Source organism: Aedes albopictus, chromosome 3 (assembly GCF_035046485.1).
Source record: "Aedes albopictus strain Foshan chromosome 3, AalbF5, whole genome shotgun sequence".
NCBI classification, from domain to species: Eukaryota; Metazoa; Arthropoda; class Insecta; order Diptera; family Culicidae; genus Aedes; species Aedes albopictus.
Genome location: NC_085138.1, coordinates 71,666,419 through 71,738,507, shown reverse-complemented (window position 1 = coordinate 71,738,507; position 72,089 = coordinate 71,666,419). Strand labels below are relative to the sequence as shown.

Here is a 72,089-nt window from a genome sequence, read left to right as displayed (position 1 = left end):
TCGGAAATTAACTATAAACGTTCACAATTGCCTGAAAAATAATCTGTTCGAAATAAACATAACTTTATTTTTGGAGATACTATATAAATCTCCTAAATAAAGAATGGCAGTTCTGATTTTCAAAAATAATCATTTAATTTGGACTTTTATCTCAAAGATTGCACACATGTTTTTAAAATTTTGGACACCTCCAAAAAATTTAAAATTGCGAAAACTGTGGGAAAATATTTAATTTTATCACTTATTTTTGCGCAAATATATTCTTTTCCACAATGCTCATGATATAGGAAAATTATTTTTATCAAGAAAAATTTCCTCCGCAGTTTAGGGCAATTCTTAAAAATGAAAAAAAGGCCATTTTTCGAAGAACTCTTTTTTTATGCGTCTTCAAAGAACGATTACGCAAATAAAAAATACATAAAGTTGAAAAATTTGCATTTTTTTCGATTGGGTATGTATTGAAATCTATTGAAGAGGTAGTTTTCCCATAGAACGGAATTTTATAACCTCTAAAGATATTTAAAACAGAGCGTCAAAGTTCGACCAAAAAGTAGGTGTTTATTTGGGATAGACCATATTCTTAATGTTGAAGGTTTTTCTATCCAAGATAAAAATTTTAAAAGTCGGTTTTGAGTGATATGTTATGTGTACATAACTGCTAGTAATAACCATTATTTTCCAGATTTTTTTCCGTACAAATTTTTTTCGCTAGAGATGTTTGAAACGTTAAAAAAATTAAAATTAAAATGCTGTGTGTACAGATTGTTATTTTGTGTGGTATACTCATAGAGCCATATTTTCAATAATACTAAACATTTTCCAAATTTCTTCAAGCTGTTCTAAACTTAACTATATTGTGAAGATTTCATAGAAGAACCGGAATGAAAAGATCAACCGTGCGTCGAGATACAGTATTTTGAATGTTTATAGTTAATTTCCGATACAGTCCTTAAATACGGTAGACATAACGAACGTTAGAAATAAGTATGATAGGCTTAATGAACGACTGGCATAATGGACGATAAGTATTATTTATTTGGCTTTCTTTTTGCCCATCATTTTTAACGTTTGCTATGTCCTCTGTATCCATGCCTAACGTACGTATGCTTAATGGAATATACTCGGTCATGATATAAAACGTTTTATATGTGAAATGTTTTTCAACAGTTTTCAGTAAATAAACATGAGCAAAAGTTTTCATCGATAAGATGGAGATCGTTTTTTTTTTAATTTATTATATAGGATGACGATGGATATTATCGGCAGGTTTGCTCTTCGTCATAGGGGTTTTTTAGCGGGCAAATTTCCTGAAACTTGTTTGTATAATTCAGCATGGTTGGGAAGGATTTTAGGCCAACTCTTGGTTCAAAAGCTTTCAAAAACCCCACCATGACGAAGAGAACAAAACTGCCGAAAATACACAATTTCCCCTATTTCGCGAAATTGTTGTCTTGATTTCTCGAAATAAATTTTTATCATTACGTTAAGCACAAAATGTTAACTTTTCTTGCATATATTGAAGCCCGGAAGAGTGACGTGAACCCGAGCAGAAGGGCATACCTTACTAATACCGAAGAGCAACATGTGATCTAATACCTAAAATTGTTATTGCTGCGTTATTCTAAGAAATTTTATGAGAACATCACAATAATTGTTGGAGGTATTTGAGGAGAGTTTGGTATTGAAGTGGTATGTGTTGGTTTAGCATAAAAAATAACCGAAGAACAAGATTTGCTATTACATCATGAAGTCATCGAACGAATGAAACATTTAATAACAAGAAATGTTATTAGTTTGTTATTCAATAACTTTAAGATAACAAACACAGCACTTAAAATTTTAGGTATGTATTCATTATTGAAATAATAAGACTTGTTATTTTCTAGGTGTTATTTACACTAAACTTTGGTATTCGTTTTTGTTATTTAGCTTCTTATTACCACCTAATAGAACCCGAGCAGGAATGAATAACTGCCACATAACTAAAACATAACAAAGTCAGGTATCATACCATGACAAGGTATTGGTTGGTTATCAAGGTATTGAAAATAACTTATTTTGGTATTTTGCAGGTATTGATGAAATACCTCAACGAGTTATTGGTTTGGTGTTGATGACTGCTTGAGGTATTATTCAATTATGGAAAAATCGCTATTTGTGTGGAAAAATATCCGATGATTATCTAGGTATTGCCATATTGCACAGAATACAAACCAGTTATTATTTTAGGTATTTTACCTCTTATGCAGGGCTACTTAATACCTCATTCAGGTTGTACTTTCTCCTGCTCGGGAGGGCATATCAAAGTATGGTAGTATTTAAGATAAATACCTTGATATGTTATTCACTTGTTATTTTCTTCTGCTCGGGTAGTGTCGGTCCGTCAGTTAGTCCGTAAACATTTTTTTTATCTGTATTAACGAGATTTTTAGCCCTAGGCTAATCTCGAGACCCACGCTTTACTTCCCTTCCGAAGGAAGAACTCACATTTTGTGAGTTTGTCGGGAGTGGGATCCGATCCCAGCTCCTCTGCGTGATTTTCTGCGTTCTAACCATCACACCATGTCCACTCCACAATCCGTAAACATTTACTGACTGCGATAGTTCCTCATATTTGCGCTACAGTATGTAGAAAACGTACAAATTCTCCAAGTGTGCTTTGCTCGTGACCAGTTTCCAACTGTCATGGTTTAGCTCTTGGTTTAGCTCATGATTTTCAGTTCCACTGTATTGGCTGATTTTTGGCGTGGGATTTTAAACTGTTGATACTTTAAAAAGCTGTTGACCGTTATCAGTCCAACATATTTTTTTCTTTTTTCTACATGGTGTTTTTTTTAATAGGAGCTGGGTACCCGGGTCCCCTGTTGGCTAATGACCTGCCAAATCTTCAAGGGACTATTAGAATGCACCTAGCTGAATTCTGGGTGCATTCCTTTCTCTGATATCCGTCTGGAGTGCGTGAAATGGTAAAAATGCATTCGATTTCAGCGGAAGACAATAAAACAAAAACAGCTGGGTTTACGCCGGACGTCATTGCAGAAAATCAGCCGAACATCCCCAATCTACCCCATTTGAGCTGAGCCAAGTACCGAGAGATTTGTCGAGGATGTTTCTTTTTTATCCTCCTTCCTTCCATTTGTTTCTTTGGATGTTATCGTTTATCTTGTTGGCATAAAAATGGGAATAGGGCTTTGGAGCCTGGACATTAGCTGGAAATCTAGGTGGAAATTCCTAGTGTCAAAAATTTTCATGGCTAGCTTTGTTGGTGTAAAGAAGAATTACAAGAATGATGAAACAACCTACTTTTTCAACAAAACAATTACTGAAAGGTAACACTTTTCTACTTCTTTGCCAACATTGGTTTTTTACGATACTGCTCTTTCTTCCGTAAAATCAGCGGTAAGTTACAAAATCTACTTTTGATCGCACGCCCTTCATCCTCGTTGCAAAACTCGTGTTTTAGTATTGTGCGTTGCATGAAATTCACAATTATGGCGACTACTTTTCAAGGCCTTATGTGATGGTCGAAATTCAATCGCAGTGCAAATAACACGTGCAGTCGCAGCAGTCATCACATCACCCGGCCATGTGGTGACCCTTTTTCAAGAATTATCAAAGAGCCCTGTGATGGAAAATTTAAAAATACCGTGCTCGCGTGTATCTTTGATTGCGGGTAAAAGTAGTCGCCAAAGTAGATTTTATTTTGATTCTTATAATACTTTTTGGATTTATCTAATTTGTTAAGCGTCATTGGATAAGTTTACAATTCGTGTTGAAAAAAAACATCATTTTTCAATTTGCAGCATAATTAATTATTTTGAAGTTAAGTTTTTTACAATTTGACGATACAGGTCGGACTCGATTATCCGGAGTCGGGTTCTGAAGCTTCCCATAGATATATCTGACAAACGCAATGCTGTAAAAATCTCAAATTTGGACTAATTACTAATCAAAGTTGGTTTGAGAAAATGTCAAAATTTCAGCTTCATAGAACATTCCGGTCCCCAGATACCCGTTTAGGAAGGTCCAGAACTCGACTCCGGATAATCGAGTCCGACCTGTACAAAATAAAATCCAAAATCATGTATTCCGCTTGATTGAACCCCATGAAATTATGAGGAATTATGGTTCGAGGCATATCTCTACTGCAGAAACAGAAAATAATTCAATATGAACGTTCAATATTCAATTCAATCAAACACAAAATGTCTTTGATAGTACCCATGTCCTCCATGATATGGAAAATGTCCTGAAACCTAAAAACCTAGCCGCAAGTAAACAATCATAATTTGCCCCAGAAATGCTACTAGCTTACTAGCTATGCCTGACCCAGGTAACACGAAGTCATATATGTTATTGAATAGAATGCTAAAGTAGAGGCCATATGCGTACATGTTCCATGTACCCAAGCAACACACATGTTATATTAGAGTTACGACAGTGCAAGTTTTGGTTGTATAGAAGTTAATTTTACGTTATTCTAACAATGTGTTGAAATAACGTCAAATAAACTTCTATACAACCAAAACCTGCACTGTCGTAACTAATATATAACATGTGTGTTGCTTGGGTAACTGCGTGAAATACATAACGCATATTGAATCCACTTTAGCATCATAGCAACATCATAAGGGCTGTGCGTTCTCCAATTCCGGAAAGCGAATCAATACTCGATGAAATCTTATACTTATGCGAGTTGATGAAAATTTCAGTATTATACAGATAATGTTTTAATTCGCAACTCGACTGTTTCAGATTTCACTTCACATCCACGAATGGAGTTATGAAAGCTTTTCCCTCTTAGATAATTCTTCGGAATTCATTGTGATATAAATTTACCGGATCGTAAAAAGTTTTAATCTGCTCGTATTTCAGTCTAACCACCTTGAGCTGCCAGCAACAAGTGACAGAATGGAAACGATTACACCTCTAGCATCACTCATAAAAACCATCAGAAAAGGAAAGGATAAGCGGAATCCCACCTAACCCCGCTCGCAAACCGCGCTCCCATAATTCGCTTCAAAGTTAACGATGTGGAAAAATAAACACCATCACTCACCGAATCATTTCAGTAAACACTCCACAACGACCGCGACACGCCAGCAACTTTTCGCCTCCAGGATTCCGTTGAAATATTCGGTATGTCAGCGAACTCTGCTGTTTGATTTATGGTCACAATTTTTATCTGTCGAACTCACTACTGCTGCTGGACCCTCACTTCACTGTTGTGGCGGCATGTGTCGATCGGAATCGGGCAAGGCGTTGATTGTCGTTTCTGCTTCACTGATTGGTTCCCATTAAACCCACGGCAAACACGTCAACTACACATCAACCAGAGTGGCTTCGACATCGACACACCGACGAATCTCACTAAACGGAAATGGATTATGGCTTTTGTAATTTCCTGGATTTCACTTCATTCCGGCAACCAACGGCGGCAGCAGCAGCAGAAGCAGCGGATCGTATTTCAGCGTTGCCACTCGCGATACGCATCACTTGGAATTGGCCGGGAAATTCGTCGAGGCACGGGGATCTCGTGTTCGACGGAGTCGCGCGTAAAACAACACACTTTTATCCAATTATCACCGTTGAGCAGGTTTATTCGACTCGGTTCACTCGATGTGGATTATGTAAGTCGTTGTAATCCTAACGCTCATTCCATCAGAAAACACACATTCGCACTTGGGGAAGCACGCCCCTCACTCCATACCGGCGTAGACCGGCTACCGTTGACCGATGTTGTCGTGTTTATTTTAATCTGGGCTTATGATTAATGACACCTTTTCCCGTTCGGAAAACCGTGGAACTTGTAATTTTTCCACTTAAGTTACCCCCAATCACATGACGCACTTTTTTCCCATAGGATGAGAACGCTATTGCGAAGGTAATCTCCCGTTCACAGAATCACAGAGATCATCCGAGGTGCATTCAAACACCTGCACGATTACCGCACTTCATGCCATCAGGCAACGGAACGCAGCACAATCTTCTCGGTCCTGGACGAGCATTCCTTTCCGGAGCCCCAAAAAAATGCAACCTCAGGCAAATTCCGACGTGACAAATCCACCCGTGTGCTCTGAATTTAGTGCACCACCCATAGGAGGAAGCGGATGCAGCAGCGTGAATCGTCACCGAGAATTCCTCTGTCCTAGTTGGAATCTCTCCGGATTTTTTTTCTGTTCCACTGCACAGTAAACCCCCGTTCCGACCCGCGTCACGCAATTCCCCAGACGTCTCCACCCAACCACACGCCCGTTGCACCCGTTATCCTTCCGGCAGGATACACCGCAGAACCCCGCCGCACCGCACCGATTTAACAACGCACAGGTAGAGAAAAGCACAGGCTGCTGCAGCAATCCCTATTGAAGGGGGGAGGTCATCAGCACACAAAAAAATCACTCGCGCGCTCGAACGTCGACTACACGGTCCCGGTTACATTGTGTTTCCTCGGAGGAATACAAAACACTACTGACATCTGGCCATCGGTTTACACTGCGCCACGGAACACGAACCACCCCGTATCGGCCGATCGGGATCCTTACGAAGGCGAACCGGTTCCGAGAGTTTTTCCGCCGAGCCGTTCGAACCGGTTCGCTCATCGGGGGAGGGAGGCTCGGCTTCTCTCCGGCTCTCGCTTTCGACGCGTGGAAAATTCAACACCTGATGAGGCGCGCCCATGCTCTCCTTCTCTCACGGGGGGAGAAGTTAGCCCATCTCACTTCCACCCCGGGCGGGAAAATCTCACTCGGCTTTTCAGCACCGCGGTGGGTGGACTTGTTTTGATTGCACGATGGGTGGTTTCCCACCAGGAAGGAAGCATAAAGGGTGCCGATGATGATGACTGTTTTGGTATGTTGTGAATCGAAATGAGAAGTGATTGCCGATGGTGTGTGAAAATTCCTATGTTGGTGGGAAGTTTCTTTTTTAATTGTTTCACTTACCTAGCAGCAGTATAAAAATAGTAACGTTTACATATTTGTGGGTTTGTATATACAATAAAACCGTTTTGTGCATGTTGTTCAGCTACTTGAAACCAATATTGTGCATAAGAATGTTTAATAATAACGGGAACTATTGCAACGGCGGCCAGGGCATTTTTATAGGGGAGGGCAAACGTAAGTTACAAGAGCGTTTTGGGGAGTCCCAAAGGGTTTCAGTGAGGTACCAGGAGTCTCAGAGGGGGGATATCTTTCGGGGGCCGGAGGGGGTTTTCGGAAGCAGAGTGTTCCAAAGGATTTTCAACGGGTTTTGTAGGCGTTACAATTACGTTTTCGGGGGTTCCGGAGCTTATCGTGTGCGTTACATGGGATCCAAGTGCGTCTCTGAGCATTTTAGGCTGGTTTCAAAGGCGTCGAGGAGGCATTTTTGTGGGTTTCGGAGAAACTCAGGTGCGTTACATAGGGTACAGGGGGGGGGTGGTTAAGGGGGATCTTGGTGGAATTTCAGGAAGTTTCTTTGTACTTTCAGTGGGATTCAGGACGTTACGGGGGAGTCTTTGGGGCTTTCGAAGCCTCTCACGTGCTTTACATGGGGTCCCAGGGAGTTTTAAGGGGGTTTTGGAAGTATTTCAAGAAGTTTCAGAGCATTTCCGGTGGGATTCAGAGGCATTACGGATGAGTTTCCGGGGGTTTCAGACAACCTGAAACTCTTTTAAATGACTCTGAAATTATTCTGAAATACCTTAAAACGCCCCTTAAACCCATTGCAACGCCCTTTAAAGACTCCTGAGATCGCTTGAATTGCCTTTAAAGCCCCTTGAAACGTCCCTTAAACCCCCTCAATAGTTTTGGAATGCCCCTGAATTTCCGTAATCCCACTAAAACGCCTAAAGCGCTTGACAGAACACCCTTAATAGGCTCCTCAAATCCCCCGAAACTACCCCTTAAAAGGCCCCTGAAGCCCCTTGGAACCCTCTTTTTGGGCTCTCTGAGAACTTTCTGGAACTCCTCTTAGCCCTACCTCTGGAGCGAAAAGCAATGACACTTCATTTTTGTATGTCTATTAACACTCTTACTGCCACACTATAACTCACTTACACCATTTGTTATGCCTCAAAACAGTGGAAACGGAAATTTTCCATTTTTTTAATGACTCTGTCATATTTATTAAGTTTGCGGAAATTTATTTATTTTTTTTTCTCAAAAACTTTGAACAAGTACTTTAAAACGCAGTTTTTTTTGGAGCTACTCCAAATCTAAAATGATTTTCAAACATATTTTGATGTTGAGTTGCCCGTAATGAAGAAGCCAATAAATTCCATGGAAAAATCTACATATATACATTTATTTGCTCAACATCATTAAGCGTGTACTTTGTTTTTGAGGCATTCACCACCAGTCCGACCTTTGCTGCTTCGCGTTTCAGGCGGGTGTACTGCTCTGTCACCGTTCCAAATGTTCTGGCAATAATGTAGGCATGAGAGTCCATCACCTTGTCGCAGTCCCCGGCGAGATTCGAATGAACTGGATAGTTCACCCGAAACCCTTACGCAATTTTGCACACCGTCCATCGTTGCTTTAATCAGTCTAGTCAGCTTCCCAGGGAAGCCGTTTTCGTCCATGATTCTCCATAGCTCTGTGCGGTCGATACTGTCGTATGCCGCTTTGAAGTCGATGAACAGGTGATGCGTTGGGACCTGGTATTCACGGCATTTCTGGAGGATTTGCCGTACGGTAAAGATCTGGTCCGTTGTCGACCGGCCGTCGATGAAGCCGGCTTGATAACTTCCCACGAACGATGGAAATATCTGGAGATGGTTAATCTTAGAAGTATAAAATTTTAACAAAATTACGTATAATACAGAAAATTTGTTTGTTTGATTTGAGCTTCATATTCATTGCGACAACCTCTGTGTATTGCTTAAAACCATCACGTGTGCATTAGAATAATACTTCTTCTTGGCGTAACTACCTCACTGGGACAAAGCCTGTTACCCGTGTACATGAGAATTTTTCCAGAACAATCATGAGTATGAATACTAAAAAAACTTCTCTTTGGAAATTCCCAAGGTAACGCCTTTGGCAATTTCAGTGGCAATGACTTTATTTGAGAATTACTCTGGCTTTTTTAAATCCCCATCGATAGATTTTTTCGGAAGAGTCTTTAGACGCTTCACTCCTTCAGGATTAACCTTTTGTTAAACAATTTTGACATCAAACCCCTCGAAAATTGTTACAAGATATGTTTGCCAATCATACTGTGAATTTCTCAAGAATTTTTCTAATGGCTTCAGTAATTGTTTTGGTACTTTCTTTCCAACAGATTTGGTTATTTTAATTTCTGAAATTTAAAAAAAAAATTAAGGATTTTTTTGGCATTTCATTTGGCACTCGGGACGTGCATAGTAATTTTTCGGACATAATTCTCGGGCAAATCCTTTGAAAACTTTTATTTCAATGGCTTTCCATCAATTATTTCATTGAGGAATTTTTAGGAAATCCTTTTAAAAATTCCTAGCAGTAGAAATTTGGCAGAATTCTTTCGTAAATTCATGATGTAATTTAGAAGAATTCTCCAGATAATATCTTCGTCCAGGCCCGTGCACAGAAGTGGCGCCAAGGGAGGGGTTTTTCCCAATTTCGGCAAAAGGCGGAGGGGCGCCTAGTGTATGAAGCGTCGTTAATGGGAGGGGTTTAACCCCCAAAACCCTCCCCTTGTGCACGGGCATGTCTTCGTCAATTATTCAGTAATGCCTTTGAAAATTTATGTGGCAGTATCATTAAGAATGTCTTTTGCAATTTATTTCGAACGTTCTAAGAAACATTGTTTAAAAATTTGTTTGAGAGTTTCTCAAGCAAATATCTTCAAGAATTTTTTGGATATTTAAAAAATAATCTTTTTTCCTTTGGAAATAGCTCCAGTTATTCCCTTAATACGTCCTTCAGTAGTTTGTTTGGGAATTTCTCTAGTATTGCCTATGAAAAACTGTTCTGAAATAAAACTCCTTCAGTTATTATTTAGAGAAATCTTCCTGAAATTCATTTTTTTGCGAATTCCTTAGGCATTCCTTAGGAAATTCATAAGACTATTTAGATTTCTTCGACAATTCCTATGGAAACTCTTTTGTGAATTGCAAGAGAAATATCATAAGGAATTCTCAAAGAATATTTCTGAAGAATTTCAGAAGAATTCTTTACATAATCGGCATTTACCTGCTTCAAATAAATTAATAAATAAAGAAATAAATAATATAGTCATGCACATTTCCATTCATTTTCATTTCATTTATTTAGTTAACATCAAATTCATGATAATACTGAATCAACAATTTGCCGCCATAATACTCGATTTGCAGCTGCAGCTCTCCAACGTCGGCCACGCCCAACACTCGCCAGATCACGCTCCACCTGGTCCGCCCATCGTGCTCTCTGCGCTCCACGCCTTCTTGTACCAACCGGATGGTTAGCAAACACCAACTTTGCAGGGTTGTTGTCCGGCATTCTTGCAACATGCCCTGCCCACCGTATCCTTCCGGCTTTGGCTACCTTCTGGATGCTGGGTTCGCCATAAAGTGCAGCGAGCTCGTGGTTCATCCTTCTCCGCCACACACCGTTCTCCTGCACGCCGCCGAAGATCGTCCTTAGCACCCGTCGCTCGAAAACTCCGAATGCTTGCATGTCCTCCTCGAGCATCGTTCACGTCTCGTGCCCGTAGAGAACCACCGGTCTTATTAACGTCTTGTACATGGTACATTTGGTGCGGGGGTGAATCTTTTTTGACCGCAGTTTCTTCTGGAGCCCATAATAGGCACGACTTCCACTGATGATGCGCCTTCGTATTTCACGGCTCACGTTATTGTCAGCCGTTAGCAAGGAACCGAGGTAGACGAATTCCTCCACCACCTCGAAAGTATCCCCGTCTATCGTAACATTACTGCCAAGGCTTGTCCTGTCTCGCTCAGTCCCACCTACCAGCATGTACTTTGTCTTAGCCGCATTCACCACCAGTCCGACCTTTGCTGCTTCACGTTTCAGGCGGGTGTACTGTTCTGCCACCGTTCCAAATGTCCTAGCAATAATATCCATGTCATCCGCAAAACATACAAATTGGCTGGATTTCGTGAAGATCGTACCCCGGCTGTTGAGCCCGGCTCGTCGCATAACACCTTCCAGGGCGATGTTGAATAGTAGGCAGGAAAGTCCATCACCTTGTCGTAGTCCCCGTCGAGATTCAAATGAACTGGATAGTTCACCCGAAATCCTTACGCTGTTCTGCACACCGTCCATCGTTGCTCTTATCAGTCTAGTCAGCTTCCCGGGAAAGCTGTTCTCATGCACATTTCCATATACATGACGAATAGAATTATTGATGGACCAAAAAGAAACAAAATCGGTAGGAATTGATAAATTGTTGAAGGAATTTTCTAAATTCTAAGAATTCGAAGTAATATCCAAACATCTTTCAAAGTTAATTACCAAAGTGACTCCAAAAGGAATTGCCGAAACGATTTTTGGAGAAATAAGTTTTAATATAATAAGAATAAACAAGAAACACATAAAGAAATCGAATTGAAATTGTCAAAGGTGTTGCAAATGAAATTTCAAATATAATTTTCTCGTGAATGTTCAATAAAAATATAGATTTTAGATTTTTTTTTTAGTTCTGAATTTTATTTTTTTGGCTAATTTTTCAAACAAAAATTTCTAGAGGAAAAAAATCCAATGAAAACGCTGAACTAATTTAAATTAAACTACTTAAGAAATTCACATTTCATTACCAAGTAAGTTTTCAATGAAATCACAGAAGGAATTAGCAATTAAATTCCCACAAGAAAAAAGACAATGCAATTCTGGAAAAAAAAATCTGAAAAATATACAAATATTCTGAATATATTTTTGAAAAATTCCCAAAGAAATTCACGAACAAATTTAAAATGGACAACTAGAGCAATTTACAAAGGAATTGCCTAATAAATTCTTGAAACAAAAAATGCATTATCAATATCATTACCCAAATTTTCATTCATACATAAATTGCCAAAAAGTAAAGATTTAGTTGTTCTACTTCCCACAGTTATACTGGAAAATTCCGCTATGTACGTTAACCCGGCTTTAGGACAGAAGGTCGAAGGACAAATGGTCGAAGGACAAAAGGTCGAAGGACAAAAGGTCGAATGGACAAAAGGTCGAATGGACAAAAGGTCGAAGGGACAAAAGGTCGAAGGGACAAAAGGTCGAATGGACAAAAGGTCGAATGGAACAAAAGGTCGAATGGGACAAAAGGTCGAATGGGACAAAAGGTCGAATGGGACAAAAGGTCGAATGGACAAAAGGTCGAATGAACAAAAACATTACTAGACCAAATTACCAGCTGGTGTGTCACTTATAAGAATAAATAGTTCATGTTGTTGCTCATTGAGAGAAACATTATGGTGCTGTTATAGTAATCATATGTATTTCGGCCACTGACATTTCTATAGGAAATTTTTCCTTCTTTTGTTTATAGGCTATTCTTTCAAGTTGTGTTGATGTAGTATTTAATGGCAATTTAGTTTGATGTTTTGTTCAGTAATTTTTCCTTCTTAAATTTATATGCTGTTCTTTTAAGTTTTGTTACTGAATTAATTATCGACTATTTAGGTACTTATAATTCAATCAGAAATTTTGCCTTCTTAAATTCAATAGCTGTTCTTCCTATCTTTACTGCAGAAACAATTACTAGTTGTGATTTCGACGTTACGGAGGCGTTACATGCCGTTTTCTGGGGTTTTGGATGGTCTAAAGGTGCGTTACATGGGGGTTTTAGGGGGATTTTGGAAGCATTCCGAAGAGCTTCAGAGCATTTTCGGTGGATTTCACAAACGGTACGGAGGCGTTATATGGCGTTTTTGGGGGTTTTGGAGGGTCTGAGGTGCGTTACATGGGGTTTCCGGGGGTTTCAGGGGGATTTTGGAGGCATTTCAAAGAGCTTCAGAGCATTTTCGGCGGATTTCACAAACGTCACGGAGGCGTTACATGCCGTTTTCTGGGGTTTCGGAGGGTCTGAGGTGCATTACATTGGGTTTCTGAGGGTTTTATGGGGATTTTGGAGGCATTCCAAAGAGCTTCAAAGCATTTTTTGGCGGATTTCACAAACGTTACAGAGGCGTTACATAGCGTTTTCATGGGTTTCGGAGGGTCTGAGGTGCGTTACATGGGGTTTCTGGGGGTTTTAGGGGGATTTTGGAGGCATTCCAAAGAGCTTCAGAGCATTTTTCGGCGGATTACACAAACGTTACGGAGGCGTTACATGCCGTTTTCTGGGGTTTTGGAGGGTCTGAGGTGCGTTACATGGGGTTTCTGGGGGTTTTAGGGGGATTTTGGAGGCATTCCAAAGAGCTTCAGAGCATTTTTCGGCGGTTTTAACAAACTTTACAGAGGCGTATATGGCGTTTTTGGGGATTTCGGGAGTTCTGAGATGCGTTACATGGGGTTTCCGGGGGTTTTAGGGGGATTTTGGAGGCATTCCAAAGAGCTTGAGAGCATTTTCGGCGGATTTCAGAAACATTACGAAGGCGTTACATAGCGGAGGCGTTATATGGCGTTTTTGGGGGCTTCGAAGGGTCTGAGGTGCGTTACATGGGGTTTCCGGCTGTATTAGGGGGTTTTTGGAGGTATTCCAAAAGGCTTCAGAGCATTTTCGAAGGATTTTAGAAACGTTACGGAGGCGTTACATGGCGTTTTCGGGGGTTTTGGAGGATCTTAGGTGCGTTACATGGGGTTTCAGGGGGTTTAAGGTAGATTTCGGAGGCATTCCAAGAAGCTTCAGAGCATTTTCAGCGGATTCGATTTCAAAGTCGTTACAGAGGCATTTTGAGGATGGCGGAAACCCTCCCCGAAACCCCAAGCGCAATATTTATTTACAAAATGGCCTAGGATATCGGGTTTCAACATAAACTTATTTAGCCAGGTTCGAAAATATCCGTATGGCATGAGACTTTTTGATTTGTTAGACGTGGGTCGTAACTATTCAGTTGGGAGCCACTGACTTTTGTGCCCTTGCTCCATTGGTGGCTATGACCCTCGGAACGCACAATCCGAAAATTTTTGTCTCCGCTTCTTCACACTTCTGGTTCCTAAGTTATACGCATGTCTCGTTTGCAGTTTTCGGAACCACTGGGATTTCATTAGTTCACTTAATTTGCCAATCCTCTACATTTTTTTGCTGTGATTAAAAAGAATGTCACAGTCACCCATGAATATTTCATCTGCTCATACGTGAATGTTTTTTTTGCATGATAGTCAAGATCATGCACCGACGATTATCATGCAAACTACAGTTTTTGACAGTACATTTTGGATCACTGCTCCCAACGTAAATTATTTCGTTTTGTTTGCTCATATAGTACCCAGAGATTTGTTCTTCTCTAATTAATAGATTGTTTAACTTTATTAAATCGCTGTAATGATTGGAATTTCAAATGACAATATTTCAATATATTATTCATCCTTCTTCTACCCATAGGCTATTCTTTCAAGGAGTACTATTATCCACATTTAACTTTCATGAATAACATTACTTTATATCCTTCTATTGGCTTCTACTTTCTATCATTCTAGGCATCTATTTCGGATTGCAATGCGGTAGTTAATAGCTGCATATAAGCTAATTGTCGTTTTTCTGACAAATACTGACCACTTTATCATGTCTTCCAAATTATCTACTGTCAATTATACCTTTTGTTCTATTCGACCTTTTGTCCATTCGACCTTTTGTCCATTCGACCTTTTGTCCATTCGACCTTCTGTCCCATTCGACCTTTTGTCCATTCGACCTTTTGTCCTTCGACCTTTTGTCCATTCGACCTTTTGTCCATTCGACCTTTTGTCCATTCGACCTTTTGTCCATTCGACCTTTTGTCCATTCGACCTTTTGTCCATTCGACCTTTTGTCCTTCGACCTTTTGTCCTTCGACCTTATGTCTTTCGACCTTTTGTCATAGATTCATCTCCAGATATTTCAATGCAATATTTTTGTAATACTTGGAAGAAACTATGAAAGAGTTCTTGGTGTGATCTTTGAAGTAAAGTAATCTAAAGGAATCACAGGGGTAAATTGTTATAGAAATTCCCGTAGGAATCTCTGGTAGAATATCTGGAGCAATTCTTGCAGAAATCCTTGGAGGAATTCCGAGAAGATTCCCTAAAGGGTTTACTTACTTACTCGCCGTGTACTGTATTGGATTTTGGATGCGGTTTACTTTTGGCCAGTTTGGCCTCACCGGATACACTCGCGCAACCGTTTCTTTTAAAAATACGTTCACGAATTTCTTCGGCAATTCTTTCGGATAATTCTCCTTGAATTTTGGTATGAGACTTCTCTAAGTTTTTTTTCTTAATAATTATTTATAAATCTTTGTAGGAATTCCAACAAGAGTATGAATTCCATCAAAATCTTATTCGGGAATTTCTTCAGAAATATACATCACCAAAGATTCTTTCAGTAGTTAAAGAATTTCTTCATGAATATCAGCAAGATCCACGATTTATTTCCTCAGATTTTTTTTTTTATTTTCGGATTCAAATTCCTACGAAAATTTCGTCGGTGGTCACCGAAGAAATGTCTAGAAGTTTTCTTTTTAAAATTTCTCTCGTGTTTCTTACAGAAATATCTCCTAGTATTTCTTTAGAGATTCCTCCAGGAATTCTTTCGGATGTTTCTTTATAGATTTTTACAGAAGTATTCTATGAAATTACATAAAAAATATTTAAGTAATTCTAATGGGTAAGCTGAAGAAATTTCTTAAGACATGTTCGAAAATTTCCTCAAGAGATTCCTAGAACAAAATTCATTGAAGGAATTTCAGAAATAATCCTTGGAAGAGTTCTTGGAGGAATCCCTGGGAAATCCCTGGTGATACTCATCTTGATTGATTCGGAGGAATTTCTTGAAGAATTTTATGAGAAACTTTTGGATACAGTTAAGAAAAATATCCTGGAGAAGATTATGGAAATTCTTGGAAGTGGTTTTTAAAGAACATCCTCAACAGTAACAGTGGTAGCAGCGAAGGAGCACCCAGGAACAGGATTAACATAATGGATGACAGTCAAGCAGTGGAACCACCAACACTGGATGAGGTTAAAAAGGCCCTTAAGGAGCTGAAAAACAGCAAGGCTGCTGGGAAGGACGAGATCCCGGTCGAACTTCTTAAGCACGGAAGCGAGCAGCTACATCAATCAATCCATCAGATTATTATAAAGATTTGGGAGGATGAAGAATTGCCCACCAGTTGGTTGGATGGCCTCATATGCCCAATCTACTAGAAAGGGCACAGACTGGAGTGTGCCAATTACAGAGGGATTACCCTTTTAAATTCGGCGTATAAGATACTGTCGCGTGTCCTGTTCAACAGACTGCGACCTCTTGAGGAGTCCTTCGTCGGCGAATATCAGGCTGGTTTTCGTGAGGGCCGATCAACGACGGATCAAATGTTTACCCTGCGGATGATCCTAGATCAATTTCGGGAATATAACTTGCAGACTCACCATCTGTTCATTGATTTTAAAGCAGCGTACGATTCAGTGAAAAGAAATGAGCTTTGGCAGATAATGTCAGAACATGGTTTTCCGGCGAAACTAATAAGGCTGATGCAACGCTGGATGGATCAAAATCAAGTATTCGGATCGCGGGCGAAGTGTCTACGTCGTTTGTGACCTTGGATGGATTGAAGCAGGGGGATGCTCTTTCAAATTTATTGTTCAACATTGCACTCGAAGGAGCGATTAGGAGGTCAGGCGTGCAGAGGAATGGCTCTATCATCACACGGTCGCACATGCTCCTCGGTTTTGCGGACGATATTGATCTCATCGGCATCGATCGTAGGGCAGTGGAGGAAGCTTATGCTCCTCTGAAGAGAGAGACAGCGAGGATAGGCTTGACGATTAACTCTACCAAGACTAAGTACATGATAGCGGGTAGAGACAGAAGCAGGCCTAGTGGTGTTAGTGCTGAGGTAGTGATTGATGGGGAAGTGTTTGAAGTTGTTGAAGAATTTGTTTATCTTGGAACACTTGTGACATGTAACAATGACGTTTCCCGTGAAGTGAAAAGGCGTATTGCAGCTGCGAATAGGGCCTTTTACGGATTGCGTAGCCAGCTCAGGTCCCGTAACTTGCAAACGCAAACAAAATTCGCTCTGTATAAGACGCTGATTCTTCCGGTTGCCCTCTACAGTCACGAAGCGTGGACGTTAAAGGAGGTAGACCGAAAAGCTTTTGGAGTTTTTGAGCGAAAAGTGCTGCGGACAATTTTCGTTGGGAAACAAGAAAATGGAGTGTGGCGCAGACGCATGAATCACGAGTTGTACCAAGTGTACGAAGATGCGAATATTGTGAAACGTATAAAATACGGCAGACTTCAGTGGGCTGGACACGTTGTGCGAATGTCGGAAGAAAGAATAGCGAAAACAATATTCAGCAGAGAACCCGGTAGGAACTCGCTGGCTGCACGCGGTTGAAGAAGACCTACGATCCCTACACGTTCGGGGAAACTTGAGGAACATCGCCCAAGATCGACGAAGATGGTGCTCTACTATACGCTCGGCATTGGAGTAAAGTTACTTTGTAGGTATCAACAAATATCTGAATCAAATGTCAAAAAAGTTTCTGAAGGAAGTTTCTGAAACAAATCTTTGGGAATCCGTGCAAGAATTGCAGGCAAAGGTACTGGAGGAATTCTTTAATGAATTATTTAATAAATTTACCTATTAGTGGATAAAAATCCCTGATGAAATTTCCCTAGAGAAATTTTCAGAGAAATTTGATTCAAATGGAAGAGTTCTTAAAGGAATCACAAAAGAAAATTTCTTTGAAATGCCTGAAAAACTGGAGCACGCTGTATAGTAATTCCAAGAAGAATTTCTTGGAATATCTTCAAATAGCAAATTTTGCTATATTACAAAAATAAAAGAAAATAAATTATTGCATATCATCAACATAACACGATACACAGAGCTTTACAAATGCACAATTAAGAGACATCACAAATTGACGCAACCCGACACATAACAGAAATATGCCCTGTTATCCAGATGGATAACATCTTCCGATCGCAGGATGACAAGGTTTCATGTATTGATTTGGGTGCATCAGTCATCCCGGAATTGTGTTTTAGTTGGCAGTATGCCTTTTAGTTCGCAGTAGTTGTTACTGTGTTCATAGCTTCGTCTAGGAAAACTAATCCTAATCGGGCATCCCGTTTCGGGGTTTGATACTTGAGATCAACAACTTGAAGTCCGTGGCAGGGAATGGTTTACATCTCCAGTACTTGACCGCTGCCAGAAATTACCTGAAAGTTGGCAATCAAAGTAGGATTGCATCTCATGGGCCTCTTTTTTCCAGAACCCCATAAATGTGCATTAAAATTATGGGAATATGCACACGGTAAAATAAAACATACATCACAAAGAACGCACAAATAATAAACTTTTAACACATTAAACAATTATTCTGTCTTACAATTGTAACAAATATTTATACCCGTAACAGCTATTGGTCAGACGTCCTAGGAACATTTTTATTGCTATTATTTTCAGTACTTTTAGCTCTTATATCAATCAAACCAATAGCACGTTTTGATCGTCAACTAACATGCGAAATGCCATTCAAAGCACAAACTCCAGGATCACTGAAGGACGTAGAACAAACATGAAACCTCGTCATCCTGTGTCCGAAGATGTTATCCATCTGGATAACAGTGCACATTTACGTTAGTGTTGTCCTGTGTCAATTTATGATGTCTGTTGATTAAAAAGCATTTGTAAGATTCTATGTATGTGTCGTGATATGTTAATCCTTTGTAATAATTAATTTCTTATATTTTTGTAACATGGTAACTTTCAAATGGAGGATAACGTGCCGACCTTCTGATACCTGAACATGGTAACTCACTTTGATTCCACTCGAGCAAAAAACTTCAATCTGGAGCATTTCGCGGTCTAGACGCAAGATAGCTTCTCCTTCTTATCTTTCCTCCTTGTTAATTTTCTTCGTTCCTTCATACCCATATTCATTTTAATTTTCACACGCGCTTCGTTTTTCTTTGCCCTTGACGTTTCACACTAGAGGCTTCCGCTGATGTTGTTGCCCAACGCAGTGTTTCGCGAAACATGTGCATCAGGTGATGGAAGCGTAAACTGGATGATGGGTTTTCATTTAAATGGTTCCACGTCTGTTTGTCTGTGAATAGTAGACGCAAATATGTCAGCTTTGAACAAGAATACCGCTTGCCAATTTCCATATATGACGATCATGTTAAAGACGGCTTCTTCAAATTCCAAAAAGAAATGTCTAGGGAATATCTAAATAAGTTGCCTAAGTTATTCATGATTTTCTAGGGGAACATCTTGACAATTTAAAGATAAAAACTACCAGAGAAAATCAAGAAGAATTATCGAAGAATTTTCCAAAGTTAGTCTTAGAGGAGTTCCTTATGAAATCGCCAGAACAGCCTGAAAAGATATTCTGTAGATGTTTAATAAAAAAAATCCCGATAAATTCCTACAAGAATTGCTGAAAGAATTTCTAAAAAGAGAAATTACCAAATGAATTTCTTGAGAAATTGTAGGAAGATCTCAGACAAAGTAGAAAAACGTTCCTGAATAAAATCCTATGAATAGTTCCGTATAAATTATTTTGAGAATTTCCGCGTGACTTCTTAATGGAATTGAGGAAATCATGAACACATTTTCCAGTAAACTTCCCGGTCCGTTGTTATAAATAGCCTATTAGGATCATTATAACCCAAACAAGCAAGCTGAACGATCATTTTGCCAGCTTGACGGGCATCAGTCAATGTCCAAGGGGATTGAAGCAACTTTTTGAGATATCTTAAGTATTTGTATCAATTCAGTATCAAATTAAAATAATTTTAAATATAATCTTTTCAACAAACGATTTCAAAACACTACATTTTCTTCACTCAGTTTTCTTAACCTTCCGCCGCCCGTACGCCTTGGTGTAGAAATCCCAAAACAGCACCATCATGAACACGTTCTGGATCAGCGGCAACCACAGCCAGAACTTCGGAATGCCACAGTCTAGCCCCAGGACGATCGGCGTCGCAAAGTGCAGCACCAGATAGGCAAACTGAATCATTTGCATCAGGGTGATGTACTTCTTCCAGTTGGCATTCTTGGTCAGTTCCGGCCGAGACACCGTCAGGAAGAAGTAGAAGTACATCACCGCGTGGACCAGCGTATTGCACAGACCCAGCATCGAGAAGTGTCCTCCCGGGAAGAATCGATTGTAGACGAACGCTCCGAGCATTATGCCGGAATGGTGGTATACGTGCAGAAACGTGACGTGACTTTGCTTTTTGCGCAGCACAAAGAAGGCCTACAAAGAGGGAGGGTCAATGGTCAATTGCGAGGAAAGTGTGAGTTGTGTTTGCATATTCAATTAGCTTACCGTGTCTAATAGATCCGTCACTTTCAGCAAGTAGTACAGGTACACCAGTCGAAGCTCTCGTAGCGCTATTGGATTGTTTGAGTAGTCCACCGGTTGGCATGTGAACGAAATATTATTACTGTATAAAATTCTAATTCCCTGAAATTGACGATCGTTTGTTTTTATTTCATTAACAAATATATTTTAAACTGCTTCGATACCTCAATGAAAAGATAAATGTTTGCCAGCACCTGCAGAATGTTGTAGACTTGCATCAGCAATTTCAAATCGTACGGTTTTCGGTTGGCCATAAATTTGGGCCCCAAATTCAGTACAAAATACAAATAGCCACCAATGATTGCAACTGGAAGCCATGGGGGATTCATTAGAAAGTGGTCAGCATGGCGAGGATCTGGAAAGAGAAAAAAAGAAAACGTAATAAACACTGATAAACTATCAAATTTTCTGTCAGGAGTTGAGATATTGTACCAGGAAATACTGGCATGGTAATCTATGAACTCAAAAGAATGTAAACAACCAAGAATGTACCGATATATTATGTGAAGATGCTCCTTAGATACATCATCTTCTTCTTCTTTATGACTCAACGTTCGCTTAGGAACTTGGTCTGCCTCTCTTTAACTTAGTGTTATTAAAATACTTCTACATTTATTCATTGAAAGTCTTTCTTTGCCTGCCATTGCATGAATTTGTACATTGTGTGGCAACTACAATGATACACTATGCCCGGGTAGTCGTGAAAATTTTCTCGACCGGAATCGGAATCGAACGCGCCGTCTCTGGATTGGCGATCCATAGCCTTAACCACAGGCTAACTGGTAACCCTTAGATTTATCAGTTATGATCTATAGAAAAATAAAAGTTATGAACAGCTTAAATTGCACTTTGTGAATTGGTGGAGTATCCCAGTCCTAATTCATTTGGATCTGAGTGCATCCTGAAACACGGAAAAGCAACCGTAGACATTTGTAGGAAGTCTAAGCTCCCAAATTCCTCCGAAGTTTCATTTCCCGGCGCCTCTTTTACAAATTTCTGCAGAAAATCCTTTAGTAATTCTTGCAAAAGTTTCAAATTTCAGCAATTTCATCTAAAATCACTTCAGAGGTTCGTTCTGCAATTCTTCCATGGATTTTTTTTCATATTTTTTTTCGGATATCCTTCAAGATTCTTCATATATTCTTTTGAGAATTCCACTGTGCATTCCTTCGAAAAGTTTTCCAATGATTCTTCTGAAAATTCTTCATGTAATTCTTACGGAAATTCCTTCGCAAAATATTCAGGAAATTATTTCGAGAATCTAAATATATATAGAATAGTATGGAAATAAGTGTTGATGGATTCCCTCGAGGAATACATGAAAAAGGAGGTATTCCTGGAACAAACCCAAAAAGTGTACCTGAAAATATTCTTGGATTTATTCGTGAAGTTACAGCATTTGTTTTTCCGTGAATAATTCAATTGTAGTTTGAAAATATCCAGTGAACGTCAAGTTCAAATCATTTCTTATACTTCACATTGAATTTGAATTCCCTTAAGTTCAATTTTCTAAGGGAAAATAGAGAGTTTGTATCGGAAGCCTGGAACCCAAATGATGAACGCTTCCTTAAGCTTTCACAACCTAATGTTGACTGATTCTCGCTTATTGATGAACGGTTCACTCTGGTAGTCGATATTTTTAATTACATTTACAAATTTGTCATATTTCCATATCCAAGTTTCATAGGAGTTTCGAAAGGAATGTGGAGAGGTTTCCGGAGGTTCTTCGGAGCTGCTGAAGGAATATTTCAGAGAGGTTTCAAGAGCGTATCACGATGCAATCGCCTTCATCGCGTTGGAAAATCTCAGAGAAGCCTCTGAAACGTTCCTGAAGCCACCTAAAACTCCTTGAATTACTTCCAGGGCGCCTCTGAAATTCCCTGGAACCCCATGGGTGTTCCCATGAAGCCCATTGAGACTACCTGGAACTCCCCTTGAAAGCTCCTGGAACTCCTCAGAACGCATCTGAAATTCCTTGAAGCCACATGAAGCGCCCCTGAAACTCTCTGAGATACCTTAAACCACACGTCCTTGGGACCCCCTGAAACCTTTCCCCCTGAAGCTCCTAAAGCTCCCGAAAACATTTCTGGAACGGATATGAAAACCCATTGAAAACCTTTGGAATGCTCCAAAACTCCCTGAAACTCTCTGAGATACCTGTAGGAATAATAGTTTATAGTCACAACTAAATAGAAGTAATTTTAGTGTGTCATATTGTCTTCAGTGCAAATAAATGAAATTTAGTACTACGGTGTAATGCAAATAGCAAATATTGATCGATAATTTGTTTCAGTGCATGCGAGTGTATTTTAGCACTAAATTTATTTAGTACTTTCTTCGAAGCGGGTCAGGGTCTCCAAAAATGAGCACGACGAATTGCTACAGGATGTTGGTATTCAGTTTCGAGATTGATGTTGGAGGAAACGGATCGCTCCATATAGAGTCGTCGCGAAGTGCTGTAAAAAGTAGTGCGAAGAACCGGAGTGTAATCGGAATTCAGTGATATAATCCGAACCGGTCGAGGTTTTGACCGACTTGTAGTGCGAAACACCGGTGTGCAATCCGAAATTCCAGGGCGGTAATCGTCCGAAAGTGTGTGTATCTGCATTGTTTCACAGTGTGAAGTTCCGCTGCCTGGATCGTGGCAGAATGGCGGATTCCGACAATACCTTAAACCACACGTCCTTGGGACCCCCTGAAACCTTTCCTCCTGAAGCTCCTATAGCTCCCGAAAACATTTCTGGAACGGATATGAAAACCCATTGAAAACCTTCGGAATGCTCCAAAACTCCCTGAAACTCTCTGAAACATCACTGGTAGGTCTTCGAATCCCCATGAACGCCCATGACACCCCCAAAGTCTCACTGGAATACCCTTGGGATTGAACAGCCCATGAAACCTCCTGAAATCTTCTGGATCACCCGTCTATCACCCCTGAAATCCCTTGGAACCCCATACAAAACCGCTGCAATGCTCCTGTTGCCCTTTGAAAGCCCTGAAATCCCTTTCGAAACCCAGGTGGGCTCCTGAAACTCCATGGAATACCCAGAAATACCTTTACAATGTCATGAAACCCTACGGAACATCCATGCATCTAGTAAATTTTTAAATCTGATTGTTATTTTTTGAAATCTTGAAAGAGGAAAACTCCCTTTGAGTTGTTTTCTTACGAAACCTTTTTCAAAGATGCACACAACTTTTTACCCTTTCATAAAAAAATCATAATCACAACTTAAAACTGAAGGCCCACAGTTGAAAGCTGTTGTAAAGCTGTTAACCAGGCTATTTTCCAAATGAAGACAATTTTTTAATATTAAAACGCCGTCATGGATTTTTCACAGGAGGATTTGCACAGCGCTTATTCATGCCGTCAGTTCAAAATTCATAAGACTGTGTAAAAAAGTCTTACTTGGTATTTCTTAACGAGTTATGCAAAAATAATACGACAACTAAAGTCTCTTTTTAAAATATTTTTACAAAAATATTATTTTTTCATAAAACTTAGAGTCAAAATAAAAGTCAATTTAAAGTTAGTATGGGAGCGATTTGTTGAAGCGCACTTCGTCAGATTTTGTACTGGGCGGAGCAGTTAAGCAGTTGCTTAGCTGTCAAAAAATGATATAAAAATATACCTTCGAAATCTATTTTAATTATGGAATGAAGTTCTAAAATCTGGAAAGAGCCACAGTGACCGAGAATGCAGACTTTATTCTAAGTGTTCTCTCGAATAAAATTTATAATTAATGTATTTTTTTTAATTATAAAAACCTCATTTTAGGTGTTTTTTTTTTAATTCCTAAAGAAATTTACTAGCCAATTCTAAGCCAACCCTTGTTCGGATTTTTGGTAAAACTTTTAGTTAAGTTCGAAACGAAACACTTGAAAAGCTTTCTGAGATATGTATTCAGTAATTAATTTTTGAATAACAAAATAACTTTCAATTAAACCTTGTGGATAAGTTTCGATAAATTTCCGTAAAAAAGGTTTGTTTGTTTGTTTATTTTCGACACTTGACACCAGGGTGCATTCGTGTCGGACGTAAAAAAGGGAAAATAAAACAAATCAAACCCAAAATTGGTGTGAAATCTTCAACATTTATGGTGAGTTACCGAGGCGAGCGACACATCTAAATTTTGATTCTCCTAGTCTGAAAATTTCATAAAAAGCGCAACTATCGTCAAACATCTTTTAAGTAATAAAAATTACTGTGTTTTCTCATAAAATGTTCTTAATTTAAAGTCTACCTGCGGGGAATTTGCTTATTTTTTTATACATGGATTATTACATGCAAAACTTTTATAATTTTCCAAGAATTTCATTATTATCGAGAGGAATATCACAATATATTTGTATGGATTCTACTTGGATAAATGCTAGAGATTGCTGTGATGTGTAAAAAGGAGTGATAAGAGGGAAGTTTGGAGTGTGTATTGATAAGTAAGATAGTGAATAGTGAAGAGTGAGAAGTGAGAAGTGTGAAGCAGTGAGAAATGAGTAGTAATCGGGGAAAAGTGAGGTAGTTGACAGTGTATAGTGAGGAGTAAGAAGTGAGCAGTGAGGAACAAACAGTAAACAGTGTTAAGCACTTGGATACGACAGGGATGGTTTTGTTTCGGAGAACACTGGAACCTCTTTTCATGCACAAGGCTGAGAAAATAGAAGAAAAAGGAATAAAAGAGGGAAATTTGTGGATAAATTAAATTGGGGCTTTAATGGGGGAATCTAGTTCGTGAAAACAGGTCTTCTTCCTGGGCATTTGAGGTGGGGCTAAGGGGGTTTCCAGAAAGTTCCCAGAGAGCGTTAAAAAGAGAATCCAAGGGGCTTCAGGGGCGTTTCAGTGGGTAGTTTTCCAGGATTTGAGGTGGTTTTTAAGGCATTTCATAATCATTTAAGAGAGTTTCAGGGGGTTTCAGCATTTCAAGGGCATTCCAGAGGATTCAGGGGCGTTTTAAAGCAATTCAGGAGCGTTTCAAGGGGTTTTCAGGTGCGTGTCAAGGGGTTTCTGGAGCAAATTGAAGACGTTCAAATGGGGTTCAGAGGCATTTCAAATTCATGATGATGATTTTAAGGGATTACGGAGGTTTCAGGGGCCTTTCCAGGCTTTCCAGGCCAGGGTCATATCAGGGGATATCAATAACACCTCTCAATCAAAGGGCATATCAGGGGCGTTTCAAAATATTTTTTAAGGTGCCTCTGAAAAACCTCTGAATCTTTCTGAAATGCCTCCAAAATCCCCCTGACCCAAAATCCCTCAGACGCCATGTATCGCACCTAAGAATCTCCCAACACCCCGAAAACGCCTCCGTAACGCCTTTGAATCCCGCCAAAAATGCTCTGAAATTTCCTGATTTGCTTTGTAGTCATATTTTAAGGGAATCAAAGAAGACGGTTCATGTTTTTCTCGATGTTTTAATCCAAGTGGACCTTTTCCAATGGCTCAATCAGTTAAGCAAAGCCGTTTAGATTTTAAAACCTTCACCGATAAACCCTTAATATTGGTTCCATGCCAACCGGAAGATCGGGAAAATAAATAAACAAGCGATTTTGAATTCCCATAAAGACTGCACAACCAACACTCCGAAGCTTATTGTGAGTAAATTGAGTGAGAATTAAAAGCAAAGGGAGAAAAGTGATGTTAATGAGTCAGTGATTAATGAGAAGAAAAGAGTGACAAGCGTTGAGTCAGAAGTGAGAAGTAAGTGCATCTAAAATGAGTATGAAGCGGTGCAGGGATAAAGTGAGCATAGAGGCGCTTAGGAATGATCAGTGAAGAAAGAGATAAGAAAAGAGTAAGAATTGAGTAGTATGGAGGAGGGAGTGAGGAGTTTGGAAAGAGTAATGAACAGTGTACAGTAGAAGTCAGCAGTAAGAACTAAGCAGAGAAGAGTGAGTAATGAGAAGTGAGCAGTGAAGTTTAAAAAGCCAGATACGAAAATAGAGATGTAAGGAGTGAAAAGTGAGGAATGAGGAGTGAGAGAGAAGTAGACAATTAAAAATGAGCATTGAAAAGTGCAAAGTGAAAAGTGTTAAATGTCAATCAGTTGGAAGTGGAGAGTGAACCGGGAGTAACGAAGAATCAGAGTTGAAAAGTAAGCAGTGAGGAATAACTGATAAATAATATCAAATAAGAACAAAACGTGTGAAGTAGAGCGGAGTGAGTTGAGCAAAGTGAGAAGTGAGAAGTGAACAGGGAGCAGCAAAGAATCAAAATTTAAATGTAAATAGTGAGGAATGATGAACAAAAATGAAGAAAAAGAAGGGTAAGGAAGTGTGCGGTGAGCAGTGAAAAGTTAGGAGGAAGTAGTTATAAGTCTATTGAGGAGTGGCCAATGGAGAGAGAGGAACGAGAGCAGTGAGAAGTGACTAGTGAAGTAGGAGTAGTGAGAAGTGACAAGCGAGGAATGAGCAGTGAGGAGTAGGGAATAATAAGTGAGGAATAAGAAGTGAGGAGTAAGAAACGAGTGCCGTAAAACGGGGTACATATCATTGATCAGCGGGGTAACATTGATCGGCTTGGTCGACCTCATTAATGGTTAGAACACTAGATTATCACGCGGAGGACCTCCAAGATAACATAAGGATGCACGCTGTACATCGTATAAAGTACTATTTCAAATCACTATCGCATATACAGGGGATGGCCAAAATGTTTGGGATATGCAACTTTTTTTTCTCTCACAAAAAAGTTCAACATGCTGTAACTTTTCATAGAGTGCATTAAATATTCTCAAATTTTGACTGTTTGTCAACCTATTATTTGTGCATCAGTAGTACAAATTTGGGCTCGATTGGTAAATCTTTCGCAAAGTTATAACCGTAAACTCTATTTTTTAGACTGCTAATTTTTGAGCTGTCATATCTCGGAGACCAGTGAACCGAATTGAATGAATTTTCGAACTTTTATCCACAATATATCAATGCTTGAAAATCATTTAAAACATGGGTACTTTTTAAACGTTGAAAAAAGTTATGGAGGATTGACACTTTTTGGATCTTTTTCTAAAAAATGCATTTTTTTACATCAATGTCATAAAATTTTAAAATTTTATTTTTGATATCCAAAGATTTTCTACTTTTGTTCATAAGATATCTATAAAAAAATATACAGGGTGTTAGGTTCCTGAGTGCAAACTTTTTAAAGGGTGATAGAGGACCATAAATGGTGAAAAAAATTGTTCTACGCATATGGTCAAATCTCAACCGTTACGTAGTTATTGAACTTCCCATGTTTTCGACTCTCATTGCTCTAACTGGCTATAACTTCAAAATGGTCAAACTTATCGCATTTTTTTTACCCTTATCCGAAAGATTATTGAATTTTCTATCAAATGGCATCTTTGAATTGATTGGTTTAGTTAAATAACTAAGTTTTCTAGAGCAAAATTACTCAAAATAGTGTGTTTCAATTTGATTTTGTCAATTATCTTCGAAACATGCGTAATAAATTAAAATTCTTTATTTGGCAAAGTTGTGGCCCCTGTTCCACTCTACAATTCGTTTTTTGACACCAAACTTCTAGCTCTTATCGTTTTCTTGCAATTTCGATTTAAATGTGCGGCACAGTGCGCAAAAAAGTGTTTACCTTGACAGTTGCAAATTTATGACCTGAAATGAGATGTTTAAATCGAAATTGCAAGAAAACGATAAGAGATTGACGTTTGATGGCAAAGAACGAATTGTAGAGTGGAACATGGGCCACAACTCTGCCAAAGAAAGAATTTTAATTTATTACGCATGTTTCAAAGTTAAATGACAAAAACAAATTAAAACACACTATTTTGAGCAATTTTGCTCTAGAAAACTTAGTTATTTAACTAAACCAATCGATTCAAAGATGCCATTTGATAGAAAATTCAATAATCTTTCGAATAAGGGTCAAAAAATTGCGATAAGTTTGACCATTTTCAAGTTATAGCCAGTTAAGGCTATGAGAGTCGAAAACATGGGAAGTTCAATAACTACGTAACGGTTGAGATTTGACCATTTGCGTAGAACAATTTTTTTCACCATTTACGGTTCTCTATCACTCTTTAAAAAGTTTGCACTCATGAACCTAACACCCTGTATAAGAGCCTATTTGGATTAAAGGAAGAACACATTTAGTATTTTTTGTGCAGTATAGTAAATTTGACTCATTTTCCTCTAAATGGGTGAAAATGTCAAACCATCATAGCTTTTTTCAACGTTTAAAAAGTATCTATATTCTGATGTATTTTGAAGCACTATTATATTGTAGATTATCGCTCAAAATTTCATTCAATTCGGTTCACTGGTCTCCGAGATATGACAGCACAAAAATTGATAGTCTAAAACATAGTGTTTTACCAGATCGCGAAAGATTAACCAATCGAGCTCAAATTTGTACCACTGATGCACATATAATAGGTTAATAAACAGTCAAAATTTGAGAATATTCAATGCACTCTATGAAAAGTTACACCATGTTGAACTTTTTTGTGACAGAAAAAAAGTTGCCCATCCCAAACATTTTGGCCACCCCCTGTATGTACTGCTAAGAGACAATTTCATCGCATATGCTGTTATTTCTTGAGCTTATTGCGATGTATCTGGTAAAATCAAATCAGAGTACACATAAACAATTATAATGTGAAACCACATCGTAGTAGACGATATTCAGATGTTGTATTGCGACGAACTTTGCTCATTCGCAAAATCGTTTCGGCGAACTCGCAAAGTGTCAATTGAATTCGCATAATTCCGTACTGCGATGGTTCTACGACTTCGCTTGGTACTTTTCTAATTATGTCAGTTTAACTCGCATTGGTGTACAAACGAAATCACATAAAAGTGAAAATAAAATATGCATACAAACTTGCATAAACTAGAATCGTTAACATTGGCTAATTGCGATGTGATACGTGATAACAATCAAAGAGGTGCTGTTGGAGTGCCAACAAGTTGTGAGTAGTCATCCTGCCAAACACGTGCAGCGCAAGGAAACCAAGTGCATTCAAACAAACACTGAGATGAGTTGAAGTATCATGTCAATCAATCAGTGTGTTTCATAAGTAGTGTTTGGTGTTAAGTGTGAAATGTGGCTCGATAATCCAAAGGTTCTTAACCCTCGAGCGATCGCGCTGTTGTATTTTGTACAACACGTTGAAAAAATCTCGCTTTTTGTACTCAGCAGTAGCGTGGTGCTGACTCAGGTAGTCAACCGCGCGAGTTACGGAAGGTTAAGTCGGTACTGAGGTGACGAGAATTGTTTTTTTTATTATTATTATTAAGTCGCATAAGATGCTATATTACGTCGCAATAGTGCACACTGTGCATCGCATAAAATATCGCATCAAGTCATATGGCACGTATAGCGCCTACACTTTTGTACGCATTAGGCACTTTTACTGCATCTAATGCGATGTAAGTTTACCGCATAAAAACACGTATAACGTGAACATAAACATCATTACACGTGCAAATTGGTTTTCTGGGCTGTGATCGAATCACACTCCAAATAAACTCGCTGAATGTGAGTTTTTCCTTCGAAAGGGAAGTAAAGCATGGGTGCCGAGATGAACTAGCCTAGAACTACCCTATCCTAGAAACTCGTTAATACAGATAAAAGAAGTAGCTTCACTCAGAGGATCAGAACTTGTTTAAAAAATATATAACATAACGTTTACTTTAACGAGAGAGTTGATCAAGAAAGGTCGAAAATTTTGATGTTTCCCATGATTTTGGTAGTAGAAAGTGAGCAGTGAAAAGTTTGAAGCAAGGAATGACAAGCAAAGAGTGAGAAGAGTGATGTAAGGAGTGGACATTGAAGAGTGAGAAGTGAACTATAATAATTTAACTGAGAAAAGTGAAGCGTGAAAAGTGCGATGAAGTAAAAAGTGAGAACTGAGGAGTGAAGATTGCACAATGAAGAGTGAGAGATGAGGAGTGGATGAGAAATAGCAATATTGAATATACAGATAAGCCAAGAGTGTTGAGTGCGTATCGTTGAAGATTGAGGAGTGAGAAGTAAACAGTGAAGGGTCGGAAGTGTGTAGTAAGCAGTGAGAAATGAGAAACAAAAAAACTAAGTGAGAGAAGAGGTAAGAGTCATACGGGAGAAGTGAAAGGAAGAGCAGCAAATCGAGCTCTAGTTGGAACGTAGATTCATAAATAAGAAGAAGAATTCATCAATTTTGTTCCTGGTATATAAATATCTTGCGCTTTGTAACATAACGGCTTCAACTTATATAAGAGAAATCGATCATTGTCTTTTCTTCGATTTTCTCTTTAGTTTATAACATGGAAAGTAAATCATTTTCGGTTGTTTTTGTTTTTGTTTATAGGTACTAGCAAGGATGGGAACACTCACTTGCAAAGAGTTACACTCACTTGCAGTTTTCTCAGCTCAGAAGCAAGCAATCAAGAAACAATGTATGGACGACTTTTGCCTTTTGGTTTTGTCTAAAACTTTGCCGAATAGAGTAGGGGTCGCACACGCACACCGAAGTCGTGGGGGAGTTGCAAAGGCAACTCTTCACCAGGTGAATGTAAATTACACTCACCTCGTGGAGAGTCGTTTTCACAGTTCTGTCATGACTTTGGTATTCGTGTGCGACCCCTACTCTATTCGGCAAAGTTTTAGAAAAAACCACAAGGCAAAAGTCGTCCATACATCGTTTCTTGATTGCTCGCTTCTGAGCTGAGAAAACTGCAAGTGAGTGTAACTCTTTGCAAGTGAGTGTTCCCATCCCTGGGTACTAGTTCTAAACGCCTTTCAGGCATCGAGAGATCATCCGAACACTGATCGTATTTCTTTGAATAAGGACTGTTCAATTTATAAAACGGACAACTTTACAAGGCTATAAAAAGAAGACGCGTAGCTCAAATTTAACCACCCTTGCTGCGTTGTCCAGTACATCATCTTTCATTATAGTAATGATTTTTGAATCGAATAAAAATAGTTTTATTCCACAGAAAAACGGCCAGATGCTAAATTAGGTGAATTTTACGATTGCTGAAAATTTAAAATATATATAAAATTACTGTTTACATATGGTATATCGTTTTTAATATCAGAAAAGTATGTGCCATGCTGCAGCAGCATGAGTAATAAACATTCTGGCGAAGTTTAAGCTCGATTGGAAAATTAGTTGTTGAAATATTAAAGTCTCAAGTGAGATTCGATTTTTTGACTAAAATTCAATTGTAAAGCAAAAAGAGCATGAAAATATTGAATAAACTATTTTTGTATGCATCTAGTCGTAAGTAGGAATAATGTGGTTTCAAATGCAGAAAACTGCTTCTCAATAGCATTGCTGGTTTGGTTACTGTGAGCCATTACAGGCACAGTAATCAAAACAGTTTCGTTCTTTGAAGGTTCTTCCAAATAACGATGCAACCTAATGCAAATTTTACATAACAATGATGTAGAAAATAAAAAAAAATACATCCAATTGTTATTAAATAAGGTGTACAATAACAGAGGACCAACTTTGTTGAAAATAAATAATAACAAGATTCGCTAGAGTCGAAAATCTGCATCAATGGTGTAAAAAGTATGCATTTTTTTACTATGACCATCTTTATGAATTAAATTTTTGATGAACAATGCAATCAATGTATTTTTTTCTTCTGCATCATTCAGAAAGCAATGTTCTTCTACTCTAGATATATTTTTAGCCGAATCCGTTGTGCTATTGCGTCACAGGACTTAAATAAATATTTTTTGATAATTTCTATGAAAACCAGGCAATTCACTATATCAAGCTGGAGGCTGCTTGGCGCATTATTACTAACCAACTATTGAGATTTATTATTAGTAGAATAGTATAAGATTCCAATATAATTAAAACTTCATGAAAATATGCATGTTTAGTATATGGAAAGTTATGTCGAATTTTGAGAAATGGGTTTTTATTGATGTTTTACAAAAACCGCTTCAGTCACACAATAAAGAACATTTTGCTTTATGTTATATTTTTCCTACATTTGAGAATAGCTATAGAAAGTCATGTAAAAAACTGAAAATGATTTTATTAAAAAATAAAAAAGATATCGCACAAGCAAGTTGTCCGTTTTATAAATTGAACAGTCCTTAATACGAAGAGAAAATTGATGAAGACCATTGTAGATGGACCCATATGCCACGAAAAATGGATTATGGTAGTATTGGATTTCACGGAAATGCTCTCCAGAAATCCTTACAAGACTTATATTTTTTTATTTCTGTGTAAATAAAAAAAATATAAAAATTCTTTTGATCAATTGTTTTAAATTTTTATTTGAATCACTTTATCACCACAAAACTCAAGCTATGTGATAAAAACCCAAATTAATCCACCTAGTAGTGATAGTGCCTTTCTCGTCGAACATGTTCTTACAATCTTTCCGACAACGCAAGTCAAAGTGTTTCTGAATCCGAATATGTTTATAGAAAAGCAAGCATTTTATCAAAGACATCTTTGAATTGACTTAAAACTTATTGATTGTACATAGTCCGACGTTATGTTCAACGTATAAAGCAGAACTGAAAAATATCAGACTTCTCAGTTGACTGCTTGAGCACCTTCACTAACACTGGAGGCTGATCAATATCAAGACGATACTAACAAGCCAAGCTATAACTTTTTACACAATCACAGATCACAAATTTTTTTCTGAACATTTGGGCTATATCTTATTGACCGTTGAAAACAAGAGCGATAGGTAGTGAGTAAGCTCCAAACGCTGGTTGAACAACCCTACCGGTAGTCTGTAATGTGGTGTGAGCCTATTTTCTAGTTAACCGTTCCTCGGGTTATTCAAAAAGCCGTGATGTAATATGTTGCATGGTACATTTGGTTACTTTCGATGCGTTACCGGAACAGGTTCCGGAGCACACCGGGTCCCCCAAATATAGTCTGAGACTATTTAATTGCTAACGTTCATTAGGTTACCCAAAAAACACGATTTGATTTATCTCATGCATGGGTTGGTATAGATCACTTTAACATTTGACAACTTCCAGTGGGACACCCAGAACTGGTTTCGAGACACTACCGGTTGTCTAAAATATGGTCTGAGGCTATGTTCTTACGAATCGATCATCGTGTATTCAAAGAAAGCTGCTATTTGATGTACTGTCAAACACTTATTTGTGCCTTTCGCCAGTTCCGGCGAGACACTCGAAAGTGGTTCCGGTACACTACCGGTAGTCTTAAAGTGGCCTGAGACTTTTCTTGCTGACCGTTCTGTGCGTCATCGAAAAAGCCAATATTTAATGCGCGGTGTGCATGCGTTTGGTTCCGTTCTACATTTGACCACTTCCGGCGGAGCACCTGGAACCGGTTTCGGCACAGTATTGGTTTTCCAAAGTGTGGTCTATGATTGTTTCTCTTGTTAACCGTTCATCAGGTTACCAAAACAGCTATTTATGGGGTTGGTTCTCCTTTACATTTGATCACTTCCGATGGGGCACCCTTAAACGGTGAGGAATACTACCGGTTGTTCCAAATATGGCCGGAAACTTTTTTTTGCCAATCAAGATACCTAAAAATCCGCGATTTGATTTGTCGCATGGATTTGGTTCACTTTTTTGTTTGGCCATTTCCGGCGGGACACCCGGAAGCGGTTCCGGATCACTACCGGTTCAGATACATATGGTCTGAGAATATTTTCCTGCTGACTGTTCATCAGGATATCAAAAAAACCACTATTTGATATGTCGCATGTATGGGTTTGGTTAACTTTTAAACTTGGCCACCTCTAGCGGGTCATCTGGAACCGGTTCCGGAACACTACTGGTTCCGATATATTCTGAGAATGCTTTCCTGCATACTGTTCATCAGGTTATCGAAAAAGCCGCGGTTTGATATGTCGCATGCATGGTTTTAGTTCAATTTCATATTTGGCCACTTCCGGCGGGACACCCGGAACTGGTTCCGGAACACAACCGGTTAAAATATGGTCTGAGAATATTTTCCTGCTTACCTTTTATCAGGATGTCAAAAAAGCCACTATTTGATATGTCGCATGCATGGGTTCCCAAGCAACCAAAAGTTCGGATAAAATGGCATGATTGGGCTTAATCAGCTTTTCGAAGGAAGATGAAAAGCATTCTATTCAGCTCACTTTTTAAGTAATTAACCGAACTTGAGTTCACAAAAAGTACACTTGTGTCGCTGAAAGGAACGCTATTCAGCTTAAAAATAAGCTTCGTAAAAATGAAAAAAAATGCGTTTAGTCCTCAAAAGTAATTTATTATTAAGCAACATTAGTTCATGTGGAATCCAAATTGACTAATACCTTGAAATAATGTTTGATGTTTTTTACTAACTGAGATTTGAACTCGGGTTCTCCTCGTTGAAAGCCGGTGCCTTACCACTACTCCATGTATGTGTTGTTAGGCACTGTGGGATTTTACTCAATGTGCTGATATCATATAGTAGAGCTCAATCAGGTTCGCGTGTGAACTTTCCCTGAACTTGGAATACTTTTTGAAGTCGAAAGTTCGAAAGAAGTTCACGTGGAACTTCTTGTGAACTTACGCAGTTTGACATTTTCAATTTGTTGTGGTTCGCAGTGCAAAGCAATAAATTAGGGCCAGTGTATCGACTTTAAGAAAAGATTATAAGTTTTCAGCTTGGTTTCCAGTGACTACGATTGCGTCGATTACCGGCACGCTGCAGCGACAAGTGAAACGGGTGTGAAAACATCCAGCAAAGCTGATAAATTTTTGTGCGCAGCCGAAAACCCCCGGTGGAATCCTGGGGGGAACAGTTGTCCGCTGCGTGGGCAGCCTTTGAGCCACACAATACGGATCTTTTGCGTTGATTACAAGTAAGTACGTTGAAATATTATAATGGAACAAAGTGTACTTGTGAAATTAACACAAGCTGTGGCTGCTGGGCTCGATTTCCGAGTGATTTAATTGAATGACAACTTCTCCCCGGCCCCGCTGTCGCCGAAGTTCAAGTGAAGTTCACTTTTGGTACGGTTAATATTTATCCGAACTTTGAGTAGTAAGTTCAAAACAAGTACGAAACAAGTTCGAAACGGAACTTTTCAAGTTGTTGGAATATATCCAACTGAACTTTATTTGAGTTTTAAAGGCACGCAAAAGTTCAACATGAGTTCGGTTAATATTTGATTGAACTCTGTTTTAAAGTTCAACATAAGTTCTTTTTGAACCTTTTTGCCTTTCTCGTACACCAAGGTGTACCGAAAGGCTATATGTTCACTCCAAAAACGAAAATTTTATAGAGCCCTCGGAGGGGTCAAGTCTTATATACCAATCGACTCAGCTCGACGAGTTGAGATGATGTCTGTGTGTGTGTATGTGTGTGTGTGTGTATGTATGTGTGTGCGTATGTGCGTGTGTGTGTGTGTGTGTGTACAAAAAGGTCACCTCATTTTTAGATAGTAAATATCAACCGATTTCAACGACCGATGGTTCATTCGACGCGGCATATAGTCCCATTGTTTCCTATTGAAAATGGTTCAGATCGGTCAAGCCGTTCCGGAGTTATGGCCATTTAGGTGTTCCGGATCGGTACCCCAGGAAGGGGCCAGATATAAAAACGCTACAAACCCATGCATGCGACACATCAAACCACGGCATTTTGAATAACTTGATGAAAGGTAAGCAGGAAAATAGTCTCAGTCCATATCTGAACCGGTAGTGTTCCGGAACCGGTTCCGGGTGTTCCGCCGGAAGTGGCCAAATATGAAAGTGATTTAAACCTATGCATGCGACACATCAAACAGTTGCTTTTTCGATGACCTGATGAACAGTAGGCAGGAAAACATTGTCAGACCATATCTGAACCGGTAGTGTTCCGGAACCGGTTCCTGGTGTTCCGCCGGAAGTGGTCAAATATGAAAGTGATTTAAACCTATGCATGCGACACATCAAACAGTTGCTTTTTCGATGACCTGATGAACAGTAGGCAGGAAAACATTGTCAGACCATATCTGAACCGGTAGTGTTCCGGAACCGGTTCCTGGTGTTCCGCCGGAAGTGGTCAAATATGAAAGTGATTTAAACCTATGCATGCGACACATCAAACAGTTGCTTTTTCGATGACCTGATGAACAGCAGGCAGGAAAACATTGTCAGATCATATCTGAACCGGTAGTGTTCCGGAACCGGTTCCTGGTGTTAAATATGAAAAATGAACCAAACCCATGCATGCGACACATCAAACAGCGGCTTTTTCGATAACCTGATGAACAGTAGGCAGGAAAACATTCTCAGACCATATTTGAACCGGTAGTGTTACAGAATCCGTTCCAGATGTCCTGCAGGAAGTAGCCGAGTATAAAAGTTAAACAAACCCTCACATGCGACGCATCAAATTGCGGCTCTTTAGGCAACCTCATAAACCTTCAGCAAGAAAATAGTTTCAGACCATATTTGGATCAACCGATAGTGTTCCGGAAACAGTTCCAGGTGTCCCGCCAGATGTGGTCAAATGTGGAAGAGAACCAAACTCATGCCTGCGGCACATTAAACAGCGGATATTTAAATTATTTGATGAACGGTTAGCAAGAAAATAAGCTCCGACCACAACTAAGATCTCTTTAAAGACTACCGATAGTGTTCCGGATCCGATCTAGAGTGTCCCGCCAGAAGTGGCCAAATGCCAAAAGGCACCAAACACATGCATGTGACACATCAGATAGTGGCTTTTCAGATAACTTGATGAACGGTTAGCAAGAAAATAGGCTCAGACCACATTAGACAATATCGGTAGTGTTCCAGAACCGTTTCAGTTGTTACGCCAGAAATGGTCAAATGCACAAATGAACCAAACCCATCCATTAGACGAATAAATTCATGGCTTTATAGGAAGCCTGATGAACAGTTAGCAAGAAACTATTTTTAAACCATATAAGGGATAATCGGTATTGTCCCGGAATCGGTTCCGGGTGTCCCGCTGGAAGTGGTTAAATGAAAAAGTGATCCTAACCCATGCATGCTATACAACAAATCGTGACTTTTTAGATAACCCGATAAACGGTTAACAAGAAAATTGGCTCAGACCGCATTCAAAACTACCGGTAGTGTTCAGGATTGGGCTTCTCGGGTATCCTACCGAATGTGGCCAAATACAAAAGTTAACCAAACCCATGCATGCGACACATCAAACCGCGGTTTTTTTAAATAAGGGAACGTCCATAAATTATGTCACACAAATTTTGACAATTTTCAACCCCCCTTCCTCCTATGTCACACTTTTTGTATGAGGCTTCTAAAATTTTAGTATGGGTCGTCACACTTTGCCGAACAACCCCCCCCCCCTCAAAGCGTAACGTAATTTATGGACGTTCCCTAACCTTAGAAGAAAATACCGATAGTGATGCAGAACCAGCATTGGGTGTTTCACAGGAACTTGGTGGTGAACAAAGTCAATGCAAGCGATAAATATGTGTAGATAAGAGTACATCATCTTGACTAAACTAAGACCACATATATACAGACGTCTCACTCTACTCACTAACCATCGTGCTTGTTTCAACGGTTGAATCAAATATAAATAAATCAAACCTAACTTTACCAAACACCTTATGTAACATAGAGTAATGAGGAGCAAAAGTTCGCACCTAACAGTCTTTATCAAATAACTATTAAACAAAAAGAAAATAATATCGTTGTTTCTCGTTAAACGAATCCCTGTCATGTTACCTTCGAAACGTAGAACCAGATTTTTTCACGTTCCTTTGGTAGTTCTAGTAATAAAAATTTTAATTCAAGTACTCAAATGCGAACTTTTGCCCCATAGTTTGAAGTTCATTTATTTCATGTAAATTCATGTTCACCATTTCACTCCATGCACGAAATGTGTTTCTTTCAATTTATGACATTACATGCCAATTCTAACACGGCCTGGTACTCTGCTTTAGTATACAGTGTATTTTATGAACACTTCCAAAACTTATAACAAAGAGCGTTACTGAAGTTGTCAAAATACATTGTGAAGTAATTACAGTTGTAAGTGTTACACAAACTACTTGAAAAAAAAAATACAAATATGCTGCAAAACTTTTGAACGGGACTGTAATTTTAATCTAACCTCCGTCAGTATGGTGATGCATTATAAGTTTGAATTAACAAACTTAGCTATGAAAGACCCCCAAAAAAGTACAACATAATATTCCCAAAAACTTTCAAAGGTTGACATGAATATGGCGATTTCATTTTTAAAAGGCGAACACACTGATTGCCTTATAGAGCGATTCCAAGCAACAGCATCAAAATTAAGGAAAATTTTTAATTCATGATTTTCTATTGAACTGAAACTTTGCACAGTTTTTCAGTTCCATCTAAATCGCCATTTTTCGATATCAAATTTTTATTTAGAGCCACGACTAACTTTTCAAAAGGGTGTATGTGAAAATGGTTCAAAAACATTCAAAAATATGCACAGCAAAAACGGATTGTTCGATTGTTATGAATTTTTCAGCAAAGTTAGATAGCTAAATGGTGATTTCTAAGAAAATATACACTGTGAAAAAAAATCTATTTTATCATTGAAAAACATCATTTTTGTCACAAAAACTCAAATATCTCAAAACCCTATCTTTTTACCAACTTGAATTTTTTAGGGAAAACGGTCCATTGTATTAGCAATCTACCATAAAAATCTGGTGATGGTAAACTAATAAACAAAAAAGTTATAACATTTCAAAAATTTCACAATTTTTACATTTAGTAAAAAAAAATTTTCTGTGTAAATTATTTCGGCCGGGAATCGCGATTTGATGCTGATTTTATTGTTTAGCAAAGTTAGATAACTAAATGGCGATTCCTAAGAAAATATACACTGTGAAAAAAATCTTTTTTAACATTAAAAAATATCATTTTTGTCACGAAAACTCAAATATCTCAAAACCCTATCTTTTTACCAACGTAATTTTTTAGAGAAAACGGTCCATTGTATTAGCAATCTACCATGAAAATAAACAAAAAAGTTATGACAATTCAAACATTTCACAATTTTCACATTTAGTAATAATTTTTTTTAGTGTAAATTATTTCGGCCGGAAATTGAAGTTTGATGCTGATTTTATTGTTAATGGCCTTGCGTGAGTAAAACAAGTTGTTTTTATTATATATTATATATACATATAATATACTATGTACAGTAATGTTCCGATTTTATCACGCCCTCCGCGCATTAGTCGTTTATTCATTAATTTGCTGTTACATTTGAGGACAAGTGTTTTCCCTCTTCTCAAGATGAATGTTGAAAGCGTGTTTTGCAACGTTAAAAATATTGAAATGGGTATAGATGTTGAAGAATATTACAGGGCATTTTTGAAAAGGGGCGTAATTAAATTGTTTAAACAGATGTCGCTGATGGCAATTTCTCAGTTGTTGTCGTTTTCGAACTTCCTGCGCCCTGCTTTACCGATGATATACAGATGGCTCGTTTGTCAAATTCTAGACGGCAGGACGTGCAAATGCGTAATTTTGTACACAATGTGGACATTTGGGCATAACCAGTCTCTTTCAGTTTATCTATGGTGCTTTCGGTGAGATTTCGTAACTCTTTTGAACATTTTTTTTCATCAAACGGTCTACAAGAGAGCGTTGAGTTGAATACCTTTGAGAAAGCGACTGTTCATCTTGTTCGTTAGATTATAATAAACAAAATCACTTATTAATTTTAACTTACTTGTTTGGTGTTGGTGGCTGAAGAAAAAAAATACTATACAATTTTTAATATTCATAGCGGTAGTATTTTTTTGTTTTTTTTTCGTGAGCATTGTCAGGTATGTATACAGACAAACAAACGTAACACTGGCGAAATTTTCATTGACCACGCCTTCAACGATCATTTTGAATCTTGGTTGTGGCTTTCATAACAAGAAGAGCGCCCATCGTTTTTCTTTGCGTTTGACGTTTCACACTAGCGCCTTCTGATGACGATATTGCACAACGCAGTGTTTCGTGAAACATTTCCACCAGGTGGTGATAGTGTGAACTGTGCGATGAATTTTCACTAAAATTGTTCTAGGCGTTTCGTCTGTTTGTCTGTGGTATGTACCTCTTATGCATTTGTTGTTGTTGAAGTTACTCGCATTCTTCCGATCATAAAGTCTGTTCTCTACACACTTAATTTTGATTACCGAGTTCGGTAATTTTTTGACGAGATTAAAACTGCTGAGCACCGAACTCGTTCAGCAAAAATGCATTGTTTACCTTTTCCATACGATTTTGACAGTTGTTTTACTGAGCCTCAGTAAAATCGATTATCGAAACTACCGAGATCGTACTGCTGTTATAATCTCGTCAAAAAAGTACCGAACAGGCAATTCAGAAATAAGTGTGTAAGAGGGATTTATTTTGCGGATAAACTAGACGTATACGCGTATATAAAACTTTTATTATACAGCTTTTGTCTTAAAAATAAATTCAATTCCATTTTTCTTATAATCAACAGCTTTTCAACACTATCAAGGGATTTTTTCACCAGTCACGTACAATAAAAAGTATGACAATCTCAATATTTTTGATCACAACACTGGATCGCGTCTAAGTTTCAAATAGATACTATAGTAATTACGAATAATCAAACTAAAGTATCATGAAAACAATATGTTTAATTCAGGCGGTAGCCTTTACAATAAAATAAGCATCAAAATATAATTCTCGAAATAATTTACACAGAAAAAAAATTTTTTTTTTGTTACTAAATGTAAAAATTGTGAAATGTTTGAAATGTCATAACTTTTTTGTTTATCAGTTTACCATCACCAAAATTTTATGGTAGATAGCTGATATAATGGGCCATTTCCCCTAAAAAATTGAAGTTGGTAAAAAGATAGGGTTTTGAGATATTTGAGTTTTTGTGACAAAGATCATATTTTTTCAAAGTAGAAAAAGAAATTTTTTACAGTGTATATTTTCTAAGGAATCATCATTTAGTTATCTAACTTTGCTGAAAAATTTATAACAATCGAACAATCCCTTTTTGCTGTACAGCTTTTAGAATATTTTAGAACTATTTTCGCATACACCCTTTTGAAAAGTTAGTCGTGAGTGAATATGAAGGTTTAATATCAAAAAATGGCGATTTATATGAAATTAAAAAACTGTGCAAAGTTTCAGATATTTTTGAAATGGTCGCTCAGGATCGACTGACATGACTCCGTGGAATTCCTCCATAATTATAATCGATTTTCTTCCAAAAATAGGTAAGTTCAAATCCTTTTTCAGAACGATTTAAAGGTGCATACTACATATATTATACATAATATGAGTTTCTATACGAAATCGTCATTGCTTTAAATGTTTCGTTACTATATTGATGCTCTAGATTCAGAAATATAGTGTTTACTTTTGCCCCACAGCTACTGCGAACTTTTGCCACACTGTCGAGGCTTTAGCAATGTTCCTTCCTACAAGAAACACTGGAATCTTTTTGTTTATTCGAGTGCACCTCTCGAACTACTATGAATGACGATTCTTCGACATCAAGAGATTTTGTAAATCTTCTTCTTTCGATCATTACAAATTATTATTACAAAAGGTCCAAAAATTACATCAAAACAGCTAGAAACACATTTGTTTACATAACTCTGCCACTACATAACGAAATCATACCAGTTTTTATTGACGAGTATCTGGCCTGACAATGTGTCGAATCCATACAAGTTTGCCTGGGTTTTTAACTTGTGCGCAGAGAAAGACCCACTGCGAACTTTTGCCCCGTGCGAACCATTGCCCCGCATTACTCTGTGTAAACATAAAAGAGATTTTCACATGAGGCGCTGAATTTCGTTAAGGTAACTTGTATCACTCACCTTTAGGGATGATTTGTGAAAAAATGCCCGAATTTTTTACGTTTCTGAAATGCTCAATGTATTAGTTGCTATGGGAACAACTTCCCCTTCGATCGTCTTCGTTCGTGGATTTTGTTAGATACGGTGTTTGGTAAAGTTACGCGTGAAATCGTTTTTGATCGATTGACGTTTCCTCACTACCGCCATCAAGCCAGCAGCGGGTTGTGAAATGCAACCTGATTAGCATTTGGCGATTATTTTTTTGTGACGATGAATATAACAGCAAAATGTTCCAAATGATATGTCTGTTTGTCGGTACTAAAGCAATCTCAACAAATCAAACCATTTCAGATTCCTGAGGTGTAAAAATATACAGTAGGAAGTATCAAAGTTATATGGGAAAATGAAAATTATCGCATCAACCTCGGACAAAGTTTTTTCAATCCTCTTTTGCGTCTAAAACTATTGGGAATTTTTTTATGGTTTTATTGCTTGCATTTTTTGTCAAATATTACATGAATCTTGTAACCTACGATAATAGAATATAGCCTAAAGTGGGAAGAAAAAACTTTGTCGAAGACCGTTCAGTCATCTGTGATTGTGAAAAAAGTTATATCCTAGCTTGTCTTGATGTTGATCGGCCTTCAGTGATAGTGAAGGTGCTCATGCAGTCAACTGAAAATTCTGATATTTTTCAGCTCTACGTTTAACATAACGTCGAAATATGTTCCATTAATAAGTTTCCCAATTTTTTTCAAATTATTGCTTTACTAAATAAAGTATTCTCAGGATTTAGGAACAGTTTAGATTACGTCGACGGAAAGATCATGCTTCAGAATGATGGCCCATGCACAGAAATTTTCTAAACAAAGCAAAAATGGAAGATTCCAAAAACCGGGACCGAATTGTAGACCACCCGATAGGTATTAGATTGTCCGCATCACGACGGTTTCAAACCGAACAGACTCAGTATATACCAAAACTTCCGTATGACATTTTTGAGTTTAGCAAAGCCATCTTGGCAAGGAAACCCTGACCTTGAAAATCATAAACTAGTGTTTTCGATTTCTCCAAAAGACTGCAAAGACAACATTCTGAAGCAAAACTATCCCAGTCGTATCCCGACCAAGGAAAGATCATGAGTACATGTTCGACGAGAAAGGCACTATCACCACTAGGTGGATTAATCTGGGTTTTTCGACTTTAATGTCGTTTGAGAGAAGTCAAAAGCTTGTACATGTACTTCCAAGTTCATAAACAATACAAGAGTAACTTTTTGGAGAATTAAGTTCAACGAAACCGGAATTGAACCAAACTTGAACTTCTGAGTTCGTTCTTCAAGTGTAATCCGAACTTTTGGTTGCTTGGGTTTGGTTAACTTTTATACTTGGTCACCTCCAGCGGGACATCTGGAACCGGTTCCGGAATACTACCGATTCCAATATGGTCTGAGAATGTATTCCTTCTTATTGTTCATCAGGGTATCGAAAAAGCTGCGGTTTGATATGCCGCATGCATGGGTTTAGTGCACTTTTATGTTTGGCCACTTCCGGCGGGACACCCGGAACCGGTTCCGGGACACTACCGGTTCAGATATGGTCTGATACCATTTTTCTGCTTACCGTTCATCAAGTTATCGAAAATGCCGTAGTTTGATGTATCGCATGGATGGGTTTGTAGCGTTTTCATATCTGACCCCTTCCTGGGGTACCGATCCGGAACACCTAAATGGCCATAACTCCGGAACGGCTGGACCGATCCAAACCATTTTCAATAGGAAACAATGGGACCAGATTCCCCGTCGAATGAACCGTCGGTCATTAAAATCGGTTAAGGTTTACTGCCAAAAAGTGATGTGAGTTTTTTTGTACACACACATACACACATACACACACACATACATACACACACACATACATAGTAATGAGGAGACACCAGAGCACGTGCTTTTCCACTGTCCCAGATTCAGGGCAGCACGAGACGGGATGTTAGCGGAGAGTACCACAAGCCTTAGCCCCGACAACATTGTAGAACGAATGTGTCGGGAAGAAAGCACCTGGAATGCGGTGAACAGGGTTGTAGGACAGATCCTGTCGTCACTGCAGCGGAAATGGCGTGAAGACCAAAGGGCATCGGATCGCGATCGGAGTAGGCTAGATCCACCGTCGGGGACTAGTCCGAGTAGTCGTAACGCTCTGGTCTTGGGTCGTCGGGGCGCCGGTGAACCGGAAGCCACCCTCCAACCGGAATCATCGAACCGACCTCGGCACCTGACTGGTCGGGATCAAACCACCGTGTTCGGGAGAACTTCCATCGCCGGGGAACTCTCCGTCGGAGTAGGCTAGCTCCACCGCCGGGGACTAGGACGAGTATGTCGCGAGAACCACCAGTGAATGGTCGTCGGGGCGCCTGTGAACCGGAAGTCACCCTCCAACCGGAATCGCAGGACCGACCTCGGCACCGATCTGGGAAGTATCGGTTCGGAAGATCTTCCATCGCCGGGGAACTCTTCGTCGGAGTAGGATAGATTCACCGCCGGGGACTATCTGAGTAATCAGCGCCCGTGGAAAACCACTGGTTCGGGTCGTCGGAGCGCCAGCGTACCGGAAGCCATCCTCCAACCGGAATCGCCGGACCGACTTCGACACCCTGCCAATCAACATCGAAGGAATACGCAACGCGAACAACGGTTTCGGGAGATATTCTACCGCCGGAGAACTCTCCGTCGGAGTAAGCTAGCTCCACCGCCGGGGACTACGCTGAGTCGCAAGAAACTACGTCGAATCAACCGGGTTCGAGTCGTCGGGGCGCCAGCGAACCGGAAGCCACCCTCCAACCGGAATCGCCGGACCGACCTCGGCACTCAACCGGTTCGCCCAGGAAAAGGTCAACGAACGCAGCGAGAAAGCCACCCGAAGTAGAATAGCCACCCTCCAACTGGCATTGCCGAACTGACCTCGGCATTCCACTGGTCAACTTGGAGAGCAGCAGCAGTATGTCAACCCGAGCAAAGCTTGACAGCAAATTGAAAACTAATTTTGATGTTGTGATTTTGCAAATTATGATAACTCAGGTTGTTGTCATTTTGGTCGTTTTAACGGTTAAAACATCAAAAATGAAAGCAGAAAAATGTTCCCGTAACAGCAAGTTGAAAACAATTCTTGCCATCAGTGATATCAAATTGATAACTGTTTTTGCTATCAGTGCGAAATAATGGAAAAATCGTTAAATGTATAGTTTTTCGAATGATATGAAAACTTAAACGCAATATGTTAATTGCACTGATGATATAACATTAGTTGTATTATACAAGGTCACCTAGAAGTTTTGAAATTACTTAAAAACTTTTATATCTATATATATAAAAATGAATTTCTGTCTGTCTGTCTGTCTGTCTGTCGGTCTGTCTGTCTGTCTGTCTGTCTGTCTGTCTGTCTGACCGCTATGGATTCGGAAACTACTGAACCGATCGGCGTGAAATTTTGTATGAAGGTGGGTTTGGGGCCGGGGCAGGTTCTTAGCATAGTGTGAGAACCCTCCCCCCGCTGGAAAGGGGGGCTCCCATACAAATGAAACCGAAATGTGCTGAGAGAAAAGCTCAACAGTCAAAAGCAACAAAACCAATCTAGAGTGCGGTGCTCCAGTGACCGCAGTCCAGTGACATTTGACAAATTTGAATTTGAATGTTGAGGCAAATACGGCAGTGGCTGGCTAGGTGGGCCCCGATAGCCACAGAGGAAAGGCCGGGGGTTTCTGACCCAACGGGTGCGACGACGGCTTCGTCCCGAAGTACCAGGCCCGCAATGGCAGGCGCTTGGCAGCGGGCAGCGTGGGTGGCGAACAACGGCGGGGCGACAACGGTGGTGGCTGGCAAGGTTGTCGTCGATAGTCACCGAGGAAAGACCGTGGTATCTAACTCCCGTGGTGTGCCGACTTCGCCCCGAGGAAACATGCCTGGGAGGACCGGGGGCTGCGCAACTGGCTTGAGAGGGCTGCCACCAACCGGCAGGTTTCTGACCCCCACGGGATGAGGGTTACAACCCGACAAAACCAGCTCTGCTGGCCGGACGTTAGCTTACTCGCGCCGGTCTGCCATCCCTGCGAATGCTAACCGGCGAACAGGTCATGTACGGGCCAGACGCTGGAGCCTTGCAATGGCTATTTGGATTCGCACGGTACAACTAATCTTTCGAGGCACTTCCAGAGGGTGCACTGTCGGTTGCAAACGGTGGCAAAACCGATCGGTGACGCAATCGTGTATAAAAGGGTCGATAATTTCTGGAAATTGGAACTTCTCTAATTTGTAGTTGAATCTCAATCAACTTGCACGGTCGGGCATCTCCCCTAACCGAAATCGTGTGCCGATCGTGCCTCTATTTCCGCCCACACTCAGTAGGAGTTCAGTGGAGGTAGCTATGTACCATACTCGGGCACCCATTTTGCCATTCATGAGCGATGCGCTTCACGGTCACCTTAGTATTGACCGTTGGAAAATTACGCTATCTGGACAAATATTTCCCTACTTTTCCGCACTCATATATGGGTTTCTTCAAGACTAAAAACCTAGAAAATTTTATTGAATACTCTCAAAAAAAAAACCTGAATGAAAAATTTCTCGAAAAATTCCTGCAGAACCTTTGTAGGATATCATTGAGAACTCAAAGAGCAATGGAAAAATGATATCATTTACTAAATTTGTTGAGGTACGACATGAGGCATTTTCTTACGCATGTTTTGAGGCTTCATAAAAAATAACTTCGTTAGAATGGTGCATATCAGAAAAAAATTAAACAACATAGGAATCACAACAAACATACGACCTATTCAAATTGAACGCCAGATATATACCTTTAAATAATACAAAAGCAAGGTAGGTTGAAAGGACCAACATGATCTAAACCGAACCTGGGAGACTAACGACTACAATTATAACACCATCACCATGTTGCCAACGGACAGCGGTCACACGTCATAAATCCTTAGGAACTAAATTGATGTCCGACACCCGGTCTGGTGCAGAGAAGGTGTAAATCTGAACTCCATTTCAGGTTGATATATGACATTTTGAAATATATTAATAAGAAAATATCTCAATCTTGATTACGATATTCTTTATTACACCTCGAAACATAAGCTATAAAATCTTTGACAGTTCCAGGTAATTTGAAGGATGTAACATGAGCAAAAAGAGAATGGCAATAAGGTCGGCAAAGTAAAGATTTTTTTGTCTTCACCTTGCTCATGTAAGATCTGTCAAAATGACATGAGAACTGTCAAACATTATGAGGTTATGTTAGTTGGCATGCTGAAGAATGAGCCATTTTATGAAACACAGGCAAATAAACTGTTGGAGCAAGTGGCTTCATAAAACAGAACTGGTTTATTCCTGACAAAAGTATATTGCAGTTAAGTCTATATGAAAACCCTGCCTTTTCTGGAAAGGGGGAGCTCTCATACAACAGACATTTCTTCATTACTCGAGAATCAATCAAGCAAAGGGAATCAAACTTGGCATGTAGAGGTTTATGATGTCATCTCTATATTCATGTTACTTACATTTTTGGCTACAACACAGTTACAGCGGTACTTTACCCATTCACTTCTGTAATATTTTCCTACTGTTTTTAAAAAAGAAAAGAGATGGGTCCGACACTCAACATAAAATACAAAGCAAAAACCAACAAAAAAACATCGGTAACAAAACAGTGAAAAAAGCAAAAGGAAATAAATTTGGAATATGGAGGTTTGTTTTTAAGGCTGGAAATGTCAATAATATTGTGAGTTCCTTCTATGAAAAGCGAAATAACCATTATGCTGAACGTTATACAGCCGAATGAACAATATCCCGAACGGACATTAGGCAGCATGGTTATTTAACCAAAATGCCACCAGGCAACATGTACATCATTCCCGCATTGTAACACAGGTTGTACTTCCCGATATTTATGCTTCTCACTCCATCTGAGAATTTTTCTTCTTTTAATATTAATGCTGTTTTTTCAAGTCACGCTGCTAAATAGTTGATTTGAGACTGTTCCTTCTTTTAAAAATAAGCAATTCTTTCGCATTACACTCCGGGACCTTCTAGAAAGAAAAGATCGACAAAAGATAAAATTTATTCAGATAAATGAACACAAACTGTGTGTTTCCCAGGTAATAAGAATGTACTGATAAAAGTTTCAATTTATTCTCAGTCAAAAATGTGGAGGTTTGTGAAGACCAGAAATGTTTCTATGGTGGTGAGTAAAGGTAAATGCTCTCATACTGGTAAAACATGACTCATAACTCAAAAATTAATCAAGCAAATAAAACAAAATTTGGCATGTGGAGGGTTTTGAAGGCAAGGAATGCTTCAAAAGTTGAGGGTCAACGACCCTTCCTTCATCTGAGAGCAACACCCCACCATCCTAACGAAACAGAACTAAAGTGTCGTAAAGAAAGATCCACAATTAAAATGGGACAATACATAGTTTGCCGGGTCAGCTATTACATTTTCTTTACGGACCAACTGCTAAAATTTACATCATACCTAAATGTTTCCTTCTTTTTTTTTTCGAGTGGCGCTGTTGTGTAGTTTATGGCAGTTGAACTGTGAACTCTATGATCGATTTGTCCCATTAAGATACATTGATAAAGAGTTGATTAGCAACCAAACCAACAAACAGCATTCTTTATCTGCGATTTTTCCTTCTTTTGAAATAGGCTGTTCGTTTGCACTGTTATGAAAGAGTGGGCCTTCACATAAAAAATCAACCAAAGATAAAATAAGATAAAGTCAAATGCCTCAAATGGAAGATAACGTGAAATCATCAACAAGATTTTTGAATTGTTTAATTTGTTCTCAAGTAAGAGCATTACCATTAAAAAAATAACAAAAACATTAGAAAAATTGAGAAAATATCAGAACAGAAGATATTTAAAACCATCAGAACTAAAGTGACGTAAAGAAAGATCCACAATTAAAATGGGGCAATACATAGTTTGCCGGGTCAGCTAGTTTATAATAAATTGAAGTGACAGCAAAACGAAATCAAAATTTGAAATCAAATTGAATCAAGACAATCTGATATTAAAATGTGATATCAATTTGCTGCTGATTACAAATCGTGTTATCGATTTGCTATCATTTTGTTGTTAGACTTTGCTCGGGAAAGCTCACGAGAGCGCAGCAGTTAAAGCTACGTGATTAAGATAAAGCTCATGAGAGCGCAGCAGTTATGTCGGAGATAAAGTCAGCGATCTAGCGTGACTAGCTATCCCAAGTAACAATTCCATCGCTGATTGGTTTTGTTTGATTTTTATTAATGTTTTATTACAGCAATAATTAAAACTTGCAGTTTTATTACTGCTTTTATGAAAACCATTGATAAAATGTTTTATAGTATACTTGAAGACATCCATAAAGACAGATTTTAGGAGTAAACAAAACTTTCCGATATGTAAACCTCTTGGCAATCATTATTACCACAATAAAACTGTTAATACTCTCAACAGATGGCGATCCGTTCGATTAGTAACGACATCTGTTGGTGGAAAAGCAGAAACTACGACACTGCTAGGTTTATTGCGGTCATCATAAAAGTAAACTTGCTTTCGTTTTAAACCGTCGCCATATTGAAGAATTAGCTTATGTGAATGAAAAATAGTTAATTTTGCTTAAATTAGCAATGAATTGGTAGTTTACAATCATTTTCATAACATGCTCACATAAATCAACTCTCTCTGCTGAGTTTTCTTGTGATTCGAGATAGTTTTACTAAATTTACAAATTGATTTATTTCATTCCAAGATGATAATATTCACTATTTTCGAAGCGCATTAATTTTATGATTCTGCAACCCAAATATTCACGGTAAATTCGAATGCGCATAAGCCTACCAGCACAATAACTACTAAAATACTACTTTGAAATAATCGCTTTCTACTTACGAATGATGTATCCTCCTGAACTTTACGTTCCATCGAAGAAGCTTCTCTGCATCTTGAGCTGTCATAGTTCTTGTTGAAAAAAAAAACAACAACAATCGAGAATGGGAAATATTTCAACTAGGTTTTAAAACGGGTTTATTGCTACTCTTAATGCGGTTTGCAAAACCTCTCCGAGAGTGGTCCACTTAGCCGGAAGATGCTCTTAAAGAGGTTATCAAGAGGTTTTGATGTATGATTCAGTTTTATTGCAAGTTTTATAAAATTGGTCATGAAGATCTCTTGTAGAGCCGAACAAAACTTAAAATGTTACTTGGGATGCCTGATAACCAGGCTTGACAGAAACTCCCTCGCGAGAAAATGAGGAAGCGATTTTGGCGATTTTCTGAGGAGTGAAAATAAAACTCAGAAATCACAACGCAAATCCTCAGCAGCACCGAGCGCGAGCTTGCCGCGCAGCGAGGAGTTCGTCCAACACTCATAATTTCTTGTTGTGTTTCTCACGTCCACTCACACTCAAAAAGCTCTCGCGAGTTCCATTCCCATACAAAGAAAGACTCTCGAGGCGAAAATCGCACTCAAAACCCCGAAATAATCATCAACTCTTTTTTCGTTCCCCTCTTCCTCGCTCAGTTTTTATTGCCTCTCTGTTTGGGGTTCGTTCGCTCCCTCGCGACGAGGCAAAAGCAAAACACCGCTCTAGAGCATGTTGCAAAACTCTTTTGATTTCGAGGAGGATTATCAAGCCTGCTGATAACAAGTGAAGTGCATGAGCACAGCCCCCCCCGAAGTAGTCGCTTCTAGTGGAATCCGGGGGAAGCAGGCACTGTAGACCTTGGTGGAGGTTAGAGGCGTAGGGTTCAGAGTTCTCTTCTCTGTTCTGAGTCCCTCACGAACTGGCACGCGATGGACGAAATCGGTAGCACTGGTCATGCTTATCGAACGCGTGTTGGGAAGGCAGAAAGGCTTTACCACCAAGTAAAAAAAAAAAAAAACCCACACACATACATACACACAGACATCACCTCAAATCGTCGAGCTGAGTTGATTGGTATATGTGACTCGACCCTCCGGGCCTTCTATCGAAAAGTCATTTTTGGAGTGAACATATAGCCTTTCCAGTACACTTAGTGTACGAGAAAGGCAAAAACGTCACATCATGCTCCAATTTATTGGCATTTTCTTCTTCTTCTTATCTTAATCTTTCTGGCTCTACTGGTTTAAGCTGGAACCTGGCCTGCTTCTTTTTGAACAAGTGCTTTTAACACTTCCACTGTTGTTGGTTGAAAGACTTTCTTAGCGTGTTCCATTGCATGAAGGTACCGATCAAAACGGGAATCGATAATGCCATTTCCGTAAAAGTGATCCAATGCCTATTGCGCTAGACTATCTTGAGACTCTTATTAGTTTTAAATATTATAATTTCAATTAGGTATTTTGATCAATTTCACAGGGCATGACGGATTTTTCACATACATTTTAATTTCAACCTTTCAGGACGCGCGCCTGTACGATGCTAAAACTGCACCACGCTCGCTCTGCATATGACGAGCGAGGTTTTCAGGTAGTATTATACTATTTACAATGGCGCGCGTCTCAAAGGGTTTAAGATCGTTGAGCCTGAAACTTTCCTTTTGGCACCTGCACTATTTCACAGCTCTTACCTTGGGCATCGTAGAGGTACCGATCGTACCCATGGTACAGAGCCTTCAGCACCAGCGCCATCTTGTTTCACACGTTCTGCAGTCAGTCAGTCAGTGGCCCGCGCTGTTCCGGCACCGATTCGATTGAGCCCACTAATCGCACTGGTTCCAATTGCGCCAACAACGTCGACGACGTTCGTCAGGTAGCGCGCACTCGCGTCGTCCACGCCAATCAATTCAAATTAATTCTAACCGTTGGGACGATGTTAACGTAGGTCAACGATGCACTGCACTGCGAGCGGCCACCGGTCAGCGATATCGTTTATAAGCGATTTACGGTTTGACACGGACTGGTTTGATTCCAGCCATCGAGGTGCGTACCATTTGCCAACAATATGGGACTTTTATTGGAAGGAATGATAATAATTTGCTATGAATGAATACATTATTATAGCGATATTGGCCATTTAACGACCATGAACCGATTACCAAAGCACTACTGGCTGCACTTGAATTGTTTGATAATTAGGCAACATATCATTGACGCGTCGTGCTGGGTGGGACAGATTAAACCACTCTGACTTCAATCGTATTTATTCATTTAAACATGGCTTAAACTGCTATGATTAATGATAATCGTTAACTCATTAACGTACACTTACAATTACAATTAACGCGGTATTTTATCCACAGCACCTCTCAAGAAATTCAGAAAATGTCAGCTTCTTGCAATCCAAAATGCTACCTAGAATTAAATTACAAGCCCAGCATTTTTCCTCTACCAGGAATAAAACAGCCATCAAGTTTAGTTGCCTCACTAAAAGTTTCGAAGAAACGTCCCTGACTCATCATCAGTGCAGTGCATTTGCATCTCCTTCCTGCTAGACCCCTAGGCGGTCGCGCTCTTTTGGTTGTGCAAATTGTGTGATTCCGGTGGACAGCAGCTTTCTCCGTTGCCATGCATAATGCAGCAAGAGCTCGCTCAACCTTGACTAGGAGAAAAGTGTAGAGGTACTTTGTTGCTTTAGTGAGAATGATGTTGGAAGCGGCAGAAAAGGAATTAGTAGTAACATCGCTCTGCTTCTGCTCCTCCCCTGGTTGCTGTAATGGCAATAATAATTTAATCCCTTTCGTCGTTGGAGTTGGAGTATCGTCGGTGCTGACTGAGTGACACCAAAGCAGCCGGTTTTAGTTGCCGAAACGGGATACCATCCAATTAGGGTATCGTTCTGAAGTCACATTTCAACAGTATTGTTTCCATGGTAGTGAGAACATCGTCGTTTTTCCGCGCCGAAGCACATTCAAATTTGTTCTCACAAGTTTAGGTAGGTTCGGAGCATCTTCAAGATGTGACGGTGCCGCATTGAAATTTTATCTTGTTCGCATTCATAATTAATGTAGGCGCTCGCTATCAAGACTATATCCAAGCAAGGATCGTTAATTGATTTCATTCATCAATTAATTAATCAACGACGACCGACTTCAACCAGATCCACCGTCTTCGAAAGTGATGGATCTACTAATTTGTTATGAAGGCTATAGTGTCCGTTGTTTGAAATGGAACATGAAATTCAAACGATTGATCACTGCTGAAAGGTATTTTGTGTTTTTGAAGAGTGCCTTTGTATACATTGAGTGAAAAGAGAAAGCAAAAGTCACTTGGTTTCAATAGATGTAGGCTCGATTTCTTTAATCTTTTAAGAAATACCCTTCCTACCGAATTGAAAGTACATCATCGGATTTTTTTTCTGAACTGAGTATTTAAAAACAGAAAAAAAATTATTTCAAAAATTCTCAATACATAAGAAATCCCTGGAAGAATTCAGAAGCATTTATAAGAGAAATCTTCTTAGGAACCACTTTAGGAATACCAGAAAAAATCTCTGCATATAATTCAGAAGAAATCCCTAAAGAAACCTCAGAAGAAATCCCTGCAGGAATCTTGGGATAAACATCGAAAAAAAAAAACCCGGAAGAATCCCCAAAGGAATTTCTAATCGGATCTTGGGAGGAATACCTGAATGAATTCCGGAAAGAATCAAGAAAGAAAAAAAATAGAAGAATATCAAAAAGAATCACGATAGAAATTACCAAAGAAATCTCTGGAAGAATCCATGAAAAAAAATTGACAAATCATGGATGCAATCTCTAGTCTAGTCTAGTCTAGTCTACACATACACAGCCATTCATTGAAAGAATCCTGGAAAGTTATGAATCGACTACTTCCATCATTTTTCTTGTCATTATTAATGATTGCAGTACATCGAAGATGCATTACAAGCATTAAAGCGGCTAGGCCTACTGTGCAGCGTTTTCAATTAAATAATAAAAACAATGAGTGGGGACATCTCGTACCAACCGCTCAGTTTATGAAAACGAAAAATATGGTGAATATCTGTGGGGGTGACGAAGCTTAGAAGGTTAATGTCACCCCTTGGTCCTTGATCCTTCCTGGGATGGAACACAGGTTTTTACTCCGTGTTCTGGCCCTAGTGCCTAGGCTTAAGCGCCTTTGCTCGCTCTCTGAAAATAAACTAAAACGTTATGGTCCCCTAACCCCTCATTGATGACTCATTTTTTAAATATAAATTAACATAATATTAACATATAAAATGTAAAATAACATATATATTAAAAAGGATAGATCTCACCGAATGAAATTGTCCAAAACATTGTGCCAACAAAACTCAAAGATGGCATGAGCATTCCCTTCGCTTGATTTTGAAGCATTTCACCAGTATTTGTCTTTTTTCTCCTTTAAACTTTTTGCCTTTCTCGTACACCAAGGTGTACCGAAAGGCTATATGTTCACTCCAAAAACGAAAATTTTATAGAGCCCTCGGAGGGGTCAAGTCTTATATACCAATCGACTCAGCTCGACGAGTTGAGATGATGTCTGTGTGTGTGTATGTGTGTGTGTGTGTATGTATGTGTGTGCGTATGTGCGTGTGTGTGTGTGTGTGTACAAAAAGGTCACCTCATTTTTAGATAGTAAATATCAACCGATTTCAACGACCGATGGTTCATTCGACGCGGCATATAGTCCCATTGTTTCCTATTGAAAATGGTTCAGATCGGTCAAGCCGTTCCGGAGTTATGGCCATTTAGGTGTTCCGGATCGGTACCCCAGGAAGGGGCCAGATATAAAAACGCTACAAACCCATGCATGCGACACATCAAACCACGGCATTTTGAATAACTTGATGAAAGGTAAGCAGGAAAATAGTCTCAGTCCATATCTGAACCGGTAGTGTTCCGGAACCGGTTCCGGGTGTTCCGCCGGAAGTGGCCAAATATGAAAGTGATTTAAACCTATGCATGCGACACATCAAACAGTTGCTTTTTCGATGACCTGATGAACAGTAGGCAGGAAAACATTGTCAGACCATATCTGAACCGGTAGTGTTCCGGAACCGGTTCCTGGTGTTCCGCCGGAAGTGGTCAAATATGAAAGTGATTTAAACCTATGCATGCGACACATCAAACAGTTGCTTTTTCGATGACCTGATGAACAGTAGGCAGGAAAACATTGTCAGACCATATCTGAACCGGTAGTGTTCCGGAACCGGTTCCTGGTGTTCCGCCGGAAGTGGTCAAATATGAAAGTGATTTAAACCTATGCATGCGACACATCAAACAGTTGCTTTTTCGATGACCTGATGAACAGCAGGCAGGAAAACATTGTCAGATCATATCTGAACCGGTAGTGTTCCGGAACCGGTTCCTGGTGTTAAATATGAAAAATGAACCAAACCCATGCATGCGACACATCAAACAGCGGCTTTTTCGATAACCTGATGAACAGTAGGCAGGAAAACATTCTCAGACCATATTTGAACCGGTAGTGTTACAGAATCCGTTCCAGATGTCCTGCAGGAAGTAGCCGAGTATAAAAGTTAAACAAACCCTCACATGCGACGCATCAAATTGCGGCTCTTTAGGCAACCTCATAAACCTTCAGCAAGAAAATAGTTTCAGACCATATTTGGATCAACCGATAGTGTTCCGGAAACAGTTCCAGGTGTCCCGCCAGATGTGGTCAAATGTGGAAGAGAACCAAACTCATGCCTGCGGCACATTAAACAGCGGATATTTAAATTATTTGATGAACGGTTAGCAAGAAAATAAGCTCCGACCACAACTAAGATCTCTTTAAAGACTACCGATAGTGTTCCGGATCCGATCTAGAGTGTCCCGCCAGAAGTGGCCAAATGCCAAAAGGCACCAAACACATGCATGTGACACATCAGATAGTGGCTTTTCAGATAACTTGATGAACGGTTAGCAAGAAAATAGGCTCAGACCACATTAGACAATATCGGTAGTGTTCCAGAACCGTTTCAGTTGTTACGCCAGAAATGGTCAAATGCACAAATGAACCAAACCCATCCATTAGACGAATAAATTCATGGCTTTATAGGAAGCCTGATGAACAGTTAGCAAGAAACTATTTTTAAACCATATAAGGGATAATCGGTATTGTCCCGGAATCGGTTCCGGGTGTCCCGCTGGAAGTGGTTAAATGAAAAAGTGATCCTAACCCATGCATGCTATACAACAAATCGTGACTTTTTAGATAACCCGATAAACGGTTAACAAGAAAATTGGCTCAGACCGCATTCAAAACTACCGGTAGTGTTCAGGATTGGGCTTCTCGGGTATCCTACCGAATGTGGCCAAATACAAAAGTTAACCAAACCCATGCATGCGACACATCAAACCGCGGTTTTTTTAAATAAGGGAACGTCCATAAATTATGTCACACAAATTTTGACAATTTTCAACCCCCCTTCCTCCTATGTCACACTTTTTGTATGAGGCTTCTAAAATTTTAGTATGGGTCGTCACACTTTGCCGAACAACCCCCCCCCCTCAAAGCGTAACGTAATTTATGGACGTTCCCTAACCTTAGAAGAAAATACCGATAGTGATGCAGAACCAGCATTGGGTGTTTCACAGGAACTTGGTGGTGAACAAAGTCAATGCAAGCGATAAATATGTGTAGATAAGAGTACATCATCTTGACTAAACTAAGACCACATATATACAGACGTCTCACTCTACTCACTAACCATCGTGCTTGTTTCAACGGTTGAATCAAATATAAATAAATCAAACCTAACTTTACCAAACACCTTATGTAACATAGAGTAATGAGGAGCAAAAGTTCGCACCTAACAGTCTTTATCAAATAACTATTAAACAAAAAGAAAATAATATCGTTGTTTCTCGTTAAACGAATCCCTGTCATGTTACCTTCGAAACGTAGAACCAGATTTTTTCACGTTCCTTTGGTAGTTCTAGTAATAAAAATTTTAATTCAAGTACTCAAATGCGAACTTTTGCCCCATAGTTTGAAGTTCATTTATTTCATGTAAATTCATGTTCACCATTTCACTCCATGCACGAAATGTGTTTCTTTCAATTTATGACATTACATGCCAATTCTAACACGGCCTGGTACTCTGCTTTAGTATACAGTGTATTTTATGAACACTTCCAAAACTTATAACAAAGAGCGTTACTGAAGTTGTCAAAATACATTGTGAAGTAATTACAGTTGTAAGTGTTACACAAACTACTTGAAAAAAAACCCTAATTAATCCACCTAGCAGTGATGGTGCCTTTCTCGTGCCATAAAGTATCCTTCAACAAAACACAAGTGATAAATTAAGTCCACTCAATATGGATACATTTTATATGAGCATGATCAAAATTTCAATTGTGGATTTTTTAAAATTCCGAATATCTTCCCCAACTATCCAAGGAGAACCATTTTACTTGGTTTCAGAGAATACATTCTAGAAAACAATCGCCGTATTTAATATTGAGGCATCATATAGATATTCAAGTAATCATTTTTTAAATCTTGACATATTTTCCATGCAAAATATACACAGCAGATAAATTTGTAATATCCTCTGACGTAATTTTTGGCATTTCCGAACGTATTTCTACCTGTTTATATCGTCGTTTTCCAACAATTATCACAGTCATCATGTTCTGTTCTGTTTAGCACCGGAAAATGTCAACGATAGGGTACTGGAGGTAATTTGGCCCGGGGCATGTATTTTGGCCCATCCTGGGTTTTTATTACATTTATCATAATTATCTCTACCAAATCTTGGTAAATGATTATTGGAAGTTCCAATAATCATTTGCCAAGATTTGGTAGAGATTATATGATATAGGGTAACCAATATAATTTGGACCCCCATATATTTTGGACCCCCTGTGTCCTATTATCACAACTTACACAGGTTTAATGATGAGATAACGGAAATTTTTAGAATCATTCGCTAAATAAGATCGCTCTGCACGAGCAGCAATCATTTCCTCACTAGAAATATCCTTATTTGCCTTGACATTATTTTTTACCAATCTCGTCATCCGTGCGACCGACGCATCATGTTTACAATAAGAGATTGCGGTGCTGAGGAAACTTGCAGATGTAAACAAAAACGTTTATCATTCTAGCGCATTAAATTCGCAAAGTTCGTCTAATCAGCCTTTGTCAATCAAGTAATTAGGATGTGATCCAGCATATTCAAGCAGCAAATTCTTCCAAAATAGTTTCAAACGAGTTTAAACACCGGGTGTCCAAAATATATCCTGAAGAGGGTCTAAAATATATTGGGGTTTTCAAAACAGTGAAAAGTGATCCCTCAAAAATCAGTTATTTTCATCAAATTTTCAGTCAGAAATGACCTTGCGGGTATTTTTAGCGGAGAGTGGAGGCTTATACGAACATACTAACATCATCATTATGTGTAAATACCCTCTGATTCTGTTTGATTTTGAATTAAATTCAAACCAATGTCCTCTAGGGGTCCAAAATTCAACCGTTACCCTATGTAATAAAAAACCCAGGGTGGGCCAAAATACATGACCCGGGCCACAATACTTCCACTACCCTACTCGCTTATTTTCGAATAGGATGAATATGGGAGCGTAAGATTGCTAATGATGGAACACACATCCTATATGAATTGTCTGTCGGTTTCATTCTAGCGATTGCAAGAACGCGATTTAAGAGTGTACTAACAAACTCGGTGAAATAGCTAAACGGCTGCGGCTAATTTGCTGCATTGAATGTGGTATCTTAAGAATATTTTTGTAACAATATTATTGCATTTTTCATTCGTTGATAGACTTTCGATCAAATCTTCGAAGAGGAAAAATAAATACTCACACGTCACTTTGCATGGCATCTAGCAACTGAATGAACCATGTATTCATTGTGCCAACCGAGAGAGTGCGTTCAATGGTGTTTTTTTAGCGGCGGCAAAACTCAATCTATGGGAAAAGCGGTGTTACAATATTTTGGTGGCATAAAATTTTTCAGGTGTGAGTCTTATACGGGGTAAAATCCGCAATAGGATCTGAATTATAAACGAACGTCGTTATGACGTCACGCGGGGAAAAGCATGCATGCAGCCGTTGCATGCTTTATACAACTTGTGTGAAGAATATGATATTTGCTAGGATTTTTTTATGATGATATATAAATGACTAAAAAAGTAACTAAAATCTCAACAGGATCATTTGAGGATTTTTTTTTATTCGGCAATGAATAGCATGCATTCATTTTGGGAGCGTTTAAACTTAAATCGATTATTTTCTGAAGATTATTGAGAAAATTCTAAGCTAATTGTGGAAACGGCCGACTGATAGGCAGAATTTATCCCTCTAAAATTGGCTTTTCGGTCCGGAAAATTATGAGCGGGGTGATTCTATTACATCCAACGTTTCGGCCCTTGGTTTGGGCCTTCTTCAGGGAGGTTATAGGGGTACCGCTACTTGTATGTCGCCGGTTGCTTGGCGTAGCGTTGTCGGATTTGGCAGCCAACACAAGACTAAATCTGCCAAATCCGACAACGCTACGCCAAGCAACCGGCGACATACAAGTAGCGGTACTCCTATAACCTCCCTGAAGAAGGCCCGAACCAAGGGCCGAAACGTCGGATGTAATAGAATCACCCCGCTCATAATTTTCCGGACCGAAAAGCCAATTTTAGAGGGGAAATTCTAAGTTCGGCGGCGTGATGAGTTTTAAGCTGGCGGCGTGCTGGAAAACCAAAACATCCGGCGGCGTAAAGTAATAAATCTCGAAGGCGCACATCTCTAGTCTTTGAGACAAAATGAGATGAATATAGGTACTAGGCCGAAGAAGGGGGTTTTACCCTATTTTATTTATATCCATCAATCTAATTGGGGACTACGAAGGTGATGATTTTGTTTGCGGTTTTCTGTGAAAAAGTGAAGAAGGGAAGATTTTTTGCTTTTTTTTCACTCATACTCCCATAAGAAACCCCGTAGGAAGAAAGAGTGTTTCCCGGCTCATCAACCTTCGTAGTCGCGAATTTATTCGTTTCGGTCCATCCGAATGGCGCGGCACCACCCAACAACCACCCACAGCCACCCGAACCGAAACCGAACCCAACCAGTCAGCTGACGGTCCGCGCATCACCGCTGGCTGTGTGCGTGATCCTGATCCTGCCCGCGCGCACCAGACTTTCGGTGGGCAAACAACATCATTCGCGAGTGACAACCCTTTCGCTCGCACTATCCCAGCATTGATGTTGCATTGGTGCCGGTAGTGGGATGCAAGGTTTTTATATATTGTAATGTTGAGCATGACGTTTAGTTTGTGGAGAAAAGCAGAGGAAGCGAAATTTCAAAGGAATTTGAGGTGGCGGGGGATTTGTTTCCAGAATTTCTCACGGTGAAAAAATAATGGCCGCTCAGCCAGTTTTGACATCTAAGACTACCTTAGAATATGTAAATACCTTGGTGGGATGCACTTCAAAACTAGGCCCAGTTTCGCGACGAAACGCGGAAAGGCAGTATCCGCGATCAACTAGGTCAATATCCTATAGGAACGTAATTTAAAACGAAAACCTTCGGCTGCCTCCCGTCCGTCACTTAGCATCGCCATCGCTATCGAACCATGAATGGCAGTGAGGTGGGGTGCTATGCTCGGTCAGCCTCCTTCACCCAGCCCATGCACTCGGATGGGTTTGGGTCGGCGTCGAAGCGCTGGATATCCATGCCGGTTGTCCCATTTCGATGACGTATTACTAGGAGGAGGGGGGCAATCGGTCGTACGACTGGTTCGTCATTCCGAAGGGGCTGTGGGCTGTACCTAAACCACGTATACCAAAATTTGCCCCCCCCCCGTCGTTGACTTTTGTCCATACAAATTTTTTAAAATTTATATGGAGCGTAGACTTTGGCCAGGTTGCGTTGGATCTTCCTCGCGAGCATTCATTTTTGCATCTTCGCGATCCATTATTCACAAGCATTCGTTTTTTCATTTATGCTTCGCGAAGAACACTCTAGCAAGTCACTGGGAGCAGTGAACGAGGAAGTTAGTTGATCATTTGTGCAGACCACATGCGATGTCCATTCGTTCATGGTGCTCACTCCTTCCATCGTCCTCTTCGTTGCGAGTGCATTTTGACAGTTGCGTTGCGGCTAATCTGGTTGGGAAAGACCTGGCATCAGGCATTAAAATTCTACGCCGAAATCCGGATTTTCCGCAATCCTCGGTGATCGCTCCGGCTCCCCCTCTCAGTAGAAGGTGATTTTTTGAATCGAATTAGCCCAAGATCGCTAGAATCGGCGATAAAATGGCAAAAATATGACCATTTTTATTTAGCAGGTACCAGGGTACCATGTTAGCTAGAATGCCGTGCAGCGGGTGCCGTTCACGAAGCTGCTCGTGCGAATGGTTTTCTGATCTTCGCGATGAGCACGCATGATGCATCGAAGCAATCATGTCTTCGGGCGATGAAGTTTTTTTTTTCGAGTCGTAACGAGCGACGACGACGCTTTGTTGATGACGAACAAAGCTCAAGCATTGGCAAACCTGTTCACTCGCAGTTCACATGTACATGGCGAAGCAAAATTCATCGCCCTTCGCATGTTTCATCAGTGTTCAGCAACATTGTGGCCAGAACCACCCCCTTTCCCCCATAAAGTCTACTTGGTTCCCCTGTTTAAAAGTAGGAAACTCAGGACATGTTGCCATCATTACACTCATACGTGGTTCGTTAGTGATGGGTGACAACTCCAGGCTTTTTTTGCTTATATGTATAGCACGTTAGCGCCGCTCTTTCGTCGTCGTCGTTTTCACTCACATTCTCTCTTACTTTCGTTCTCGTGGTGTGCTGCGGCGCTGCGGGCTGCGGCGTCCGTCGTCGCGGTCGTCGCGCACCAACTTAAGCAGGCTGTTACACCTGTCGCTCGGGTGAAAAATGCTGGTCCGGATCATTCAATTGGCCATAATTCCGAAACGCCTTGACCGATTCGAATCATTTTGAATAGCAAACAATGCGGTAAAATTCCGGTTCGATTCGAGCTATAATCCGAAAAATGGGCCAATGGGAAGTGCCTTAAAAGTGAGTGAACTTATTTTGTTCACAGACACACATACATACACACATACAGACATCATTTCAATTCTTCGAACTGAGTTGATCGGTATATGTGACTTGACCCTCCGAGCCTCCTATCGAAAATTTTTTTTTTGAGTGAACATATAGCCTTTCAGTTCACTTAGGTGAACGAGAAAGGCCCAGATTAATCCACCTAGTGGTGATAGTGCCTTTCTCGTCGTATATGTTCTCACGATCTTTCAGTCGACGGAAGTCAAAACTATTTCATTGCTAACGTTCAGTAGGTTACCTAAAAAACCAGAATTTGATTTATCTAATGCATGGGTACAGATCACTTTTTCATTTGATCACTTCCAGTGGGACACCAACTGGAATTCTGGTGGGAACTGGTTTCGGGACACTACCGGTTATCTAAAATATGGTCTGAAGCTATGTTCTTACCGATCAACGTGTTATCAAAAAAAAGGGTCTCCAGTTGGCCTAGTGGTTAAGGCTATGGTTCGCCAATCCGGAAACGAGGGGTTCAATTCCCGTTCCGGTCGGGAACATTTTCTGGACTTCCTGTGCATAGTGTATCATTGTACTTGCCTCACAATATACAAATTTATGCGATGGCAGGCAAATAACTGTGGAAGTGCTCTGAAGAACACTAGGTTGAAGAGAGGCAGGCCAAGTTCCAATGCGAACGTCAAGCCAAAAAGAAGAAGAAATTATCACAATAGCTGCTATTTGATGTACTGTCAAACCCCGCGTATTCATCACTCTTTAATACGACACATTTTAATTTGTACCCCGCTCATCCGACATTTGTCGAATTAAAAAATGATCAAATGTCACAGTGTACCCAACTAACATTTTCAGCGCTATAAGCTTCAGTCATTTGCTTTCTGTTGTGTAACCATTGAGTAAAAGCAGTCAACGCTGAATAAAAAGAAAGCTAGTCAAATATAAATCGTAAGCTAATACACAACTGCAAAACAAGCATCATACAGCTAGCAAACTCGGTTTTCAGGAATTCATTGCTTGTCACTGGGGCTGCCTTTACTCCACCGTATTCCAACTCCAGGAGATTTCCCAGAAGTTGTGAAAACTTGAACACATTGAATAGGAGTCCCCACTAACAAAACAGCTGCTACTATACAGTACAATTCGTTATACTGACAAATCCCCAAACCAGTAGCGCTTTAAAGGCCGTTATGCGATTTCATTACGGCTAGAAGCTGTAATAAAGAAACTGTTGGTTTACCAACACGGCTTGTCGGATATAAACATTATTGTCAAAACAAACTTTAAGCGGGATATATAGCTACTACACAAATTCTTTACAGCTATCCATGTATGTGCTGTGAAATTATTTGGGTTGCTTTTATTGCACTTTAATTCAATGCCGGAAGATTTGCCGGAAGATGTGCAAATCGAGTAAGAGTCCCAGCCACTACAACAGCTGCTTTTATACAGTACGTTTTGTTATGTTGCCAAAACACAAAACAGCAGCGCTTCGTAGCCGTTTAAAGAACACTCTTTCAGCTAGAAGCTGTGAAGAAGAATCTGTTGGCGCAACCACAGCTTGTTCAATGTAAACATTATTGCGTTTGACGTTTCACAAGCTTTTACAGCAAGATGAAGTTGGGTAAGGTTTCTTGTGGCACAATTATGAAGCCTTGTCTGGAGTAAAACAAAACGAGCTATTTTCTATGTTATTTATATATAGCAGTGTGGCAGCGAGGACATCATCGGAACCAGTGGATATGGAGATCGGGAGTTCGATTCCAAGTAGCGACAAGTACTTTAATTATTCTATTTTAAAAGTGATAATTCCAGTTCCACATGTATTACGTCACGGTATCCATAACCTAAATATATTACATCGTTTAATTTGGGGATGCCGTAAAACTATTATTTAACAAATGCGAAAAGGCTGAAAAAGCGCCTTCTCAAGATGTTATTCAGTTAGTGGTTACATAGGAGCCGAGAAAAGAGCTATGACTAGGTGGCATAGAAGCTGATCGCACAGCATGTACAAGCTGATTACCCGACTAGATGGACATTACAAAATCATAACAAGCTGTGTTATTTTGATACAATAAATTTTTATAACAAGGGTTGCTATAAAACATGTACCGTTAGTAGTTAAAATAACAAAAATTCTAACAAAGTTCCCACAAGAAAAGAACAAAAATGTAATAACTTTTGCTATGATCATAACAAAAATATTACAAAACTTGTTTCATGAAATATGATAGAATTTAACAAAATTATAATAAATTGTGTTATAATTCCTTGGCAACCTTTTAGGGTAAAAACTATTTTTTATACACATTTTTGGGTAAATATTTTTAAGTGTGTTATTCTATTTTTATAAAAAGCAGGTTACATAAAAATAGTTTCCGGTACGTTATAAAATTTTCGGATCCGAACGGGATTCGAACCAAGACACCTAGCATTGGTAGCAATCTGACGCCTTTGCCAATGAGGCCATCACAACACTTCAAGAGGGCGGTGATAGAAGCATTACTGGTTCTACGTATTGGCAGTTTCCTCATTCAACTCCTTGTTTGTCAGACGCACACGAGCGGGGTAGTATGACGTCACATTGTGCTCGTTGACGTACATATAATAGACTTGAATTGTCGTTAGCGATTTTGTTTTAAGGAGAAACTTCAGAGAATACCAATATGGCTGCCGCAATGGCAGACTTGGACCCCTACTCACGTTTTCAAGAGCACCAATCTTGGAAATTCGTAAACAAATGCGCTCGATTTGGAAAAGCTGCCTCTTTTTGCAAGTGAGCAAAGCCAGGATAAACAAGTGCGGCTTGGTTCGAGGCCTCGTTCGTCAGATTTGTGCCTCTAAAGTTTGTATGCAAAGTTGCAATGGGATTTGTTGACGTTTCACCTTAATCTATCACAATTACATCATATGCAGATATGATAACAGCTGTAGATATAATTTAGTTATATTCCACATTTTGTTTTGTTTTAAGCAATGTAATGGAATCTATCACGTAAGAGGTGATCCATTAACTTTATCGTAACTTTTGGAGGAGGCAGGGAGGGTTGAAAATTTCCAATTTTATCCTGACGTACATAATAGATGCTCCCTAAGGTCGAAACAAAATAGGTAGAATAAACAAATTCCATGTTGTAATAATTTAGTTCCACTTTTGCTTTCTACATGTTCAATAACATTCACTACTTGGTATACTTTTTGGCGAAATTAGAACAGCAGTTCTTGTTTTGGTATTTATTGTATTCGATCTAGGGTAAAAGCTCCCTTAGTGGAGGTAGTACCAATAGTGGTGGTAGTGCCAATTTAGCACTATTTCGACCAAAAAGCTTGCAAATTATATTTTTAATAGATGCATCATAACTAATTAATAACATTAATTCAGTTTTATGTTCAGGATTTGCCGAAAAACCTATTTTAAACAATTATTTTCCTTAAATTTTTTACTCCTTTGCACCTATAGTGGTGGTAGTGTTCCTATAGTGGTGGGTCCCATAAGAATTCAATGGGATGCGCCACTATAGGAACCAATGTTAAATTTTACCTCCATAATAGGAACCGTGTACCTATAGTTGGTGCAAGTGATTTATTAGCAAAAACTGAAATAAACAATGGTTTTTACATTTTTTCTAGCAAATTTAAGTAAAAAACTACCGATTAACGTTTTCAGACTTGTTATTTTGTGGTATTATCCATTTTACTCAATTATTTTACTACTAATAGCACCACTATTGGTACATTTACCCTAATGTTTTCGCGTGTAAAGAAGCGAGGTTTTGTTATCCTCCAAGTTCCATCCTCCACGAATATTGTGCTATTTTTTTAGTACGATTAGTTATCTTCCCAAGCCATCCTCTAGGAAAATACTCAGAATGCATATATTCAGGAGTATAAGCAGAAAACAGTGAATTACTTTTTAGTACGATTAGTTATCCTCCAAGCAATGTATCAGGTAGGTATACATTTAGGGGTATTACGTGGATTTTAACGATCCGGCAGATCAATCAATGCATTTATTTTTGCAATTACTGCAATTTCAATGCAGATTAGTTTATGATAAATACAGACATACTAAATACAAAATTCAAACAATAAGCCCGTTTCCTGAAAGCAAAAACTCATACAACGGATCTGTAACTCTAAGCTTCAAGCATTAAAAATCAACATTCTGTATTTAAAAACTTTTGTCGTAATTTCGGGTCATATGGCTCCTTCCCAAAACAAATTCAGGACATGACCATCATACAGGATTCGTCCTTGGAGTCCTGCTGGTGAGTCCTGATGTCGGGAACTTATGCCACGGATCTGTAACTCTGAGCTTCCGGGATCATAAATCGACATTTTCTATAGAAATCATATTTGTCAATAGTTCGGCTCATATGGCTCCTTCCCAAAACAAATTCAGGACATGACCATCATACAGGATTCGTCCTTAGAGTCCTGCTGGTGAGTCCTGATGTCGGGAACTTATGCCACGGATCTGTAACTCTTAGCTTCCGGGATCATAAATCGACATTTTCTATAGAAATCATATTTGTCGTAATTTCGGGTCATATGGCTCCTTCCCAAAACAAATTCAGGACATGACCATCATACAGGATTCGTCCTTAGAGTCCTGCTGGTGAGTCCTGATGTCGGGAACTTATGCCACGGATCTGTAACTCTGAGCTTCCGGGATCAAAAATCAACATTTTCTATAGAAATCATATTTGTCGTAATTTCGGCTCATATGGCTCCTTTCCAAAACAAATTCAGGACATGACCATCATACAGGATTCGTCCTTAGAGTCCTGCTGGTGAGTCCTGATGTCGGGAACTTATGCCACGGATCTGTAACTCTGAGCTTCCGGGAACATAAATCGACATTTTCTATAGAAATCATATTTGTCAATAGTTCGGCTCATATGGCTCCTTCCCAAAACAAATTCAGGACATGACCATCATACAGGATTCGTCCTTAGAGTCCTGCTGGTGAGTCCTGATGTCGGAAACTTATGCCACGGATCTGTAACTCTGAGCTTCCGGGATCATAAATCGACATTTTCTATAGAAATCATATTTGTCGTAATTTCGGCTCATATGGCTCCTTCCCAAAACAAATGCAGGACATGACCATCATACAGGATTCGTCCTTAGAGTCCTGCTGGTGAGTCCTGATGTCGGAAACTTATGCCACGGATCTGTAACTCTGAGCTTCCGGGATCATAAATCGACATTTTCTATAGAAATCATATTTGTCGTAATTTCGGCTCATATGGCTCCTTCCCAAAACAAATGCAGGACATGACCATCATACAGGATTCGTCCTTAGAGTCCTGCTGGTGAGTCCTGATGTCGGAAACTTATGCCACGGATCTGTAACTCTTAGCTTCCGGGAGTCCTGCTGGTGAGTCCTGATGTCGGAAACTTATGCCACGGATCTGTAACTCTTAGCTTCCGGGATCATAAATCGACATCTTCTATAGAAATCATATTTGTCGTAATTTCGGGTCATATGGCTCCTTCCCAAAACAAATTCAGGACATGACGATCATACAGGATTCGTCCTTAGAGTCCTGCTGGTGAGTCCTGATGTCGGGAACTTATGCCACGGATCTGTAACTCTGAGCTTCCGGGAACATAAATCGACATTTTCTATAGAAATCATATTTGTCAATAGTTCGGCTCATATGGCTCCTTCCCAAAACAAATTCAGGACATGACCATCATACAGGATTCGTCCTTAGAGTCCTGCTGGTGAGTCCTGATGTCGGAAACTTATGCCACGGATCTGTAACTCTGAGCTTCCGGGATCATAAATCGACATTTTCTATAGAAATCATATTTGTCGTAATTTCGGCTCATATGGCTCCTTCCCAAAACAAATGCAGGACATGACCATCATACAGGATTCGTCCTTAGAGTCCTGCTGGTGAGTCCTGATGTCGGAAACTTATGCCACGGATCTGTAACTCTGAGCTTCCGGGATCATAAATCGACATTTTCTATAGAAATCATATTTGTCGTAATTTCGGCTCATATGGCTCCTTCCCAAAACAAATGCAGGACATGACCATCATACAGGATTCGTCCTTAGAGTCCTGCTGGTGAGTCCTGATGTCGGAAACTTATGCCACGGATCTGTAACTCTGAGCTTCCGGGATCATAAATCGACATTTTCTATAGAAATCATATTTGTCGTAATTTCGGGTCATATGGCTCCTTCCCAAAACAAATCCAGGACATGACCATCATACAGGATTCGTCCTTAGATTCCTGCTGGTGAGTCCTGATGTCGGAAACTTATGCCACGGATCTGTAACTCTGAGCTTCCGGGATCATAAATCGACATTTTCTATAGAAATCATATTTGTCGTAATTTCGGCTCATATGGCTCCTTCCCAAAACAAATTCAGGACATGACCATCATACAGGATTCGTCCTTAGAGTCCTGCTGGTGAGTCCTGATGTCGGGAACTTATGCCACGGATCTGTAACTCTGAGCTTCCGGGATCAAAAATCGACATTTTCTATAGAAATCATATTTGTCAATAGTTCGGCTCATATGGCTCCTTCCCAAAACAAATTCAGGACATGACCATCATACAGGATTCGTCCTTAGAGTCCTGCTGGTGAGTCCTGATGTCGGAAACTTATGCCACGGATCTGTAACTCTGAGCTTCCGGGATCAAAAATCGACATTTTCTATAGAAATCATATTTGTCGTAATTTCGGCTCATATGGCTCCTTCCCAAAACAAATTCAGGACATGACCATCATACAGGATTCGTCCTTAGAGTCCTGCTGGTGAGTCCTGATGTCGGGAACTCATGCCACGGATCTGTAACTCTGAGCTTCCGGGATCAAAAATCGACATTTTCTATAGAAATCATATTTGTCAATAGTTCGGCTCATATGGCTCCTTCCCAAAACAAATTCAGGACATGACCATCATACAGGATTCGTCCTTAGAGTCCTGCTGGTGAGTCCTGATGTCGGAAACTTATGCCACGGATCTGTAACTCTGAGCTTCCGGGATCAAAAATCAACATTTTCTATAGAAATCATATTTGTCGTAATTTCGGCTCATATGGCTCCTTCCCAAAACAAATTCAGGACATGACCATCATACAAGATTCGTCCTTAGAGTCCTGCTGGTAAGTCCTGATGTCGGAAACTTATGCCACGGATCTGTAACTCTGAGCTTCCGGGATCAAAAATCGACATTTTCTATAGAAATCATATTTGTCAATAGTTCGGCTCATATGGCTCCTTCCCAAAACAAATTCAGGACATGACCATCATACAGGATTCGTCCTTAGAGTCCTGCTGGTGAGTCCTGATGTCGGAAACTTATGCCACGGATCTGTAACTCTTAGCTTCCGGGATCATAAATCGACATTTTCTATAGAAATCATATTTGTCGTAATTTCGGGTCATATGGCTCCTTCCCAAAACAAATCCAGGACATGACCATCATACAGGATTCGTCCTTAGAGTCCTGCTGGTGAGTCCTGATGTCGGAATCTTATGCCACGGATCTGTAACTCTGAGCTTCCGGGATCAAAAATCGACATTTTCTATAGAAATCATATTTGTCAATAGTTCGGCTCATATGGCTCCTTCCCAAAGCAAATTCAGGACATGACCATCATACAGGATTCGTCCTTAGAATCCTGCTGGTGAGTCCTGATGTCGGAAACTTATGCCACGGATCTGTAACTCTGAGCTTCCGGGATCATAAATCGACATTTTCTATAGAAATCATATTTGTCGTAATTTCGGCTCATATGGCTCCTTCAAAAAACAAATTCAGGACATGACCATCATACAGGATTCGTCCCTAGAGTCCTGCTGGTGAGTCCTGATGTCGGAATCTTATGCCACGGATCTGTAACTCTGAGCTTCCGGGATCAAAAATCGACATTTTCTATAGAAATCATATTTGTCAATAGTTCGGCTCATATGGCTCCTTCCCAAAACAAATTCAGGACATGACCATCATACAGGATTCGTCCTTAGAGTCCTGCTGGTGAGTCCTGATGTCGGAAACTTATGCCACGGATCTGTAACTCTTAGCTTCCGGGATCATAAATCGACATTTTCTATAGAAATCATATTTGTCGTAATTTCGGGTCATATGGCTCCTTCCCAAAACAAATCCAGGACATGACCATCATACAGGATTCGTCCTTAGAGTCCTGCTGGTGAGTCCTGATGTCGGAATCTTATGCCACGGATCTGTAACTCTGAGCTTCCGGGATCAAAAATCGACATTTTCTATAGAAATCATATTTGTCAATAGTTCGGCTCATATGGCTCCTTCCCAAAGCAAATTCAGGACATGACCATCATACAGGATTCGTCCTTAGAATCCTGCTGGTGAGTCCTGATGTCGGAAACTTATGCCACGGATCTGTAACTCTGAGCTTCCGGGATCATAAATCGACATTTTCTATAGAAATCATATTTGTCGTAATTTCGGCTCATATGGCTCCTTCAAAAAACAAATTCAGGACATGACCATCATACAGGATTCGTCCCTAGAGTCCTGCTGGTGAGTCCTGATGTCGGAATCTTATGCCACGGATCTGTAACTCTGAGCTTCCGGGATCAAAAATCGACATTTTCTATAGAAATCATATTTGTCAATAGTTCGGCTCATATGGCTCCTTCCCAAAACAAATTCAGGACATGACCATCATACATGATTCGTCCTTAGAGTCCTGCTGTTGAGTCCTGATGTCAGAAACTTATGCCACGGATCTGTAACTCTGAGCTTCCGGGATCAAAAATCGACATTTTCTATAGAAATCATATTTGTCAATAGTTCGGCTCATATGGCTCCTTCCCAAAACAAATTCAGGACATGACCATCATACAGGATTCGTCCTTAGAGTCCTGCTGGTGAGTCCTGATGTCGGAAACTTATGCCACGGATCTGTAACTCTGAGCTTCCGGGATCATAAATCGACATTTTCTATAGAAATCATATTTGTCGTAATTTCGGCTCATATGGCTCCTTCCCAAAACAATTGCAGGACATGACCATCATACAGGATTCGTCCTTAGAGTCCTGCTGGTGAGTCCTGATGTCGGAAACTTATGCCACGGATCTGTAACTCTGAGCTTCCGGGATCATAAATCGACATTTTCTATAGAAATCATATTTGTCGTAATTTCGGGTCATATGGCTCCTTCCCAAAACAAATTCAGGACATGACCATCATACAGGATTCGTCCTTAGAGTCCTGTTGGTGAGTCCTGATGTCGGAAACTTATGCCACGGATCTGTAACTCTGAGCTTCCGGGATCATAAATCGACATTTTCTATAGAAATCATATTTGTCGTAATTTCGGCTCATATGGCTCCTTCCCAAAACAAATGCAGGACATGACCATCATACAGGATTCGTCCTTAGAGTCCTGCTGGTGAGTCCTGATGTCGGAAACTTATGCCACGGATCTGTAACTCTGAGCTTCCGGGATCATAAATCGACATTTTCTATAGAAATCATATTTGTCGTAATTTCGGGTCATATGGCTCCTTCCCAAAACAAATTCAGGACATGATCATCATACAGGATTCGTCCTTAGAGTCCTGCTGGTGAGTCCTGATGTCGGAATCTTATGCCACGGATCTGTAACTCTGAGCTTCCGGGATCAAAAATCGACATTTTCTATAGAAATCATATTTGTCAATAGTTCGGCTCATATGGCTCCTTCCCAAAACAAATTCAGGACATGACCATCATACAGGATTCGTCCTTAGAGTCCTGCTGGTGAGTCCTGATGTCGGAAACTTATGCCACGGATCTGTAACTCTGAGCTTCCGGGATCAAAAATCAACATTTTCTATAGAAATCATATTTGTCGTAATTTCGGCTCATATGGCTCCTTCCCAAAACAAATTCAGGACATGACCATCATACAGGATTCGTCCTTAGAGTCCTGCTGGTGAGTCCTGATGTCGGGAACTCATGCCACGG

The 72,089-nt window shown here is 39.6% G+C and overlaps 1 protein-coding gene across 1 annotated transcript; it reads right to left on the bottom strand.

The window, feature by feature from the left end:
- Window positions 1–19,829: 19,829 nt before the first annotated feature.
- On the bottom strand, window positions 19,830–52,025 carry LOC115262361 (elongation of very long chain fatty acids protein AAEL008004-like). Its single transcript, XM_029864760.2, has 4 exons — window positions 51,737–52,025; window positions 20,585–20,775; window positions 20,385–20,522; window positions 19,830–20,312 (listed from the first exon to the last, which is right to left on the bottom strand). Exons 1-4 carry the CDS (start codon window positions 51,795–51,797, stop codon window positions 19,893–19,895), a joined length of 810 nt encoding a protein of 269 aa, XP_029720620.1. The 5' UTR covers window positions 51,798–52,025; the 3' UTR covers window positions 19,830–19,892.
- Between the last annotated feature and the right edge of the window lie 20,064 nt (window positions 52,026–72,089).

Coding starts and splice junctions, on each gene's coding strand:
- LOC115262361 (XM_029864760.2), bottom strand. CDS start 51,797: ATGGCGCTGGTGCTGAAGGCTCTGTACCATGGGTACGATCGGTACCTC. Junction 20,523..20,584: donor ACATTTATCTTTTCATTGAG/GTATCGAAGCAG, acceptor CGTCAATTTCAG/GGAATTAGAATTTTATACAG. Junction 20,313..20,384: donor TGACGGATCTATTAGACACG/GTAAGCTAATTG, acceptor CCCTCTTTGTAG/GCCTTCTTTGTGCTGCGCAA.